General features: G+C 38.3%; 1 long non-coding RNA gene across 1 annotated transcript; it reads left to right on the forward strand.

Annotated features, from left to right (window-relative positions):
• The first annotated feature begins 45779 nt into the window (after window positions 1-45779).
• Window positions 45780-60237, forward strand: LOC132621823 (uncharacterized). The gene is made up of 2 exons (XR_009575696.1): window positions 45780-46385; window positions 54284-60237. It is a non-coding gene; the product is annotated as an uncharacterized LOC132621823 (long non-coding RNA).
• The last annotated feature ends 2635 nt before the right edge of the window (window positions 60238-62872 follow it).

The raw sequence follows: 62872 nt of genomic DNA on the forward strand, positions 1-62872 counted from the left end.
ATCTCCCTTCATCCGACGCCACCAATAATGCTGCCTCAAATCACGATGTATCTTAGTCGCCCCCGGATGAATGGAATATCGAGAGATATGAGCCTCAGACAATTTCAACATAATCAAATCACTAATACGAGGAATGCACAAGTGTCCCTTAATCCTCAAAATGCCCTCATAATCAATCACGGCCTCCTTGGCCTCACCCATCAGAACTCTATCTCGAATCTTTCTCAACTGAGCATCCTCAAACTGATGAGTCCTGATCCGATCCAATAAATATGACCTCGCCTCTACACAAGAAAAAATCCTGCATGGGGCTAAAATATCAAGGCAAACGAAACTATTGGCTAGAGTTTGAACCTCATGGCCAACAGACGCTCGAAAATAATTAAACGAGCTAAACTCCCCATACTCACTGCCTTGCGACTCAAGGCATCAACCACAACATTGTCTTTCCCGGGGTGGTAAAGAATAGAGATGTCATAGAACTTCAGGAGCTCCATCTTTCGATGCTGCGTGGAATTAAGATCCCTCTGGGTGAATACATGCTGAAGGCTACGGTGATTGGTGAAAACCTCACAATGAACACCGTACAAATAATGCCTCCAAATCTTCAAGGCGAAGAGCACGGCCAACAACTCCAAATCATGGGTAGGGTAATTCTTCTCATGAATCATTAACTGACGGGAAGAATAAGCTATCGCTTTACCTTCCTGCAACAACACAGCACCCATACCCATACCCATACGGGAGGCATCACAATAGATCGCGAAATCCTTACCCTCCAGGGATAATGCTAAGATCGGGGCTGAAGTCAAAAGAAGCTTAAGCTTTTGAAAGCTCTCCTCACAATCATCTGACCACTGGAAAGGAAAATCCTTCTGAGTCAATCTAGTAAAAGATGAAGCAATAGCAGCAAAACCCTTCACAAAGCGACGGTAATAGTTGGCCAAACCCACAAAACTACAAACCTCAGTAACAGTAGTGGGCCTCGCCCAACCCCTCACAGCCTCAATCTTCGGTGGGTCAACCATAATCCTATCCTTGGACACAACGTGACCTAAGAAGGCCACTGACTCCAATCAAAACTCACACTTAGAAAACTTAACAAACAAACTATGCTTCTTCAGCAACCCAAGAACAGTACAAAGATGGCTCTCATGCTCCTGTCTACGCTTGGAATACACCAAGATATCATCAATAAACACAATCACAAAGGAATCAAGGAATGGCCGAAAGATGCCATTCATCAAAGTTATAAATGCAGTTGGGGAATTGCTAAGCCCAAAAGACATCACTAGAAACTCATAGTGGCCATATCTGGTCCGAAAGGATGTCTTCGGAATATCCTCAGCCCTGATCCTCAACTGGTAGTAGCCAACACGCAAGTCAATCTTCGAAAATACTGAAGCACCCTAAAGCTAGAAAAATGGATCATCAATACGAGGCATAGGGCACTTGTTTCGAATAGTAACCTTGTTCAGCTGGCGATAATCAATGCAGATCCTCATGGTCCTATCTTTCGTCTTCACAAATAACACAGGAGCACCCCAAGGGGAGACACTCAGTCTAATGAACCCTGTGCTTAATAAATTCTGTAACTGCTCCTTAAGCTCTCTCAACTCGGCAGGTGTTATCCGATATGGCGGAACGGAAATAGGGCGATTGCCCAGATCTAAGTCAAAACAAAAATCAATGTCAAGATCGGGTAGTGTCACGACCCAACCAGAGGGCCATGACGAGCACCCAGAACTAACCTACTGAGCACCTCTGAACATGCTGTCATGACCCGGCTAGGGCCATGAAGGGTACCCGGGGATAACCACCGAGCACCGCTCATTCTGCTACTCATCATACTCATTTAACGCCCTTTTATCAAATTTATACTCAAATCATGAGAAAGTCATGTTTCATCTGAAAACATAAATACTTTTATATACATAAGCCTTTCAGCCATCAAAATAATATATATACATAGTAGCAATCTCGTGAGACCATATAACCCACACTGCGTATCTACGAGCCTCTACTGGAGTGCTAGACATAAGGAAGGGACAAGACCCCATCATGCCCAAAATACATATACATGAATATACACAAAAGAATAATTATAAGCACCTCCGGAACAAAGGAGTGCTCTCTAATCAGCTACTGGCTCCTACGAGTCCGGATCAAGCTCACCTCCCTGTCTACCTATGGGCATGAACACAGCGTCCATAGAAAACGGACGTCAGTACGAACATTGCACTGAGTATGAGAGGCATAAACAATAATGAAACATCAATGAAATGAGGAGGCATCAAATGAAAGGCAATCTGTAACTAACTGTGACTCATAAGAGAAATAACATATGCTGCCTTACTCATACTCATCATCATATCATATATGCATAAATGTATAAGCTGCCTGTCCATATTGGATCGCTGTGATAATCAATAACATTAGCCCGCGTCCAGGGTATAAGTTGCCCACTATAGTGGTGTGTATATCTGCCCGACCATATAGGTACAGTGTAATATCATCATCATATGCTCATCATAATATGCTCATCATAGTATGCTCATCATAATACATTCATGAAGACTCAAGGACAACTATACTTTATCGGGGTGACGTAAGGTCGTGATCTCCCAATTTCATTATGGAACATTCGCAAGCATTCTGCCTCACCTTGAAGGAAGTAGTATATGAGGTGAGTGTGTACAATGCATAACATCATCGCCTTTATGGTACTCTGCCTCACCTTGAAGGGACAATACATAAGGTGAGTGTATACAATACATGGAATATTTAACTTAACGGTATTCTGCCTCACCTCGAAGGGAATAATGTATGAGGTGAGTGTATACAACATACGACATCGTTAGAGTTATAGGGACATCATATCATGAACTCTAGAATCTTTAGACTCAAGCTTATCATCAACATCATTGGACTCATAACATACCTCTTATCTCATATAGCTATTCATGATCATAGACTCTTGACTTTCCGGGATATACATATATATAGAATTCATGGAGAGAAAGGAGAATCATACCATTGGATTCATGCCATAGAAAGAAAGGAATATCCTCACATATCTTTGTCGATTAACTATTTTATTGCTTGCTCGTTCTCCTTTAATGCACTCGTTCTACCTTCAAGAGAATTCGTATCGACATTAGCTAAACGGTTACAAGAACGTGCTTGCTAAAGCTAGAGAAAATTGGACGGCATTTCCTTCATTTATACAACTTTTCCCATATTCTATATCAACTCCCAAACATTCATAACAACGTTCACAATATCATAAACGACAAGCATCATTCATTTATATTATCCACATTTCACAATTTCACTTTAATTCATCCATAATCATGACCATAGTTCACTATCGTGTTCTTTCACACATAATACTAATTCCATGTTCTACATGTCATTCATAACCTATTTACAATCTCAACATATCCATTTTCATGATTCATTCCAACTACTACTCAATAATGTCACTATTCACACTTTCATGACCCATTTCTTATATCTTTTTACAATCCAAATGTTTCCACTTCTCCATACTCTAAATAACATACAAATACAATAAAACTTACCTTAGATAGTGTAGGAACAAGTCTTGAGTGATACTACTCTTCTTGCACCAAAACCCTAGTTCACTTCTCCTGAAATTTCTTGACTTGGATGAACTTTGATGCGTTTCTCACACTTAGTTTTATTGATTTGATGAAGTTGATCATCAATTTTTTATGAGTTCTTGTATATGAAATGTGTGGAAGCTTCTAGAGAAGTCTTGAGGTGTGGAGAATGGAAAATGGAAATGAAATAAATGAACTTGCGTCTTTTATTTAAAACTTGAAATCTGTCCCGACGCCATTATACGGTCCATTATATGGTCTGTATAAATTTATACGGTCCGTATAATCTACCGTAAAACTGCTCCAGTGGCCACGACCAAAAGCATGAAAAGAAAGCATACGCAACTTATAATGTTTGTATTTCATGTTGAATCTCTCCTGGGGGCTGGAATAAGTGCGGATATGTGGACTTCATTTTCTCTTCCGCCTCCCAAGTTATCTCTTCTCGGTTGTGGTTGCGCCACAGAACTTTGACTGAAGCTACTTCCTTATTTCGTAGTCTTCGTACTTTCCTATCTAAGATGGCAATGAGCACTTCTTCATATGCTAGCTTTTCTGTCACTTGGACATCATCAATCGGAACAATCCTTGCAGGATCTCCAATACACTTACGGAGAATTGAGACATGAAAAACTGGGTGAACTGACTCAAGCTCTGTAGGCAAGTCCAACTCGTAGGCTACATGACCCACCTTAGGGATAATTTTATAGGGTCCAATGTATCGAGGACTTAACTTCCCTTTCTTGCCAAATCTCATCACCCCTTTCATTGGCGACACTTTAAAAAATACCCAATCATCAAGCTGAAATTCCAAGTTTCGTCGGCGGTTGTCCGCATAAGACTTTTGGCGACTTTAGGCTGTCAACAGTCAATCTCGGATCACTTTAACTTTTTTTACCGCTTGTTGAATCAATTCAGGGCCTATTAACTGTACTTCTCCTGTTTCAAACCATCCAATTGGGGATCTACATTTCCTTCCATATAAGGCTTCATACGGAGCCATTTGAATACTAGAATGATAACTATTGTTGTATGCAAATTCAATAAGGGGTAAGTGGTCATCCCAACTACCACCGAAATCTAGAACACATGCTCTCAACATATCCTCCAAGGTCTGAATAGTACGTTCGGCTTGTCCATCAGTCTGCGGATGAAATGTTGTGCTAAGTTTCACTTGGGTACCTAGACCTTCTTGAAAAGACTTCCAGAACTTGGTTGTAAACTGTGCTCCTCTATCTGTGATAATGGATAGTGGAATACCGTGAAGTCGCACAATTTCTTTGAGATACAATCTCGCATAATCTTCTGCTGAGTAGGTAGTTCTAACCGGTAGAAAATGAGCTGCTTTCGTGAGTCTGTCCACGATCACCCATATGGAATCATACTTGCCTCAAGAACGAGGTAACCCCACAATAAAATCCATGTTGATTACTTCCCATTTCCAAGTAGGGATTTCCATTGCTTGCAATAAGCCTCCCGGCTTTTGATATTCGATCTTTACTTGTTGGCAATTTGGACATTGGGCTACAAATTCCACTATGTCTCTCTTCATGTCATCCCACCAATATATCATCTTGAGATCATGATAAATTTTGGTTGCACCTGGGTGAATAGAATACCGAGAATAATGGGCTTCTTCTAGAATTCGTCGGTGCAATTCTGCGACATTCGACACACATAGCCTGCCTCGGTATCTAAGAATTCCATCCGTGGAAACATCAAATGGAGACTTCTCTTTTTCATAAGATATGTCTCTGTAATGGCTCAACTGAGGATCTTCATATTGTCGCTCTTTCACTTCCGTATCCAAGGACGAAACTGTGGGATCATTAATACTAATCCCTGCATTACCCGAATCAATTACACGTACTCCAAGATTAGCTAGCTGGTGAAGCTCATGAGTCATCTCTTTCTTTTCCAGAGGGACTTCGCATAAGTTGCCCATTGATAGGCGGCTAAGCGCATCGACTACTACATTTGTCTTTCCGGTATGGTACAAAATGTTCACATCGTAATCTTTTAACAATTCTAACCACCGCCTCTGCCGCAGATTTAACTCCTTCTACTTGAAAATGTACTAAAGACTCTTGTGATCTGTATAAATATCGACATGCACTCCATACAGGTAATGTCTCCACATTTTCAGTGCATAAATAACCGCAGCCAATTCGAGATCATGAGTTGGATAGTTCTTCTCATGTTTCCGCAGCTGTCTCGAAGCATATGCAATAACTCTACCGTGCTACATTAACACACATCCTAACCCAACACCGGAAGCATCACAGTACACCACATAACCATCTGACCCTTCTGGAAGTGTTAATACTGGAGCTGAGGTTAATCTGTCTTTCAACTCTTGGAAACTGCACTCACAAGCATCATTCCATTAAAATTTAACTGACTTCTGAGTTAGTTTCGTCAATGGGGCTGAAATAGAGGAAAATCCCTCTACGAATCTTCTGTAGTAACCTGCCAATCCCATAAAACTATGAACTTCTGTAGGCGTCGTAGGCCTTGGCCAAGTCTTAACAACTTCAATTTTCTGAGTGTCGATTCGAATGCCATCATCTAAAATAACATGGCCCAGAAATGTCACAGAATTCAACCAAAACTCACACTTTGAAAATTTTGCATACAACTACCGAGTCCGAAGAATTCCAAGAACAATACGTAAATGATCTGCATGTTCTGATTCTGTGCGAGAGTACACCAGAATATCATCGATGAATACTATTATGAATAGATCCAAGAGAGGCCTAAATACATTATTCATTAAATTCATGAACACTGCCGGAGCATTAGTCAACCCAAACGACATTACTCGGAACTCATAGTGGCCATATCTCGTTCTGAAAGCTGTTTTGGGAATATCTTCTTCTCTAACCCTTACTTGATGATAACCCGACCTCAAGTCTATTTTAGAAAATCAATTGGCACCCTGTAGTTGATCGAATAAGTCATCAATCCTTGAAAGAGGATATTTGTTCTTTATCGTCACTTTGTTCAACTGCCTGTAATCGATGCACATTCGTAGAGATCCGTCTTTCTTTCTCACGAACAAGACTGGTGCTCCCCACGGTGATGAACTGGGTCTAATAAACCTCTTTTCAAGCAAATCTTTCAACTGCGCCTTTAGCTCTTTCAATTCTGTCGGAGCCATTCGATAAGGAGGAATAGAAATAGACTTGGTGTCCGGCAACACATCAATAGTGAAGTCAATTTCTCTTTCTGGAGGAAAACTTGGAAGCTCATCAGGAAATACATCCGGAAATTCATTCACTATCGAAACGGATTGGAAAGTTGGAGACTTTGCCTCGGTGTCATAAACTCGGACTAACTGATAAATATAGCCCTTGGCTATCATCCTTCTTGCCTTAAGGTAGGAAATAAACCTACCTTTCGGAGATGCTGCATTACCCTTCCATTCAAGCACGGGCTCTCCCGAAAATTGAAATCACACTACTTTCAATCAACAATCAACATTAGCATAGCACGAGGCCAACCAATCCATACTGATAATTACATCGAAATCTAACATTTCCAGCTCAACTAAATCAGCTTTAGTTTGGCAGTCACATATCACAATTACACAATCTTTGTACACTTGTCTTGCTATCACGGGATCACCAACCGGAGTAGATATCTCAAAAGGTTTAATTGGCTTGGGTTTCACCCAATACGACCAGTAACATATGGAGTAATATAAGAAAGTAGAGCCCGGATCTATCAATGCATATACATCATGGGAGAATATGGACAATATACCTGTAACCACATCCGGGGAGGACTCGAGATCCTGTCGTTCGGCTAAAGCATACACACGGGGTTGAGTGGCACCTGAAGTAGATGCTCCCCCTCGGCCTTTACCTCGGCCTGCTGGGATCTGAGAGGTCTGCCCTACCGGGCGCATTAAAGAAGAACCGGTCGCTGATCATGTGGGTTGAATCCCAACTCTACCACTCATCGACGGGAAATCTCTCATCATGTGCCCAACCTGGCCACAAGCATAGCAAGCATCCGAACCCTGGCGACACCGTCCGAAATGTAATCTACCGCACTGACTGCACTGTGGTACTGGGGGTCTCCTCTGGCTATAATCCCCCCTAAACTGAGAATCTGGGGCCCTCGAACTCTGACCCTATCCTGAATGAAAGGAGCGATCAAATCTCCTACCCGTAAATTGAGGAGGTGCACTGGTCACTGACTGGCCTGAATGTTGGGAATAAGTTTGCCTCGATCCCCCTTTATACTCACTATCTGCCCCCATAGATCTGGCTCTCTTGCTTTGCCTTCTATCAATGTCGCGATCACCCCTTTGCGGATGTCGTTGTCCTTCTAAATTCTGGGCATGGGCTTGTATTCGGGAAATATCCATCCCTTCGTGTAACGAAGCCGTCAAACAATCCTTGAACAAATGTGGCCCCAAGCCACTCACAAATCTATGTACCCGATCTCCCATGTCGGCTACCATAGTCGGAGCATATCTAGCCAATGAATTAAATTGAAGGCTATATTCCCGAGCGCTCATATTCCCTTGCTTCAAATTTAGAAACCTATCCGCTCTAGCTCGGCGGACCTCGGGTGGCAACTAGTGACGAATGAAAGCATCTACGAATACTTGCTACACGAGAGGAGGCGCATTCTCTTCTCTCGATGCTATCCAATTATTATACCACAATACCGCCATATCTCGGAGTCTATAAGATGCCAACTCCACGGATTCAGTCTCGGAGGCATGAATAATCTTCAACGTCCTCAAGATCTCGTCAATGAAATCTTGCGGGTCTTCATCCAGCTTTGACCCGAAAAACTCCGGAGGATTTAGACTCATAAAATCACGGGCTCTGGTACTAGCTTCCCGATCACTTGAACCCACATTTTGCCATTGTGCCTGTGCGGCAACCAATTGTGTCAATAAATAAATGGTCTCGGTCACTTGTTGACCCGAAGCACCCGGTGGAGTAATTGGAGCTGAAGCTCCCCCTTGTTCTTCCACATTGGGCGGGGTAGAGGAAGTATTAGATAGAGCCTCATTATGTGACTCGCCCTCTGCTACATTCATGGGAAACTCTCTTTCTACCCGCCTTTTTGTCGTAGTCTTGCCCTTCTGGGCGGCTGTAGTTTTTCCCTTTGGCGGCATTTTAAAATCACAGCACACTATTAGGGAGGATAAAATCTTATACACGGCTCTATCGCACGATCTCATAAGAAGAAAGATGGCCATTTTTCCTAAATGCCCTGTAGCCTCTTGTTTATTAGTGTGGCACGCAACACACCATAAACAAGACTCTACTAGACACGGCTCGTAGACACTTTCTAGGACTGAACCGCTCTGATACCACTTTTGTCACGACCCGGCTAGGGCCGCGATGGGTACCCGGGGCTAACCACCGAGCACCGCTCGTTCTGCTACTCATCATACTCATTTAACGCCCTTTTATCAAATTTATACTCAAATCATGAGAAAGTCATGTTTCATCTGAAAACATAAATACTTTTATATACATAAGCCTTTCGGCCATCAAAATAATATATATACATAGTAGCAATCTCGGGAGAGCATATAACCCACACTCCGTATCTACGAGCCTCTACTGGAGTGCTAGACATAAGGACGAGACAAGACCCCGTCATTCCCAAAATACATATATATGAATATACAGAAAAGAATAATCATAAGAACCTCCGGAACAAAGGAGTGCTCTCCAATCAGCTACTAGCTCCTACGAGTCCGGATCAAGCTCACCTCCCTGTCTACCTGTGGGCATGAACACAGCGTCCAAAGAAAACAGACGTGAGTACGAACATTGTACTGAGTATGAGAGGCATAAACAATAATGAAACATCAATGAAATGAGGAGGCATCAAATAAAGAGCAATTTGTAACTGACTGTGACTCATAAGAGAAATAACATATGCTGACTTACTCATACTCATCATCATATCATATATGCATAAATGTATAAGCTGCCCGTCCATATCGGATCGGTGTGATAATCAATAACATTAGCCTACGTCCAGGCCTCTCGCATCCGGGGTATAAGCTGCCCACTATAGTGGTATGTATATCTGCCCGACCATATAGGTACGGTGTAATATGATCATCATATGCTCATCATAATATGCTCATCACAGTATGATCATCATAATACATGCATGAAGACTCAAGGACAACTATACTTTATCAGGGTGGCGTAAGGTCGTGATCCCCCGATTTCATTATGGAACATTTGCAAGCATTCTGCCTCACCTTGAAGGAAGTAGTATATGAGGTGAGTGTGTACAATGCATAACATCATCGCCTTTTATGGTACTCTGCCTCACCTTGAAGGGACAATACATAAGGTGAGTGTATACAATACATGGCATATTTAACTTAACGGTATTCTGCCTCACCTCGAAGGGAATAATGTATGAGGTGAGTGTATACAACATATGACATCATTAGCGTTATACGGACGTCATATCATGAACTCTAGAATCTTTAGACTCAAGCTTATCATCAACATCATTGGACTCATAACATACCTTTTATCTCATATAGCTATTCATGATCATAGACTCTTGACTTTCCAGGATATATATATATATATATACATAGAATTCATTGAGAGAAAGGAGAATCATACCATTGGATTCATGCCATAGAAAGAAAGGAATAGCCTCACATACCTTTGTCGCTTAACTATTTTATTGCTTGCTCGTTCTCCTTTAATGCACTCATTCTACCTTTAAGAGAATTCGTATCGACATTAGCTAAACGGTTACAAGAACGTGCTTGCTAAAGCTAGAGAAAATTGGATGGCATTTCCTTCGTTTATACAACTTTTCCCATATTCTATATCAACTCCCAAACATTCATAACAACGTTCATAATATCATAAACGACAAGCATCATTCATTTATATTATCCACATTTCACAATTTCACTTTAATTCATCCATAATCATGACCATAGTTCACTATCGTGTTCTTTAACATATAATACTCATTCCATGTTCTACATGTCATTCATAACCTATTTACAATCTCAACATATCCATTTTCATGATTCATTCCAACTACTACTCAACAATGTCACTATTCACACTTTCATGACCCATTTCCTATATCTTTTTACAATCCAAGTGTTTCCACTTCTCCATACTCTAAATAACATACAAATACCATAAAACTTACCTTAGATAGTGTAGGAACAAGTCTTGAGTGATATTACTCTTCTTGCACCAAAACCCTAGTTCACCTCTCCTGAAATTTCTTGACTTGGATGAACTTTGATGTGTTTCTCACACTTAGTTTTGTTGATTTGATGAAGTTGATCATCAATTTTTCATGAGTTCTTGTATATGAAATGTGTGGAAGCTTCTAGAGAAGTCTTGAGTTGTGGAGAATGGAAAATGGAAATGAAATAAATGAACTTGGGTCTCTTATTTAAAACTTGAAATCTGTCGACGCCATTATACGGTCCATTCTACGGTCCGTATAAATTTATACGGTCCGTATAATCTACCGTAAAACTGCTCCAGTGGCCACCCTTTTCTGTGTCAATTTGACGGCACATTATACGGGCCGTATAATTTTATACAGTCCGTATAAGTGACCGTGAAATCAACCTCTCAACAACTTCCTTCTGTGACACTTCTACGGTCCATTATACGGGCCGTATAACATTATACGGTTCGTATAATCGACCGTATAACCCATCTTTTCACTGATCTTTTTCTTGTCACTTCATTTGATCTCCAATCCATAGGGAACCTTCTTAACACTTGTATAACACTTCATTAACAATCTAAAGGTCGTTATAACTCTTCTCCAAAACGTCTTTAAACTCTCATTAATTCGATACTCGACATTCTTGCCCAACACACATCCTGCTTTCCTCAACAGCTTTCTTCCCTTAACTTAAATGTCCTTTAAATCTTAATTAGGGTCGTCATACGTCATTCCTTTCTTATTAAAATATTGTACACTCGTGTTCTTCGTTAGTCTATTCATTGTACGTTAACGGGAAATTTTTCCAAGGTGTAACACATGCATCTCATAATCATCTCTAGGTGGGCCACAAAGATAGCTTATGGGTATCATAATCTGTAAGGACATACATCACAACATAATGGTACATCTCCATATACTCCTCAACAACTATGCCCATCATCACCAGCCGACAAGGCTACTAATATATTATACAACAATATGAACCGGTAGGTTATGAAACGTCTAACTGTACACACATGTCTACGAGTCTCTACATAGAAGACAAGTGACCATAAGGACCAATACCAATAGACTGCAGCTCCAAAGTAAGTGGGGTGCTCCTGAGAATCCGCTGATAAAGCACCTACGGATCTGATCCGTCTCCCTACCTACCTGCGGGTATGAGCGCAGCGTCCACAAACAAAAGGACGTCAGTACGAATAATATACTGAGTATGTAAGACATGAATAACAACATAACAAGAGATACATAACGTAATATGAGATAAGGATAACCTGTACATCTGATTGCCTCGTAAGGCGAATATTATGCATGCTTAGCTTTTGAAAGAAAACACTTTTCATGCATATCAAACATAATATCATCATTAGCCCGCTTCCGGGGTAACCATCGCACGCCACCCACTAGTGGTGCTGCCCGGCCATATAGGCACGGTGTTATCATCGTTATCCATAGCCGCCCACCGTAGTGGTGCTGTCCGGCCATATAGGCACGGTGTTATTATTATTATCCATAGCGGCCCACCGTAGTGGTGCTGCCCGGCCATATAGGCACGGTGTTATTATCATTATCCATAGCTGCCCACTGTAGTGGTGCTGCCTGGCCATATCGACACGGTGTTATTATCATTATCCATAGCCGCCCACCGTAGTGGTGCTGCCCCGCCATATAGGCACGGTGTGAGAAAATACTTACATATATATAAAGCATGCATGGGAGCCCAATTAAAAGCTACAACTCTATCGGAGTGACGTAAGGTCGGTAACCTCCGATTTATATTATGGAGCAATCATCATCGCTATATCTTACCTTAAAGGAACAATTATCATAAGGTGAGATCAACAACAATGAATAAAATTAAGAAAATCATGAAATAAACTCAATAATCTCATAATAGCATCAAGACTGTAAACTTTGGAATCTCTAGAAATGGGATCATCATCATCATCATTATCATCATAGGAAATATCTATCTTTAGTGATATAAGAACTTTAAGAATCATGAACTTCTAGCTTTTTGGGAATAAGGATATTATGGAAAACATGTATGGGTTCATAAGAAAAGAATCATGCCTTTAGAAAGAAAGGGACTATCCTTAACATACCTTTTGGGTCGCCTTAACTACTCAATGCTTATCCGTCTGAGCTTGTAAATCTACGTTCAAGAGAATTCATACTATTGTTAGGCTTATCGTCACATCCTTATCTTAAGCCTTCAAAATAAACCCCTTTAGAATCTGTCAAAATTCGGGCAGCATCTCCTCTATATCTTCTACACCCTCCAATCTTCAAAATAACTCCCACAGCACAATAAAACATCAACAATTCCATAATCAAAAGATTACATTCAAACTATACTCAATTCAATCCCAAAACTTCTTTTGATAATCAATCCATAACAACAACTTCATACAACCCCTTATACACTCGTATACGACAATTCCTTAACATCATTATTATCCCTCATAACAAGATTATGCTCAAAACATACTAATAATTATAACTCAAGTTAATTCACAACTCAAAATATCATCAAATGCATATTTGAACTTTTCCTCCAATTTTCTTCTCCTCAAATCTTAACATAATTACCAAAAAAACTCATAAACATGAAACTAAGATGGAATCTTACCTCAAAATTCAAGAACACTTCAGTTCCATGGTTACTCCACCTTAATAATACTCACCCAAACATCTTCAAGAAGAGGAGACAAGTGTAGACCTCACTTGGAACCCTTAACCACTTTAATCTTCACTTTGATCCTTGGTTTGGGCTTGGAAATATGTTGGAATATGTTTGGAGAGGTTTCTAGGACTTCCTAGGACTTGGGATATGTTAAAAATGAAATAAAAATGATCAAAATTGTCATATAGACTTGTAGGAATATATATGTGCATGTTGTGGAAGTTGGAGGAAGGTTCTAAAGGATTTGGGATATGTTTAGGGGTGTTTGGATGAAAAAATAAGGGGTAAAACCCCTTTTATAGAGTTCTAGAGTCGGTTGGCACCGACCTAGAATTTTCGGGTACTATAGCGCGCGAGTCGCGCACTGCGAGCTTGACTTGTAACGTCCATAATGCTCTACTCCGACGTCGTATCGACGAGCAGTTTGTTGCGTTGGAAACTAGACTTCATGAAATTCAATTTAGGCTTTTGCTTTACTTAAAAACTCCTCATATACTAGAGATATTCTTTCCCCAAGTTGGCTCATACTTTGTTGTTCAAAGTAACGCTCATCTTTTTCCAAAGTCATACTAACTCAACTCCTTCCACTCAATTCCTTATAGGACCTTCCAGAATTCCTCATATGCATCCTTTACTCATAAAATATACTTATTAACGCTTCATTCCTTATACTCCAAAGTTGTTTTACTTAGCCATAGTTCAACATACTTACGCTCAAATTTGATAAGTGCTTCTCCGCAAGTATGGGGTGTAACAGGTGGCATACCCGTCAGATCAGACGGGAATACCTCCGCGAACTCGTTCACAATAGGAATCGACTCAAGGGGTGGAGATACAACAGTTGTGTCTCGCACATGAGTCAAATAAGCTAAACACCCCTTATTGATTAACTTCTTCGCCTGAAGGAAGGAAATGATCTTTTTCGGAGCGGGACTAGGAGTACCCCTCCACTCAAGCCTAGGAATGTCCAGCATGGCTAAGGTGACTATCTTGGCATGACAGTCCCATATCACGTGATAAGGAGAAAGCCAGGATATCTCCAATATAATATCAAATTCCACCATATCGAAAATCATCAAATCTACCCAAGTGTCATAGCCTATAAAAGTAACCAAACAAGACCGGTAAACTCGATCAACAATCATAGAATCTCCAAGCGGAGTAGACACACGAACAGGTACATCTATGCTATCACAAGGCATATCCCAACCAACGACATGATATGCAGAAACATATAATTAGGTGGATCCAGGATCAAATAACACAGATGTTGCTCTATGACGGACAAAAATGGTACTTGCAATAACAGCATTTGAGGCCTCTGCCTCGGGACTACTCAAAAACGAGTAACAATAGGCCCCACCACGTCTAGTCTGAGACCCACCTCTAGCTGCCTGGGATCCACCTCTGAACCCTGAGAACCACCTCGGCCTGACTGAGCGCCGCCCCTCTGAGAAGCACCAGCTCGACCACCAGACGATGTTAGAGTCTTTGTTGCTGATAGTCCCGTCTGGGTCGGGAACACCTCCTAGCAATATGTCCAACCTCTCCACTTGAAAAGCAGATCAGAGGGGACAAAGGCTGATAAACTGAAGCTGAGGACTCGGATAAAACAACCCTGTCTACTGGTCTAGAAAACGAACTCTCAGGAGCTCTCTGTTTGGGTAGCTCACTAGGGGTAGCCTGCAAAGCTGAGTGCACAAGGCGGCCAGAATATGGCTGATACAACCTAGAATACTGACCGGCCCCCCTTGAACTAGAACCACCATAACTCCCAGTCTGACGCGATCTCTTGTCACCACCACCTCCAAATGCATGGACTTTAGCAGCCTCAACCAAAGAAGCATTCTCGATGATGGACTGGAAGGAAGCCCCCTGTCACGACCCAACTAGGGTCGTGACAGGTGCCCGATACTTGTACCGAGCACCTCTTATCTCGTATCGTATTCGTATTACTAAGTGGGCCGTATGAACATCACCATACTTTGTTTTTCTGCTTAACATTAACATTAGTAGCATAATTATAAACATAGGCTAGCAAACTTTACTAGCACATTACACAGCGACGAGGACCATCAAAAGTACAAAACGTCTAACTGTATATATCTGTCTACGAGCCTCTAAACATAGTACACATAGACATAGGAAGGGCCGAGTACTGCCGTGCCCGAACATATATACACAAAATAGTACCAAGAAACTGAGGCTCCGGAACAACTGGAGCGCTGTTACAATACTACTGATGAAGCTCCTAGGAGTCAAGTCTGCCTACCTGCTGACCTGCGCGGCATGGAACGCAGCGTCCACAAGAAGGGATGTCAGTACGAATAGTGTACCGAGTATGTAAAGCATGGAAGATAATACAAACAGAAACATAAGGTATGATTAACAATATCATGGGATCATAGGACATATAGTGATACAAGAAAGTAACCTGTACATAGGAATACCCTTTTCAGGCCGGATACCATGCATGCTTGTCCTTCCCTTTAAAAAGAACATTTCTTTTTCATAGACATAGAAAATAGAACTTCTATCATGTCATGCCTTATCATATCATGTCATATCGTATCATATCATATGAGATCATGTCATATCATATCGTGTCATATCATATCATGTCATATCATATCGTGTCATATCATATCATGTCATAGCATAGCATGTCATATCATATAAGGTCATAGCATAGCACCGAACGATGTCGGCTCGCCCACATAGCACCGAAATACATCGGCTCGCCCATATATCCCGCGTCCGGGATGATAAGCCAGCTGACCAGGTGGCAGTGAAACATGTTTCCCTTCCCATACCCATGTATCCCTTTCCCCCACCCCATGTACATATTCATATCTCATATACATATGTCATATAAGCATGCAGGAGAGCCCAAAGAAAATCATGTATCCATCGGAGTGACGTAAGGTCGGTGACCTCCGATTACATTACGGAATAACCGGGATCGCTTTGTCTCACCTTGAAGGAATGAGTATTTTAAGGCGAGACTATCAACGGAGAATAGCACTAGAAAATAACATAGTATGAAACCAGGGGCATCATAGACATCAATTCATGTTTTGAAATCTTTAGAAAATAGTGCCATGACCAAGGAATAGAATTAAAGATCAAGAACTAGTTGGACACTTTCATACTCATATTGAATCCTTAGCTTAAGACTCTTAGTCATGGAATCATTCTTGTCATACTTATCATAGACGTATTCTCTTCCTTAGCATCATCGTTATCATGGTCATCATAGACATATTTCCATTAGAATGGTAGAGTACTTATCGTTTGATAATCGGGATAAGGATCAGAAGTTTCCTTTGGATTCTGCTTCAAAATAAGTCAAGCGGAACAATAAGGAAAATCCGGGAACAATGGGCCCACCTCAGGCCGAATGTGGTAGCGTACACAATTTGCATATGTTACATGTCATGGCGTTACTTGTGAGGGTTTTAAGGTAGTCGGGTCCTATTTATGCAAGTTCTAGAGGTTTAGGAAGTTTTTTTTCCAACATTTTACACAACTTTTAATTCAATTCTTCTGAATGAAAAAAAAAAAGAATGATATGTTTTGATGACATGACAAACCCTAAGGAACCAGATACAATTAGGTTCACCTGTCTGAACTTGGTTAACCTTATGATATCTCATATGCTGCTATTTTAACATGCTCCTTGAAGGATTAGATGCCTACAGGATTTGCTCATATATGAGAGACCAGCTATGTTGATTCAGAAGGACCAGATGGGATCAGATATCTAGCCTGCTCAGCCAACGGCGCAGCTGTAAAGCTACTAACAATGTAGTCAGTACTTACAACTTGTTCGAAGAACAGATGATGGACCAGGTTCCTCCAGATAAAGGTCCTGGTCACTGAAGCGTTGAAAGTCCAAATCCAGAGTTGTTAAATGTGCTGCTGAAAAGTACAATGTAGTTGTACAACAGCACCTCAGCAAAGCCGATTGATTAATGGTCAAGATTTTATGAGTGGTCACCTCTACTCTCTCTCTCTCTCTCTCTCTCTCACACACACACACACACACACACACACACACATACACACATTGCATATAAAGACATCATCTTCCAAGAGAAGACTCATTCTTGCACAATCTAAAAATTGCTTGATCCTAAGTGCAAGTCTCCACCTTTCAAGGTGCTCCTCAAGAACAGAGCCTCAGCAACCAGAAGGACCAGATCCGAACTGAAGATGATTTAGGTCCTTAGGTTGGTGAGTCGTTGTTCTTTTGTACTTAAACTGTAAACCTACTCTTCCATAAAAAAGAAGTTGATTGTAAGTGTTTTGAAGTCTCAAAGGTTGCTTGTTAGAAGTGTGTTTCCTCAAGCCTTTGAGTGGTACACTAGGATAGAGTTAGCTTAGTTGTATTAGTGTATGGGTGGCTAGTGTTAGTCACTGTGGTGAATTCTCAAAGGGTGACTTTGAGTGGTACGCTAGGCTAGAGTTAGTCTAGGAGTATTAGTTGAATTCTCAAAGGTTTCTTGTTGGAAGAGTGTCTTCAAAATAACTTTGAGTGGTACACTAGGCTAGAGTTAGTCTATGTGTATTAGGGTACTTGGCTAGGGGTAGTCAAGTGTGAGGGTTGCATAAGTATTATTGTAAGGGTGAGGGGTTATGGGAGTTAACTTCTAGCTTGCAATAGAGTTATAACCTGAGTTTGCTCGGTTAGTGGAGTTGAAATCCTACTGGGGTAGGTTGTGGTTTTTAATCACTTGTGCAAGGAGTTTTCCACGTAAAAATCATGTCTTGATTCTCATACTACACAGTATAAGGGAACTGATACACAACCAGGTCCCTCCACATACTGTATTGGTAGACGCATAGCCTATAACACTAACCTATTTAAGATGGGCTAATATCACCTCACCAACAACCCAATAACACATAACAACTAGACGAACAGTCATGTGACATGCAACAGTTATACCAACAATATTGTCAAGCAATCAAAGAGCAACAAGCTCCCGAGGCTATAATTTGATGGTGTACTCCACATCCGACCTGCTTTTAACAACACACAAGCTCATCACGAGCTACCAGATCATCCCAATCTCCATACCATCAAACCAACCCAAAAAAACTAAAAACAACAAATAAAACTTGAACTTACGATTTCCGATCACTGTCCCGTGAGTTTCAACTAAACACCTCTAGAATGCTCAAACAAGCTCATAAAGAGAAATAGGGGCAGCATCTTACCTTGCTGTCCAAACCTTACAACCCCTTTTATTGATATCTTTTAAAGTTCCTTCCAACTAACTAAAATCAAGGAACATTAATATAACATCATATGACAATGGAGAAGGGGAATTCAAGTTCAATATACATGGGTTCTTTGTAGAGAGAAAACCCCCTGGAAACTCTAAGCAGAAGAGTTCGCTTCAAATATTTGAGCTATGGAGAGGAGGAGAGGGATTCTCATTTGCTGCCTTAGTTAGTGAATAAAATACTTAGAACCCAGAATAAAGGGACGACTGCCTTGTTTAAGTGTGAGAGAGATAGTTACCTTGAGCTATGAAGGAAGAAGGAAAATCATCCATGACTACCATGAGAGCATAGAGCTCAACATGAAAAAAGGAACAGAGGAGAACATTGGGGTTGCTGAGTGGGATATGTTCAACCTAAGAGAGAGAGGAGAGATGTCATGACCCAATTCGTGAATCGTAATGCAACCTACACTGTCCCTCCAGGTAGGCGAACCATTCCCAAATCATTTTAGTCATTTATAAGAATTATGTGGAAATAAACAATGATTTAGCTAACAGATTCAAATTATATAAATGATAAGTGCGGAAGTAATAATAACCCCAAAATTTGGTTAGTACAAGAGCCACGATTACATAGATACAAGTCTGATAAAAAGTACAAATCCCAAATATCAATACCGTCTCAGGAATACAAAGTAAATAGTTAAATACAAAAAAGAGTCTTCGGGTTGCGAATCTAGCCCAAAAGCTCACCCTAGAATCTCTGTCCAGTAGACTCCGATCACTCTCATGGACGGAAACTGGAACTAGTAACAAACTCTGCACTCAAAGGAAGAGTACACCAAGAGTAGCATCAGTACAAACAACAAGTACTGGTAGGCATCATAGGCCAACAACAATTAGTTCACATATATGAAGAAAGAAATCAACAAGTAGGCAGTTAGGCAATCAAGCATACTCGCAAATCACATTATCATAATAATCAAGTACTTCTACCCACACATACGTCATACAGAAACTCACTTTCCAAGTCATAAGCCTAGGTGAAGATTCTAAACCACAAGTCTGTCGAGTCTCAATAATCTCAAATTGATAATCATGAAGTCAAGTTCTGAACCTAGGCAGAGTCAATAATCTGCAATCTGGTCCAGTCCATAGTCAGATCTATGCCGCAACAATGGTACAAACAACCCATACCAAATCAGAAATAAAGAGTCATATGATGATGCAAGATGAAATGTAATGATGTGCAATGCGATACAATGCTATGCATGGACAAATATATCAAACCTGCACACACATGCTAATGGCCTTAGCATGTCACATGACTGTTCGTCTAGTTGTTATGTGTTATTGGGTTGTTGGGGAGGTGATATTAGCCCATCTTAAATAGGTTAGTGTTATAGGCTATGCGTCCACAAACACAATATGTGGAGGGACCTGGTTGTGTAGCAATTCCCTTATACAGTGCAGTACGAGAATCAAGACAAGATTTTTACGTGAAAAACTCCTTGCACAAGTGATTAAAAACCACAACCTACCCCAGTAGGATTTCAACTCCACTAACCGAGCAAACTCAGGTTATAACTCTATTGCAAGCTAGAAGTTAACTCCCATAACCCCTCGCCCCTACAATAACACTTATGCTACCCTCACACTTGACTACCCCTAGACAAGGACACTAATACACATGGACTAACTCTAGCCTAGGGTACCACTCAAAGTTCTTGTGAAGACACTCTTCCAACAAGCAACCTTTGAGAATTCAACTAATAAGCCTAGATCAACTCTAGCCTAGCGTACCACTAAAAGTCACCCTTTGAGAATTCATCACAGTGACTAACACTAGCCACCCATACGCTAATAAAACTAAGCTAACTCTAGCCAAGTGTACCACTCAAAGGCTTGAGGAAACACATTTCTAACAAGCAACCTTTGAGACTTAAAAACACTTACAATCAACTTTTTTTTTTATGGAAGAGTAGGTTTACAGTTTAAGCACAAAATAACAAAGACTCAACAACCTAAGGACCTAAAGTATCTTCAATTCGGTATACAAGTTGAGTACTCAAAATATGGTTCAAGTATACAAACCCCAATTTGGAACATCAACACAGATAGAAGCATGAGGAATGAGAATGAATGCATAATACTCAACCATGGAATAAATCAACGACCTAGTTCAATCAGCATAGAGAGTCTATGACACCCTTTACTTACAAATATAGCAAGTACACCTCACAACTAAGTCTTGTGTAACAAGGTGCTCCATTTTCTCATCTATCATCATCAGTACTAAGTCATAATTCGATATCAACATACATGTGAAATGAGAATGTATGCCATGCATGATATAATCATCAACAGTAAATCATAATCAGGATTTCAACCGTGTATTATCATAATTATACAATACGATTCAGGACTAAAATCATTATCCTTCCTTTCTCTGGTGATAAATGACAGAACAAGAGAGAAATGAGTGCAACACATATCACAACACAACAATTAAGGCAACAAGCCTAATCACAATAATAGGGCAACAAGACACAATCAGCAACAACCAACCTAATCGAATTCCATCCCAACTCCATACCCGAAGGCCTAGCATGCTTTCCCCGTCAATATCTAACTCCCATATATGTTTCACTAATTGGAGTCTAATCGAAAGGTAAGTCGTAACATACCTCACTGCCAAGCTGGAGCCACGGACAAATCCAGTTGAGCCTTGCCTTTCCTCTTCAGAGTGTCTCGGAACGATTAACGTCTATCAAATATGAATTCTATGTTAGAATACGAATCTAAGAATACTCATATTGCCATAGTTTTACCCAAAACCCAAAAAGGTAACCCCAAGCCCACAAGGGCAAAATAAGAAATTTATTTCAAACTTAGTTTACCCATATATTAATTAGTCTAGATCCAGAAAACTCATTCAAAAAGCCATCATCTTGATCTTCAAAATCATAATTTTTCACTTTTCAACTTTTGGGTGCAAAAACCCAGTTTTCCCCAATCAAACTCGAATTAAATCGATAACCAACGAAAATAATCATAGGGAAGCACCAAAATAAAGGTTAGATACTTACCCCCCTCGTTGAGACGAGAAAAACACCTCCCAAACTTGTAAGAAAAGTAACTAAATCCCGAACAAGTGGAGAAAACAAAACGCAACAGCTGTTATGGTCCAAATCAAGTGCTAATTGATCATGAAACTCACTTTCGACTAGTCCATTAAAATTCTTGCCAAATTTCACCCAAGATAACCTTTTGAATCAGCGAAGTTTGCCTTAAAATAAGAGAGATATGATGTTTTCAAGTTTTGTAAAGAATGCAGAATTTTTAAGCGCGAACTTAGGGGCAAAATCGTAATTTTCAGTAAAATTACACCAGAAAACCAGTAGTGAATTTCTTTAGTAAAATGGTCATATCTCCCTCATAAGATGGCGAAATGTGACGAGTCTTGTTGTTATAGCTCCGGAATTATGATACCGATCTACCGATTCAGTCAACACACAAAACAAAGGTCATTTGCTCTTTATGGTACCCTTTTTGCTCAAAACAAAGTCGAAACAAAAAACAAACACCATCCAACCCAAACACATCTGAAACTCATTAGAATCTAACCAAAATTTGTGGACAAGTCCAAAATCATCATACAAACATGCTCGAACTCTCAAAACATCCAAACATGACCGTCTTGACCTGATTTTGACCGTGGTCAACTCCAAATCATCTTAAACGCTAGTTTCTTAACCAACCGCCTAAATCACACTCGAACCTCTCAGGAACCGAACCAACGACTTGACTAAGTCATAAATTAAATTCCGGACCTAAAGGAACTATCAAAATTCGATTACATGCACGTTTACCCAAAAGTCAACTTTTGGTCAAATTTCTCAAACTTAAGCCTTCAAAATTTCAAAACTTAGATTTTCTTCTCCGATCACCTAGTGAATGGCATCACCCATCCCTACAAGCCATAAACATCAAACGAAGCTAAAAGAAACAACAAATCTCGGATCCAGGTCTTATTTCTTCCCGTGACCACCTTTTCACCATAAATAGGCAAATTAAATATTAAAACCGACTTAATTGTCAAAAACCAACCAAATAAACTCTAAAATTAGCTCCGTCAATTTTTAAAGGTCATAAATAATATTCCAGATCTAACGGAATCTTCAAATCTCCAATTAAAGTATGTTTTCCCACAATAAATAATTTATCCAAATAATTGAATGCTAGAATTTACAAAGTGAAACCTTCTCCCAAAGGGAACCAAATGATATCTGTTTGACTTCAAATTTGGCTGGCAAGTTAATATAATTATAAGGAAAGTTTTGGAATAGATGACATGCAAACTAGAGCACCAGTTCTCAAAAGGACCGACCGAGTCGTTACAAGAGATGACGAGAAATGAGAAAATGGATTAGATCTTGGCCTTTAAGGCCCCTAAGACACCCCTCTCTCTTCCTTTACTTTGGTCCACAACTTTTAAGTAGGTGCATCACCTACTTGTCACTTATTCATACAAGTGTGTTACTAATTTCCTCTAAACACGTGTGTCATCTTAGCTTAACAAGTACGATGTGAAACAAGTAGGAGGAGAAGTAAGTAGAACGTGTAAGCAAGTAGGTTATGTAAGTAAGTAAGTGAGGCATGTAGGTGAAACACATAGGTGAAGCTAGTAGATTTTCTACCTTTGTCCGACGTCTCATTTGTTTATGAATCTCATTTACCTTAACTAGAATTAACATTTACTTACACTTGCACCCTTTGGCAGCAACTATAACCTTATTCCTCCATATTCAATTAAGTTTGTTGACTTCAACTTAGTCGTACACATGTTGAGAAGTACGGGGTAAAATTTATAGGAAAGAAAGAAATAGAGTTACAACTTGATGATATAGAGTAGAAGATCTTTATCTCATTGATGACTTTAAGCTTTCTCTGTTATATGCTTGGTCAATGAGCGTAATTGCTAATATCTACGGTTCCATGAGGGTTTCACTTAAACTTCAAATATTTCTGTTATATAAAGATTGTTGATGAGAGAAAATCTAGCAAGATCAATGAAACAGGACAACATATAACCACATAGTTGAATGATAAGAAGTTCAAAGAGAGCTCATGACAAGTCTTGATAATATAGAGAAAGGAAAAGTAACGAACTACTTCTAACTGACATTTAAATTGAACTCAATAGTTGTGCATTAAATTTCCAGATGATTCCATGTTTACAGTTTGTAAACTTCCATGATCAGTAAATATGAATTACCAAGATGCTCTGCTAAAGGAAACTACTGCAAAGATGTAACACCTCGTACCTCCTAAATAGGTTAAGTTCATAATTCGAGACTTAGAACCCAAGACAGGAAGTGCTGGAATTAGGAATTTACCTTGGAACGACAAAATTACGTGTTACATCAAAATGTACGGGCCGTACTTATAGGACGTACTTCACAAAGGAGAAACCAGAACCACTAGAATTAGGCATTCTAGGTACGACCAGAATGTACGGGCCGTACTTCTTAGTCGTACAATTTATACAGGACGTACTTTAAAGTACGGGCCGTACTTATCATCATATACCTCACCAGTGAAAAATCATCGTTTCTGAAATTTGGCACATGAGGTATGCCTAGATTGTACGGGACGTACAATATTGTACGGGCGTACTTGTTTCCCGTACAATATTGTACGGGCGTAGCAAGTGTAGCGTGACTACAGGAAAATAACATGTACTCAGCAGCATCGCCGCCCGACCCTAATGAAAATGGAGACAAGGTTTGTCCTAGGATTACTACTTCTACACTTAACCGCTTTTAGTCCACAATAATAATAATCACAATAATCTTAATCTAGGATTATAAGCCTAAGTGAAGCTTCTCAATCCTCAAGTCTGTCAAATATCAAACGGCACTTAAAGCAATCCAACCCACAAATCAAATAAGGCATACACACAAAGAAACTAATAATATGTAATGATATGCCAATGTTGTGCAATGCAATTCAAGGCCTTTTCCATATCCTAGTACACACACGTTCGAACATGTCACGACCCGACCGGAGGGCCGCGACGGGCACCCGGTACTAACCCACCCGGGCACCTCTTATCATACTTTCACATTTACATCTAGGTGAGCCACATAGCTAAATCATACGTTTATTCCTCATTCATACTATTTCCATTAGTCAACAATACATTTATATCATCATCACAACTATGCCCACAACAATGTACATAAGCTGACGAGGCTAACAAAATGATATCCAAAATATAGGCCGACAAGGCCAAATACATCTACCCATATACACATGTCTACGAGCCTCTAAGGAGAGTATGTCATATCATATAGGCGGGACAGGACCCCGCTATGACCATAAATATGCACACAAAAGAATAAATACCAAAAGTTGTAGCTCTGAATGAAATGGAGCTCCGCTATGTAGTCCCTGAGTAAAAAAGCCATGGATCAAGCCTGTCTCCCTGGCCACCTGCGGGCATGACGCAGCGTCCACAACAAAAGGACGTCAGTACGAAGAATGTACTGAGTATGTAAAGCATGATCAACATCATTATGAAAGCATAATAGACAACATAAGAAATAGCATAGGATGGGAGATAATAGTATCATCGTCATAAACACTTACTTGCTTTTCATAGGGACTTTCCATTTCTAATGCGTGATTGTGTACATACATCCATATCCGTATCCGTATTCATATCCATACTCATTTACATTCGTATCCATTTTCGTATTCATAGCATATTCGTATTTATACTCATATTTATATCGTATACATATCCATATCATGTACATAGCATACCCGACCATGAAAGTTCAGAGTTTCGCATACCCGGCCATGGCAAGGCTCGGTGAGTATGCATACCTGGCCCTACCAAGGCTCAGGGTTATCCGTACCCAACTGCAGTAGTGTGTGCGCCATATATATCTATTCTACCAGGCCATATAAGCTTGGGGTTTCATAATAGTCATACATAGACACATATACATAAAAGCTCATAACCATCTTTAGCATCATTATTATCGTCGTTCATTACATCTATCCTTAGAGGATTACTCATCATATGAGGAATTTAGTACAATCGTAACATATCGAGAATCATGAGCTTAGTAGCTTTTGAAGATAGCATCATTTGGAGGACATCATAGGCTCATAGAAGATTAGATATTTGGCCAAAGAACCATGCCTTATGAAAGAAGGATTATTCTTACATACCTTTCCGTTCAACTATTCTATCACTTGCACGTTCTCCTTCAATGCTCACGTTTCTACCTTCATTAGTGTTATACTATCATTAGAAAATCGATAGCTTAGCATACATGACTAAAGCTAGAGAAAATTGGACAGCATCTTCTTTATTTATACGACTTCCTCTATATCATATATCAACTCCCAAACATCAATAATAACATTCACAATATCATAACAATACTCTTTATTCACATACATTATCCTTACTTCTCAATTCACTTCCAATCATCCATATCCATGGTCATAGCACACGATTACATTCATTCATATACAATGTCTATCCCATGTTCTTAACATCATTTATAACATAACCATAATCACAATGCATCAAGAATCATGACTCAATCCAAGCTATTACTCAAAAATGACACTATTCCCACATTCATGACCCATTTTCTATATCCTTCTACAATCCAAGTGTTTTAACTTCTCAATACCTTAAACAACATGGAAATACCATAAAACTTACCTTATATGGTGTAGGAATAAACCTTGGGGGGAAACACTTCACTTGAGCAAAACTCTAGTTTCACCTTCACTTGGATTCCTTGTCTTGGATGAACTTTAATAGGTTTCTCACACTTGATTCTCTTGGTTTAATGAAGTTGTTCACTAATATCCCTTGAATTCCTGTGGGAGAAGTGTAGAGAAATGTTCTAGAGAGAAGGGAAGTTAAGGGGAAATGAAATGAAATAAACTTGGACCCCTTATTAATAATACAAAATCTGTCCCGCTTGGATTTCACGGACCAACATACAGTCCGTATAAATTATACTGACCGTATGTTTGGTCATACTTTTGGTCCGGTGAGGGGTGCTAATCTGGGCTGATTATACGGCCAAACATACGGCCAGTATAATTTATACGGCCAGTATGTTGGGCCGTATAATGCCCAGTCCTTCCAAACTCATTCTCGTCGACTCGTTTGATCTCCAACCCTTATGGAACCTTCTTGACACTTATTTATCACCTCATTAACGATCTAAGGGACGTTATAACTCTTCTCCAAAGCATCACTAAATCATCATTAACTTGTTACTCGTAAATCCTTTCCGATACATATCGTATGCCTTGCCTTCTCTTGGAAAACTTTCTCCCCCTACCTCGAATGTCTTTGAAATCTTAATTAGGGTCTTCAAATGTCATTCCTTACTTATTGAAATACCATATACTTCGTGCTCTTCGTTAGTCTATTCACTGTGCATCAACGGAAAAAATTTCGAGGTGTAACAGAACATTAACGAGTCGTGACCAATGGGGGACCCGCGAGGTCCATATACCAACCCAGAATTCTTAGATCTCGCTGATCACATCAAGTCTCAGCCAGTTTAGGCTTCCAATAACAATACTTAGCCCCATAGGCTCCAAATGATAATACTCGACCCTTAGCCCAGATTACCTATCATCTAGCCAATCTGGCTCAAAATGTACCAGCACCACCCCGTCCAGAATCATTTCCCCTCGAAAATCAAAAATATATCCTCAAAAGCACATAAGATACTATATAAAGCATGAATATGACATGCACAACCATAAGAAATCACATCAAGCAATAAAGCCAATATCTTTAGCCCTTTTCCACTTTTAAACAAGTATTTAGGAGTAACGAGAACATACAATCACATATCAGACAGGTAATAAGCATAGAAGAAATAAATAATGGACCGCATTTCTAATCACAAACACATATCAATCTTGTCACACCCCGAACCTGGGCCTGGACGTAACACGGCACCCAGTGCCTGACTGCATGTGACCGAGCGAACCAACTGGCTGGCTGAATCAACATGTGATACCAAAACATAACTAATTTATAAAATAAAACTAACACATGCTGATTAACTAAAAGTCTGACTGAAATATCATAATGCGGAAATACTTAGACAATCTGAACATATTTGAAAGAAGCCAACATGGCTACACCAAAACAACTGGACGACTGAGTATAACTGTCTACAAGGATAACATAACAAATATCTAACTGTCTGAACTGTGTCTATGAAGCCTCTAAGAGTACTGAATAATAAAGTTGTCTATAAACTGAATTAACTAGATAGCTGACAACGCCCCGAAAGAAATTTGGGGCTCACCAGTAGCTGATACATGCACTCCTAAATAGCTGAGTCGTCAACCTGTATATCGCGATGCAAGCCCCCAAGCAATAAAAAGGACATAAGCACATTTGAATTGAACTGGTATGTAAAGCAACTAAAGCAATAAAATACTGGAACTGAAACTGAAACTGAACTAAACAGGACAGCAAGAAGTTGAAGTATCCCTGTTCTGGATGAAGAATCACCTGTAAAACTGTTAATATAACTGTGGCCTACGGCCCAAATAATGTGCACAAAAACGGTGGCCTCTGGCCCAAGCAATACGTATGCATAAACTGTGGCCTGGGCCCAAAAATACAGATACAGGTGTTCAACATTAATAATTTACAAGACTGAGACTGGTTATAGCTGATAGCATGATAACTGTTTCTGATTATGGGACTCACGCAAATAACTGGTTATACACTGACTGAGACTCATGTGATAACAATGCACAAGTCTATAAGGATTACGTGCTGAGTTCATGATGTTCAAAGTGACAACCATGAACGAATTCTGTAACTGCAACCCTAGAAGATAACAGTTCTATATCATATCATGAAACTGGGGCTAAATTATGTTTTGAGTCAAATTGCTGACAAGCATGAAGAATGAGGCGTAGGGAGAATCATGAATATTCCCTAACGTAGATAGTTAGCATCACATACCTTAATTCCAGCCTTTAAGCGTAATACAATGTTCATCAAGCCTTTCAACTTTGATCTATATCAATACAAGTCAAAGGGATTCTATATTAGCAATAATATTCATGCTTTGGTCACCTAAGCATTTCATCAAACACTTAGTAGGCATAAAGCTCCACAATCTCCATTAATGGTGTTTCTTCACCTAATCCCCATTCTATTACTTCTAGGTGATTCTAGAATCTCAATTAGGTGTAATTAACATCATTCTCCATCACCCATATCATTATAACAATCTCAAGTCAACAATCCAAAATCCTACTATAGTTCGTGTAATTCTCTTTACTAAACCCATTTACTATTCTCCCAAGAACTCATCAATTCACAATTATGAATGATTAGAGTGTAGAAGCATTACCTTTTTGACGTTCAATCCTCTTGAATACGACTTCTAGGGTTTCCACGCCCAACAATAATGTTCCACTCACAACTCTATTGATTAGAAGGGTTTACTCAAGTTAGAAAGAGATTAGAGACTTGAATTCAATCTAGAATCATGATAAAACTTACCTTGGAGGGTTCTTGAGGCTTGGAACTTGTTCCCTCTGACTTTAGGGTGATTTTTCGTGACTAGGGGTGTTAGGGAAATAAACCCCAAGCTTAAATATAACTTAAAACGCGAAATCCCGAATTTTTTACCCGAACCGGACCTGTTACGCGATGGGTCCGTGATTCGGGGCCATCGCATGATATTCTGCAGCTCAATACTCAGACTTGCGTGATCGGCCCGCGATGCGGGGCCATCGTACGCGCCCTCACGCGCTTCGAGAAGCGACGGGTGTCGGTTCCGCACAGTGTTCGGTAAAATGGACATAACTTCTTGTACACAGCTCTTTTTGGGCTCCACAATATACCGTTGGAAAGATATTTCAAAGGGCTACAACTTGCATGTTTTAAGTTTCCTCAACTTCCCAACGGATTTTCACGATATTTGACTGGAAGGCAGACGTATCGAAAACTTAGCCGATTCTATAGAATTTTAAGTGCCTTAAATTAGCCATATTTAGATGATCATATCTCCTTGCTCCAACCTCTAATTGGCCTGGTCCTTATATTGTTAGAAAGGTATTTCTACGTACTACAACTTTCATTAGGGGTACTTTCCCAATTTCCCCACCAATCAAAGAGTTACGGCTGCCCGAAGTAGGCCTATCAACCATTTTCGCAAAACGTTCAAACATTCAGTTTTTCCACTAAAACTCTAATGATATGAGTCTAACCTTAGTTCTAAGATACGGGGTGTAACAAATCTATGTAATCAGCTAATGCCCAAAGCATGGCATTCAGACCGGACTATACAATTGAAAATTCGCAAATACCCATATCATAGTACCGGTACCTGATACAAGTGCTCGTCACCTCACAAGTACCGAGACCCCCTTAGTTATCCAAATAACCCCTCTTTATTATTCCAATTAAACCAACCATGACGCTTAAGTTAAGGTTCATAGCCTCAATATGCCTGATTTGAAGTCTGAAGCTCAAGCGATCACCACATGGCCTTGTCCTTCTTTAAAGCTTTCGAACGATCCCAACTGTTTCAAATACGTATTCTACATTAGAACATGAGTCCGTAGACATCCATATTGCTAGAATAATAATTCGGGTCCAAAAAGTCATCAAAAAAGCTAACTCCGAGCCCCAAAGGGTAAAATAGTAACTTCGTTGCAAAATCGGGTCCAATATAGTCAAAATAGTACTCTACAAGTTTAAACGAGTCCAATGATACTTATATTGCTATAATTTAGTTCGGAATCTAAAAACGAACCCAAAAAGGTAACCCGAGCCAAAAACAAATTAACAAAATACACCTAACAACCAGGACCAGCAAAATTTAGAAAAATGGTCATATCTCCCTCATACGATGTTGAAACACGACGATTCTTGTTGCTATAGTTCCGAAGTTACACCAGGATCTACCAGTGCAATCGAAACACAAAACAAAGATCATTTGCTCATTATGGTACCCTTTTTTATCAAAAGGACGTCGAAACCGAAAACAAAAACCATACAACCCAAACCCATCCAAAACTCATCGGAATCTAACCAAAATTTGGGGGCGAGTCCATAATCATCATACGAACCTGCTGTAACTCTCAAAACATCCAACGGGACCGTCTTGACCCAATCTTGATCGCGGTCAACTCCAATCATCTCAAAAGCTTATTTCTTAATCATCCACCTTATCACACTCGAACCTCTAGTGAACCGAACCAACAACTCGAGACTTATTCCCCCCCCCCCCCCTCTGGTCAAAGTTCTTCATTTTCTAACTTAAGGATTTTCAAAATGTCCTTTTCCTTACCCAAAACTCGCCCGAAAGCTTCGGGAATCAAGTCATCCATTTGCCGCAAGTCATAAACATCAATACGAAGCTAATGGAACCAACAAATTTTGAATTCGGGTCTTATTTCTTCCCGCGACCATCTTTTCACCATAAATAGGCATATTTAATGCTAAAACCGATTTAAGTGTCAAAAACCAACCAAATGAAATCTAAAATTAGCTCCGTCAATTTCTAAAGGTCATAAATAATATTTCAAATCTAACAGAATCTTCAGATCATCAACCAGAGTAGGTTTTCCCAATGCAAACAATTTATCCAAATAACTGAATGCCAAAATTTTCAAAGTGAAACCTTCTCCCAAAGTAAATCAAATGATATCTGTTTGACTTCAAATTAGGCAAGCAAGTCAAAATAATTATTACAGAGCTTCTAGAATAGACGACACACAAAACAGAGCATCGGTTCACAAAACAACCGACTGGGTCGTTACATCATCCACCATTTAAACACACGCTCGTCCTCGAACATAAAGAGAAAGACGGTACCTGAACTATCAAAAAGTTGGGGATATCCACACCGCATTTCCAACTCGGTCACCCAAGTAGCTTTCTCGACCGGTCGATGCCTCTATTGATCCTTCACTTAAATACAATATCTTTGGATCTCAATTTCTGAATCTGCCTATCCAAAATGGCTACCAGATTTTCCTTAAAAGTCAAATCAGATCAAGCAACATCAAAACCCATTGAATCACATAAGCATCATCCGAATGGTACTTCTTGTGCCTTAACATATGAAATACGAGTCGAACACCCGAAAAACCAGGTGGCAAAGCTAACGTATAGGCCACCTCGCCAATATGCTGAACTATCTCAAAGGAACAAATATACCTCAGGCTCAATTTTCCCTTCTTTCTGAACCTCATCACACCCTTTGTGGTGAAGCCTTCATCAAAAACCCGTTCGCCAATCATAAACTCCAAATTAAGGAACTTCCGATCTACATAACTTTTTTACCTACTCTGAGCTGTGACAAGCCTTTCCTGAATCAATTTGTCCTTATCCAAAGAATCCCTCAATAAATCTATACTCTAAGACCTAACTTCAAACTCATCGAACCAACAATCGGAGAACGACATCTCCTACCATATAATATCTCAAATGGTTCCATCTCAAAGCTCGAATGGTAACTATCATTGTGAGGAAACTTTGGCAAATGCAAGAACTGATCCCATGACCAATATGGTCAATCACACAAGCCCACAACATATCCCCGAGAACCTGAATAGTCCACTCGGGCTAGCCATATGTCTAAGGGTGAAATGACGTGTAAAGTCCGGCCGAGTTTGGAACTAGTCTGATTTGGTCTGAAAAAGCCGACTTAGTCAAACAGTCCACAATGACCCAGATAATCACCAAACTCAAAGCCCATGGTAATCCTACCACAAAGTCCATAGAAATCCTCTTGTTCACTTAATATGTCAAATTTTCCTTTAACTTAGCTCATTAGTCTGATTCTCACACATTTGATCCGACTCTATTTGAAATACCTGATTTTAATTATAATCATAAGTCTGAACCCAATTGGTTGATTCCACAATCGCAATTGGTTGATTCCACAATTATCATCATAGTGGCCACAATCTTTTAGCTGAAGCCGCAGCCCACTATCAAACATGCATTGGTAAGATACCATGATTTTACACATCCACACCTTCCAAGGTTATCTTTAGTACCAAGAATCTATAGAAACATGTTGTTACACACTGCGAGTCTAAATCATTACTCCCTCTAACCAGAAAGAATTTGTGCTTGTACTTAGTCAATTCCAAGCATTTCCATCAAAAACTGACCTTATCCAAGGCCGTTTGCCCAAATTTCAAATCCCTTAATTTCATTTTGACGAGCTGAAACTATTGAGTCAACACTCATCATTTAAGTCCTCCTAATCCTTCATAAAATGGACAATGGGCACCATCCTAGTGATTATTTTGTCGTTCCAAATATGTAACAATCAACTTATCACCCCAAAGGCTTCCCATATATCCATTTGTAAGTCCTCAAAACATCACTAAATATCCGTATAGACCATTAGAATTGCCCGTATAGCCGCCATCAATAATTTTTTGTCAATCACCTTGTTAACTCCAATAACGCTTGGTACACCTACCATACCTTTATTCCGAACTGAAATTCATCAAGTCTTCAGTAATGGGTTACTAGAATATCCACAATTCTTCTGGTAGTATAACTGTAAGCCACTCGACTTTAAATAAACAAACCTGACCCTGTTAAAATCTACCATTCCCTGAATGTCAGCAATAATCACCCGGACTATTTCCAAATCTTTATAGAATGAACAATAAGCCTTCTAATCCGTTGTTTCTGAATCCTTAACCTTGTACTATCGTTCCCAACCTTAAAAGCTGAAATTTCCACGAGTCGTCAACCGAGCACTGATGAACTATACCTTATGACTTTAAATCATCATGTTCCTCAACTCGACTAGTCACCCAGATATGATAAACTTTATGAAATTTAATATCATCGAACTGTCCTCCTTGTACTTCTACTCAACTCGTTCATCACCTCAAACACTCCAACGTAAGGCCTATGGCCTCGTACTTCACCCTTCACAACCATAAAGCCTCTGAGTGCAATACCTTATTACATCTTTAGCAAATCCAAGAGTATTGAATCTTACAATCAATTTTCCTTACCATGCACAAATATTCTCAAGTCATTTGTATTTGAAGTACTCAACCATACTATTTAGCCATCAACACTTCAACATAGTCTACTACCACGGACATAGTCTTACCTCGGAATTGTGACTTCAATTTTCAATTGTAGAAGTTTCTTCTTATCAATCAAATCTAGCTCATCCATTAAAGGATGTCATAAAATTACCCATCTTACTACACAACTTACCTCCTCATAAAAGTTCAATCACAAAGTCTCGTTGGCACTTGCCATACACTAAGTCGAATTGTCCATAGACTCCCTTCCTCATCCATACTTATCACTTTTACACCCTACTTGAATGATATAATATAATGTCACCATAACTCGTACATGATTCAAGTAGTCACGCTGCTTCAAATTCAAGTCTTATGAACCTTAATCCTCCAAACCCAAGAGTAAGATGCCTTTATTTAGCTCTTCAGTTTCCATATTCCATTCAGAATCACTTTTATCATCATCAACCGAAAATCACTCGATCCCACATGTGGGGTGAATCGAAATATCATTCATCTTTTAAAATAGCTAAGCCAATCATGGAGGTAGTAGTAAACCACAATCTTGAGCGTCTAAAATTTTCCCTTGCCTCACTCAAACCTTAAAACTAAACATTCCTCTAAGCCAAACGCATCACATATACAGTATCCACATTCCTTCTCCAAATTAGGCGCAACAACTGATAACTCTTCAAATAATTAAATCTTCACACTCATACATCACTAGAGTCATTTCTATTAGTCGGTCACTATTCCTCCAGAAGCCTTCAATGTACTCAAACTTATCGATCAATTCATGTTTCCTTAGCATTCTCTTCATAAACAGAGTAGTCTCACAAAATCAACAAGCTTATAGATCAAAATGACTCCTTCTTATCACCATACACCGAGATATCAAGTGAACCTGCAAACACAGTCTTTACTAAAAGACTACTCCCGAATATTCCCATCCGCTTCAACAATCCATAATAACATTTTGCTAGATGAGAAAATCCACCACTTGTGCTCGTCCTATAACTGAGAATGATCCATTCGAATTCCTTTCATTACATCCCTGTTCCATTGAGTAACTGGAGATTCTTCACACGCACCCGATACGAAGTCCTATTTCCTTATACCTTATCACAAAAGGTCATATTTCAAGTGTATATGCTTTCCAAACTTCTCTTCTCGGCCTCATCAACTATTCTTCTTGCCCGATCAACTGATTCATCCAAGTTTTCCTTTGTCTTTAGAATATTAGTACATGTCCCATCTCATTGCATCTCAAGAACTCTTTATGTTATGCCCAACCCTCTTAAGTGTAGTCTTCAGAGCCACAACACTCATCACTTGGTTAATCCACTAACCTGTCATTAAATAGAATCGTCAAATCCTTTTTCATAAACTTGTTAGACCATAAATGCACTTCCTCGACTTTCGAGCCACTAACTACTGAAACTTGGCTATCATGTAGTTGTTTGCACCATCACTCCCACTTTCTAGGGGTATCACCGAACTAGAGAATTTGAATCATAACTCCACCCAACTGAGTTGCGAATCATAACTGTAATCTTAATTCATTCATGCATCCTTATCACGGTGACACATCTCTTACCATACCATGCGACATCACATCCAGCTGCTCATGCGCGAACTCAAGAACGTGTGCTCACAATAAATGAGAGATTAGAACAATAAAGTTAGACCTTAAACCGAATCACATACGCATGATCCGGAATGAAAGAAAGGAATTTTCCCAAGTGTCTCATAGCCTCTCAAAGATAAGTACATACGTCTCTGTAACGATTCGCAAGACTCTACTAGACATTGTTCTTGTACTCGTGAGACCGGTGAACCTAAATCTCTGATACCAATTTTTGTCACGACCCAAATTCTAAAGCCATTGTCACGACCCAACCCCGTGGGCCGCGACTGGTATCCTAACTGGATACCCATACGTACCTACCTGACAGAATTGGCGTACCAGACAGAATATTTAAAATAGGTGTTTACAGATTCAAGCCAATATAGATACGGCGCGCGCGAAAATATATATATATATATATATATATATGCATACTGAAACTTTTGCATAAGCCGATGAGGCTAACATAACAGACAGAGTCGCAAAATCGTACGCACCTACCTGAACAGATGTAACTCGTAACCCACATACATATCTACAGGCCTCTAACAGACATACAGAATCATATGATGGGACAGGGCCCCGCCGTACCCAGAGTTGCCATACGTACAGAATATACAAATGTCAAAAGATATATACCAAGAGTACACGCTCCGGATCAAAGGAGCTCTCCAAACACAGCAGAATCAGAACCCTAGACTGGCGGCGTGTCACCGGGTGCGTCTGTACCTGCGGGCATGTAACGCAGCCCCCGAAGAACCGGGGGTCAGTACGAAAAATGTACCGAGTATGTAAAGCAGAAACCTAACAAACATAATCATAGCATGAACCAGAAGCACAGAAATATAACGGACAGAACCATAAATCAAACGGATGGACAGAATTATGGTCCAGACGGACGGGCAGAATCACAATCCATACGGACAAACGAAATCGTAATCTATACGGACAGACAGAATAATAATCCATACGGACAGACAGAATTAGAATCCATACGGACAGATAGAATCAGAATCCAATCAGACAGACAGAATCAGAATCCATACGGACAGACAGAATCAGAATCCAATCAAACAGACAGAATCAGAATCCATACGGACAGACATAATCAGAATTCATAGCCGACACATTCATACCAAGTAAGGTTCAAATATGGTCGTATTCATTACAAGTCAAGTTATCTCGAATTTTTTTTTGAATATGCAAAAATGCCAGATGTAACATCCTCCCCCCCTTTAAAACATTCGTCCTCGAATGTTAAATTGACCTCATGGGGCGTCATACTACTTCGGGAGGGTTCTTTTTAAAATTATCCTTCATTGACTTCCCGATATGGATTCTTTACCAATATGATGGAATAATTCTTCACATTACCGACTCATATGCTTTCATAACGTATTTTCTCATATCCCACAGGGTCACTGGGCCATGAACTATATTCTAGTAACCGACGAATGTTTTTCGCTCTTTCACGGACGTTATGTCTCTTCTTCCCTTCCTTCAAATCTTTTCAAACATTATAATTAATATCACTTCTTGTCACACCCCTCGGTTCCTTACCACATTATCATAATCCCACGTCATACCAAACAGATTCATAACTGGGATCGGACGCATAGAAGCATATCGGACAGATTCGTAATCGGAGGCAAACGTACTAAACTATGGCGGACAGATTCGTGATCAAGGTCAGATGTATGGGAGTATGTCAGACAGTTCCGCGATCAGAATTAGACGTACAGAGATATATCGGACATATTCGTATCCAGAGTCAATCGTACAGAGGCATATCAGACAGAAATGTAATCGGACTCAGAAGTACAGGGGCGTATTAGGCAGAACCTTATCAAAGTCAGAGGTGCAGAAGTATAACAGGTAGAGTTTTGATTAGAATCAGACCACTCCTATTAAGGCTCCAGTGATTTACGAAAATTTCCCTTTGTCGACATTTCATTATTTCCCCGACAATTATACCACGGATTATCTCTTCGAAACCTGTTCACTCATTCATAAACTTGTTCGTCAAATTGGAACAAATCGTCTTACGTGTCGCTTATCGACTCTTTCAAAGATTCTGCTTATTCACATTTCTTATCCTTCATCTTTCCTACTATCCATACTCATTTTCTTTTCCAAATATCGTCGCACTAGACTAAGTGGTAACGTAACCGGAGTTTATCTATTATATATATTTTTGACGACATTCGTATCCTCGTCTCCGCTTCGTTTCATGTATTCGGTTTAGTAAAACCTTTCGTCTATCACAACATTAGTCGTCGGGGCTCGGCTCTTGATCCATATGGGCACCAGACGAAAATCATACACATACAGATACACACATACATATACATTTACTAATATCTTACTTGCGAACGTCTCCGACCGTTATTCAAATTCGCTCAATTCCTCGAGCGGTATTGCGCTTCTTCTTTTCGCCCGTTTAGTCCGCACCGGTCTGCGCGACTCCTGTAAGGGCACTAGTTACTCCACACATTCTCTTTTCCTTTAGGTTACCCCAAATTTCCATTTATATATATCATACTTACACTTGTGAAAAATTTGGTATTACTTCGCAGGGGGTCACCCATCCCAGAATTGCCCTGGCCTTAGCACGCTTAACCTCGAAACTTTCATGCATTTTGACGCGTTAGGGCTGGTATAATTTCGTCGACAGCCCCGCACGACCTTTGTTACATAATTTAGGGCAGATCGGGGTCTTAATAAATTTTCGAAAAGCTCTCTTAGCGGGTTCCGCCCCGGGCTAAACCATACAATTATCATATCTCCCTTCGGAATCCTCAGTATCTATTAGGTCGAAAATTACCTTACTCCGCTAATACCCAGGAGAAGAAAATCACACAATATGATAAAGTATAGACCCATTCATACACATATTCCTCAAGAAAAGATCACTAACATACCTGGGTGTGCGCTTGAAGACGCTCATGGGTCCTGCCGGCCGGTCAAAGCAAATACGCGGTTCGAAGGACCGCTGTAACCAGAAGCTGCACCTCGACCTCGGCCACGACTTGCTGGTGCTGGTGCTCCTCGCCCTGTGGGGCGTATGGCTGCCGAAGGAGAAGACGAGCCAGCAACTGACCCGGTAAGCTAGGCTGAACCACCTGGACCACCCCTATACGGACACTCTCTCATCGTATGGCCTTGTTGGCCACAAGAAAAGCAGGCACCAGTGGCACGATAACACTCACCAGGGTGACGCCTCCTGCAATAAGGACACCGAGGTATGGATGGCCCCATCTGACTGAAACTCCTATTTACTTGCGAACTCGAAGCCATGGAGTTCTGTCCCGAGAACTGTGGGGGCGTACTGTGTGCTGGCTGGGACGAATACCTGTTACCCTGCCGCTGAGAAAACTCACTCTGAAATCCCCCTGAATACCCGGCCGATCTGGCTCTCTTAGGCCGGCCCCTGTCGTGACCCCTATCAGGCCGACGTTCCCTACGTCGGTCCTCCATGCCCTGGGCGTGCGCCTGCACCCGGGCAATATGCATCCCTGGCTGAGAAGCCACCACCAGGCAGCTATCAATCAAATAGTCATCCAGCCCCATCACATATCGGTGCACCCTATCGGCCATATCCGCTACTATAGCGGGTGCATACCTAGCCAGTGAGTCGAACTCTAGGCTATACTCTCGAACACTTCTACCGTTTTGTTTCAGATGCAAGAATCGATCAACCCTGGCTCTCCGTAGCTCTGGAGGTAGAAAATGATCTAGAAAGGCCTGAGTGAACTCGGCCCATACCGCTGGGGCAGCACCGTCACCCCTGGATAGCTACCAGGACTCGTACCAGTTCGCCGCTACCTCATATAACCGATACGAAGCCAACTCGACGGACTCAGTCGGCGAGGCCTTAATCAACCGTATCGTGCTCTCCATCTTTCTGATAAACTCCTGGGGGTCCTCCTTGGGTTTTGTCCCGAAGAATTCTGGAGGATTACATGTCAAGAACTCACGAGCCCTGGGGCTTTCATACCTGTCCGAACGACCACCCCCAAATCCATGCCTACGAACCTGCTCCGTCATCAGAGCGGTTAGTCCTCGGAATGTCTACAGGCCGTGTCTAGTAGAGTCTTGTTTATCGATGTGTTGTGCACCACATCTATAAACAGGAGGCTACGGGGCATTTAGGATGTTACCCTTCTTTGGATCTTAGATCGTGCGATAGGACTGTATTAGTAGGATGATCTTCTCCTAACGATCTGTTATGTTTTCAGCGATGCCTCCGAGGAAAGCAACAGCTGCCCAGAAGGGCAAAGCGGGGGTTGAGATAGGAGAAACCAGCCGGGCCCAGAGAGTTACCAGGGCCAGTGCGCGGCTAGCGCTTGAGGATGAACCCCCGTCAGCCGAATCTGTTACACCCCCCTTACCGGAGGAGATCGGAGCGGCAGAAGCTGCTGATCAGGGGACGGCTCCACCGCGAGCTCCCAGGGTTCCAGTGCCCGAGCCTCCAGCTCCACAGCCAAGGGCAGAGGACAGGGCTATGCGAGATGCGGTTCAGTTATAACCCCGTGGGCCGCGACTGGTATCCTAACTGGATACCCATACGTACCTACCTGACAGAATCGGCGTACCAGACAGAATATTTCAAATAGGTGTTTACAGATTCAAGCCAATATAGATACGGCGCGCGCGAAAATATATATATATATATATATGCATACTGAAACTTTTGCATAAGCCGATGAGGCTAACATAACAGACAGAGTCGCAAAATCGTACGCACCTACCTGAACAGATGTAACCCGTAACCCACATACATATCTACAGGCCTCTAACAGACATACAGAATCATATGACGGGACAGGGCCCCGCCGTACCCAGAGTTTCCATACGTACAGAATATACAAATGTCAAAAGATATACACCAAGAGTACACGCTCCGGATCAAAGGAGCTCTCCAAACACAGCAGAATCAGAACCCTAGACTGGCGGCGTGTCACCGGGTGCGTCTGTACCTGCGGGCATGTAACGCAGCCCCCGAAGAACCGGGGGTCAGTACGAAAAATGTACCGAGTATGTAAAGCAGAAACCTAACAAACATAATCATAGCATGAACCGGAAGCACAGAAATATAACGGACAGAACCATAAATCAAACGGACGGACAGAATTATGGTCCAGACGGACGGGCAGAATCACAATCCATACGGACAAACGGAATCGTAATCTATACGGACAGACAGAATAATAATCCATACGGACAGACAGAATCAGAATCCATACGGACAAACAGAATCAGAATCCAATCAGACAGACAGAATCAGAATCCATACGGATAGACAGAATCAGAATCCAATCAGACAGACAGAATCAGAATCCATACGGACAGACAGAATCAGAATTCATAGCCGACACATTCATACCAAGTAAGGTTCAAATATGGCCGTATTCATTACAAGTCAAGTTATCTCGAATTTTTTTTTGAATATGCAAAAATGCCGGATGTAACAGTCATGAAAGCACCTACCCCCACCCGGTAGGCAAACCATTTACAACCGATTAAGTCAATTTTAATAAGTATATTATGCGGAAAGAAATAAATAAAGCCATCTAAGAGTCATAAACAAAGTCTCATATTCATAAATCTGCGGAATAAGTACATCCACCAAAAAACTGGTGTCACAAGTACAAGAACCACTAGAATAGCAAATATGAGTCTAGAATATCAGTCGAGTACACTGTCTGAATAGAAGAAAAGATAGAATCATGTAAAAGAGAGGGAATTCGGTGCTATGGATCAGCATATAGCTCACCCCGAATCCTCCAAATGGCCTCCTCAACGACCGACGCTGTCTCGAGATCCACTAATACTAGGAATAGAATTTGCAGACAAAAAGGTGCAGCAAGTGTAGCGCGACTACGGGAAAATAATGTGTAGTCAGCAGCATTATCGATCGACCCTAACGAAAACGAAGACAAGGGTTGTCCTACAATTACTACTTCCATACTTAACCGCTATTAGTCCATAATAATAATAATCTCAATAATCTCGGATTATAAGCCTAAGTGAAGCTTCCAAATCTTCAAGTCCGTCAAATATCAAAGGGCCCTTAAAGCAATGCAACCCACAAATCAAATATGGCATACACACAAAGAAACCAATAATATGCAATGAAATGCAAATACTATGCAATGTAATGCAAGAACTTTTCCATCTCCTTGTACACACAGGTTTGAACATTAACGAATCGTGACCCATGGGGGACTCGTGAGGTCCATATACCAGCCCGAAATTCTTAGATCTCCCAGATCACATAGGGTCTCAGCCATTTTAGGCTTCCAATAACAATACTTAGCCCCGTAGGCTCCAAATCAAAATACTCGGCCCTTAGGCCTACATTACCTGTCATCTAGCCAATCTAGCTTAAAATATACCATCATCACTCCGTCCGAAATCATTTCCCCTCGGACATCACAAACGTATCCTGAAAAGCACATGAGATACTATATAAAGCATGAATATCACATGCACAACCATAAGAAATCACATCAAGCAATAAAGACTCAATCTTTAGTCCTTTTCCATTTTTAAACGAGTATTTAGGAGTGATGAGAACATACAATCACAGATAAGACAAGTAATAAGCATAGAAGCAATAAATAAGGGAACTCATATCCCAATCAGCTAGTGCCCAAAGCATGGCATTCAGACCGGTCTATACAATTGAAATTAGGCAAATACCAATATCATGGCGCTGGTACCGGATACAAGTGCTCGTCACCTCACAAGTATCGATACCCCCTTAGTTACCTCATTAACCCCTCTTTATTAGTCCAATTAAACCAACCATGACGCTTAAGTTAAGGTTCATAGTCTCGACATGCTTGATTTGAAGTCTAAAGCTCAACAATCACCACACGGCCTTGTCCTTCTTCAAACCCTCTAAATGATCCTAACTATTTAAAATACGTATTCTATATTAGAACACGAATCCATAGACACCCATAATGCTAGGATAATAATTTGGGTCCAAAAAGCCACCCCAAAAGCCAATTCCGAGCCCCAAAGGGTAAAATTGCAATTTTGTTGCAAAATTGGATCCAATATAGTCAAAACCGTACTCTACGAGTTTAAACGAGTCCAATGATACCATATTGCTATACTTTTGTTTGGAATCCAAAAACGAACCCAAAAAGGTAACCTCGAGCCCGCAAGGGCAAAATTGAAATTTTATTTCAAAATTGGTTTACCCATAGTTTAATTAGTCTAAATCCAGAAAACCCATTAAAAAATAATTCATCTTGATCCTCAGATCCATGGTTTACCACTTCTCAACTTTTAGATTTAAAACCCCAATTTTCCTCAACCAAACATGGATAAAAAAATAACCAACAGAAACAATCATGGGAAACCCCTCATTGAGACGAGAACAACGTCGCAAAAATCACCTCAAACAGAGCTGTAGAACTCAAAATATGCTCAAAATACTAAATATTTCGGACTACTCGATTATACACTGACCATGCATTTTCCTTCTTCGCGATCTCAAAGCCACATGTCGCGATCGCAAAGGCCAATTTTTTTCTCCCACAAAATATACTTGAAAGCCAGCACCAGCAAAATTTAGAAAAACGGTCATATCTCCCTCATACGATGTCGAAACGTGACATTCTTGTTGTTATAGTTCCGAAATTACGATATGAATCTAACGCTGCAATCGAAACATAAAACAAAGATCATTTGCTCAATATCGTACCCTTTTTGCTCAAAAGGACGTTGAAACCGAGAACAAACACCATACAACTCAAACTCATCCAAAACTCATCGGAATCTAACCAAAATTTGTGAACAAGTCCACAATCATCATACGAACCTGCTCGAACTCTCAAAATATCCAAACGGGACCATCTTGACCCGATCTTGACCGTGGTCAACTCCAAATCATCTCAAAAGCTAATTTCTCAACCGACCTAAATCACACCTGAACCACTTGAGAACCAAACCAACAACTAGACTAAGTGATAAATCACATTCTGGACCTAATGCAATGACGAAACTTTGAAAAAGACTCATTTACCCCCGTGTTGACTTTAGCCAAACTTCTTCATTTCCTAACTTAAGGATTTCCAAAATGTTCTTTTCCTTACCCAAAACTCACCTGAAAGCTTCGGGAATCGAGTCATCCATTCCCGCAATTCATAAATATCAATACGATGTTAACGGAACCAACAAATTCCGAATCTGGGTCTTATTTCTTTCTATGACCATCTTTTCACCATAAATAAGCATATTTAATGCTAAAACCGATTTAATTGTCAAAAACTAACCAAATGAACTCTAAAATTAGCTCCTTCAATTTCTATAGGGCATAAATAATATTTCAAATCTAACAGAATCTTCAGATAGCCAATCAGAGTACGTTTTCCCAAAACAAACAATTTTTCAAATAATTGAATGTTGGAATTTCCAAAGTGAAACCTTCTCCCAAAGTGAATCAAATGTTATTCGTTTGACTTCAAATTCAGCAAGCAAGTCAAAATAATTATTATGGAACTTCTGGAATAGACGACACACAAAACAGAGCATCGGTTCTCAAAATGACCGGCCGGATCGCTACATGTAAAGAGCAGCTTCTGAGACAAATATTAAATACAATTTCTTCTCAGAATGGTAGCATGCATTATATATATATATATATATATATATATATATATATATATATATATATATATATATATATATATATATATATATATATATATATATAGATATAGATATATAGATATCAAGAACAACAAAATTACTGATGATGTTCAAATTTAATGGATTTCATTTTGGGAAATACAGATCCTGGAAAAGTTGGAGATATTTGAAGTTAACTAGTAAACAGCCTGCAACACTGATGGAATCACCATTTATTTGACAGATGCTAGAAAGTTTCTCTAGAGAAAATAAAACACGGAGTTAAAAAACATGTAGGCAAACCTACCACCATTGCATTATATCCCATCCTAGCAACCATAGGCAGATCATTTTCTACACCGAGCACAGGCATATATATATATATATACACACATGTGAAAATTTACTAAAAAGTTAACAAAGATAAAATTCTGAACCCATAATTTCAAACATGCACGGAGTTCAATCATAAGAACCTAAATGGTTGAAGCAATCAAGCTTAAATCCTGGATGCGGTTTGCTATCAACTATTAAGTACCAATGGTAGCAGCAAGCGCAAATGGCTCCGTTCATGCTTATCAAATTGGATTCTTAATTTATTTTATGAGGAAAGAATGTGAGTCCTACTTCTCGTATTGCAGATGCACCTACAATCAGAAGATCGATAAAATTAGAGGAATTCAAACCTTGCAAATACGTATAACAGAAGATACATATATAATTTCTTAAAATCAAGATGATAACTCTAAATCATATAATGCAAAACAATGGAGGATCGATCATGACTTTACATTTTAGTAAATTGCCTAGATGTTACATTAATAAAATAATAAAAATTAGCAGCATTTCAGATACCTATTATTAAAAGGATTCACACAACCATATAGGTCGAGTTCACCTAGAACTTACAAGTAACATTAAACAGATTAAACTACATTAGGGAACACTCAAATGGAACCATTGGTGAAAGGATGTAACTTACATTCACGAACAATGTAATATGACAAATCTCTAGAAAAGAATGATATATTTTTGTACTTAAAAATAATTTTACTTTAAACTTATCAGTTTACTTTAATGAAATGATTTGTTTGTTGTTTGTTTTAGACTACAATTTGTAGACACGTAATTTTAATCCTCCCCGAATGTTTCACCTTATAGTGTTTAAAAAATTCTTTTAATTTTTATTTTTTGATGTGTCGACTTTGTTCTATTTTTATTTTAGTAGGATTATTTGTGAGAATCAAAAAGCAAAAAAAAATATTTACTATTTTTAGAGTATAAGTTTTGGGTTCAAAAGAATGAAAAGCTACAAAAATATGCTTTTTTAGGATTTAGTTTTGGTTAGCTAGTTATTTTCTTTTAAATAGTATATTTTTTTCTATCTAGAAATAGTTATTAAGTATTTCTCATTTTTGCGTTTAAATAAAAGATAAATAAAAAAATATAGGCCAAAAGGAAGAAAGGAGCGAATGTAGTTATACCACCTCACTACAAACAAAATTTCGTAACAAATCTTATAACAAAGGGTGAAGGGGTCACGTTTTTTTCCTAATTTTGCGAGAGGATATTTTGTGTGGGACCCCCGCCCATTTCCATCATCATCAGTATATAACGGCACACAATAGGGGTGGAATGATTTTTTATATAGAAAAACGGATAGAGAGATAGACCGAAAAAAATAAATCATCATCATCTTCATCTCAAACACACACAGAGACACGAGAAAAGAGAGGCACAGATAGAGGGAGACGGACAGAACAAATAACAAAATATCCTCATCATCATCTTCTTCAAATTTTTTATTCACCTTAAGCACACACTCCATTATTGGGGGGCTCTGTTTTTCGTTTCCACCAAGCTAGACACATACTCATCTCCATCATTTTCCATTTTTACTTTTTAACACCCAAATCACAAAACCACCGTGAACCACCCAGAAACCGAGCAACCCAGTTCCACCGTCCAAATACCACCACTGTGTTTCCATCGCTAAACCAACCAACACCCACCGTTAAATCAACCACCATCCCCTTCATGCCCTGCTACTAATAGCTTTAGCCGATTTTCTGTTTGGAGCTCTAGGATTTTTAGCCGTTCACATTGTGTTAAAGTTTGGGGTTTCGTTTGAGTTCCCGTAGTTAAGGTCGTTAGTTGAGGTTCTTCTGTCGAGATTTCCGGTCGGCTCCGTTGCTCAGTTCAATCATCTGAGTTGCAGCAATTTCAGAGTTAAATTGATATACACAGAGGTCCAATTCTAACTCTACTCAATGGTTCATTTCTTTGTTATTCTAAATGCTTGAATAGAAGTGTCCCATGTTTGATTAGCCTACTATTTTTTAGCTTTATCATTTGCTGTTTTATTTTTTTTTAAGAAAAGTGGGGTCTTAAAGGTTATCATTTGATTTGGATTAATTGGGTCATGGAATTGATTATTTGAGTAATTAAATGAGTTAATCGTGTGGGCTTGAGATTTTAATTAATCAAATGGGCCGCATGCTGTTTGGCTAAAATTGAAAGAAGAATTTTGGGCTTAACATTAATTTCATCCATGTCTTTGATTGTTGGGTTGATAGGCAAATTTAGGACCGTTTAATTTCTTGTGCGCTTTTACTCGCTTTCGAATGTTATGTATTTATCCGGGGAATGCCCCGAAGTACTTTGTAAAATTGGAGGTCGTAAGCGGAGAAGACCTCGGGATGTCAGGGATAGCTTAGTATAAGGTTAGCATAGAGTAGTATAGGTTTATTTTCTCGCATTTTTTTTTATTTCGGATTGTAATAATTTAGATTTTATTTTTTGAGCTTTTCTCGTGTGTGTATGTTTTATGTGAGTTTACGTGATTGAGTTTCTATTTAAGCCAATACGAGTTAATTAAAGCGACCGTGCTAAAACCACAGGACTCGAGGGATGCCTCACACCTTCCCCTCGGTCAACAGAATTCCTTAATCGGAATCTCTGTCGCTGATCATTTTTTAGAGTCAAACTTGTTTTGAAAGGGATATTAATTTTACGGTGACTTGGCACACCAAAACTCGATGTCAGGTGACGACTCTTTTTCTTTAAATAAAATCCCTTTTCGAAACACAATTTTCGTCACTTTCGATTTGAAAACCCTTTTGCACTTAACATTAATAAATCATTTATGTGGGGGAAAAGGGGTGTGACAGCTCTAGCGACTCTGCTGGGGACTTTTAGAATTCGAGCTTTTCAAACAATGACTCGTATTGGCTTAGTTAGAAACTCTTGGGTGAACGTTTTGTTTAGTTAATCGTTTTTCGTTATTTGCTATTTTCCTGAGTTTATTTGTTTATCGTGTTTCATTACTTGTTATCGCTTTTATATCTGGCATCATTTGCATAACCCCACCCTACCCCCACCCTAATTCTTTCTACAACAAGTTTCGGAGTACGTTGTAAGCGTACACGACCTTTTCGAGAGTCATCTAAATTTTTAGGGAGGGGGCATTTCAAGCGTGGAGTAGGCGGAAATTAAAGCAGCCGCTATTGACCACGTGCCTCCTCGAACAGCCTTGTTAGTAAGCCCCAACCTAGGTCAACCTTTAGGACACTCTTATTTGCATCATATCATTTGGACCTAGCAGGACTCGATCCTTGGTATCGTGTTCCTTTGTAGGAGACTTGTCCCAAAATGATGTCAAACTGGGCTCGTGGCCCAAAAAGGCATTAATCATCCCTATGTGTTACTTGTTGCATCTTGAGAGTAAAAAGGTCATTTGGTGGACTGATTTTGGGGAGGAGTGTTTGAAAAGAAAAATGAGAAAATGAGAAGGCTTGAAAGTAGTAGTGGGTGTTGAAAAGAATTTCGTAGCTTTAGGAGTTTTAGCGTCTTTTGTGAAGAAAAAAAAAAACAACAGATTTTTCCCCTTTCTTTCATTTAGTAAAAAAAAAAAATTCTTATTTCTATGCATTTTGTTCAAAAAATAAAATTCCAAAAAGATTTTACTTTCGTTATTTCTTAAACAAAAAAGTGTTGTTTTGTTTTAGTCTCTTTAGTACATGTCTTAGTTAAAAACCCAAAAAGATTTTTATTTTTGTTTTATTCCATGTTTGAAAAAAAGAAAAAAAAAAAAAGAGAGAAATAGTTGTTCTTTTCGAGTCAGGGTCAGTTTTTCAAAATGTCCTTAACAATCTAATCGGCACGAACTACGCACACCTGATTCCTATCCCTCGGGGCGACGATACGTGGGTAACCCTCCTTGGGTTCAGTGATTTTTATTCAAAAATTCAAAAAAAAAAAAAAGTTTTTATTTTGATTAGAAAAATCCTAAAAAAAAAAGAGTTTTCGTGATCCTTATTATAAAAATTGAAAAAAAAAAAAAGAGAAGAAGAAGAATCTTTTAGATTAGTTGGTTCACATTCTTTTTTTTAAATGAAATTACAAAAAGATTTTTCTCCCTTCTATTATTTTAGGCTTCTTATTGTAGGAAAATCAAAAATCTGGAAACCCCAAAAAATATTTTCTTTTACTTAGCTTAAGATTCAATCCTTTGGAATTTTAAAATTCAAGAAAAAAAATAAGAAAGATTGCCGAGTTTTCTTCCCTTGGCAACATCCTTAGTTTGGATTAGAGATTAATTAAGAAAAAATGTCAAAAAGATTTTTCATATAGTTCTTTTGATTGTTTATAAATCCAAAAGATTTTTGAGTCTTTATGGTCTTCTTTCCTTCAAAATTTCCAAAAAAAAAAAAACAGGTCTGTCGTATCTTCCTGAACTACGCAAAGATCTAATTCATGTTTAACATGATACGTAGGCAACCCAACTCAGGTTCGATCGAATTATTTTCAAAAAAATGCAAAAAAGAGTAGTGAAAGAGCGGAGGAAAAAAAAAAGGAAAAAGAACGAGTGAACCGAGAGGTGTGGAAATGAAAAATGAAAGAGATGAAGGCCAAATTCAGCGGAAATTGGGATGATGCCAAAATGACATTGTTACCCTTAGAATCATTCTGGAATTGATAATTATGAATATGTACATAAAATATCCTAACCCGCTCGTCTTTCATTCATGATGTTTTAGAAGGTGGTTGGTTTGTGGTTTTAAAGCTGGCAACTCATCCATACAACACAAGGTTGAAAACCAAAAAGGGAATGGCAACCAACAAGGACACTGGTTTGGTTGATGCAAGTGCTCAACCACAGTTGTTTGACCAAAACTCGGGGTTAGCTGAAGAAGTCAGAATGCTAAGACAACACATGGAAAATATGTATCGGGCTTGGACAACTGGTCAGGCACTACCTCCACCACCTCCTGGCTTCCCAAACATTTCCCCTACTATGCCAACCTCAATCCAAGTTCCGCATACTGTGTCAGGTGATCCATCTAACAGTGAGCCCATGTTCAAATCCCCGGATACTCAACCCTATACTTCAAAACCTACTTTCAAAGTCTATGATCCGTACCCTCAGTTTGAGCCTCCTGCTAACATTGAAAATTGCAAGATGGTCATAACAGTGTTTCATACAAAGACTTGTGCATGTTTCCTAATGTTCATTTGCCCCCCGGTTTTAAGACTCCATAATTTGACAAGTTTGATGGGCATGGTGATCCTCTAGCCCACTTGAAGAGGTATTTCAATCAATTAAGAGGAGCTGGAGGTAAGGACGAAATGCTTATAGCCTACTTTAGCGAGAGTTTAACAGGAATAGCTTCGGATTTGCTCACCGATCAGGATATCATTAAATGGCATACTTAGGATGACATGGCTCAAGAGTTTGTGCGACAATTTCAGTATGATATAGACATTACTCCAGATAAAATGTCCATGACCAAGGTGCAGAAGAAATCTACAGAAAGTTTCAGGGAATTCGCCATTAGGTGGAGAGAGGAGGCTGCTAGAGTAAAGCCTCCAATGGCAGAAGGTGAGGTGGTGGATACTTTTCTTCAAGCTCAAACCAAAGAATATTATCAACACATGCTCTCAGCACTGGGCAAACCGTGCATTGAGGTTATTAAAGAGGGAGGGGGGGGGGGGGATGATAGAAGATGGAATCAAAACAGGGCGTATCATTAATTTTGCTGACATGAAAGTAAATGCTGAAGTAACTCAAAATGGTTCAGGAAGACTAAAGGATATGATGGAAAATGACGATGTAGCCATGGTTGTACCATAGCAGCGACTGGGCGTGAGGGCTCCACCTCGCTTATATACTCAACCACAATCTCAAATCTATCCCCAAGCTCCATATAATCAACCTTAACATTACTTCCCTCCACAGGACCCTTAATATCCCATGCCACCTCTCCCATACTTTTCCTGTGGTGTGCAGCCATACAAAAAAAAAAAAAGACAACAAAGAAGGGAGGCATCTGGAAAACTCCCCAGGCTATCAGTCTCAGTTCCAAAAGTTGATAATGATGAATTGGTTAAAGGGACCCAGAACTTGTTTGCTGAGAATAATTTGATTGAAGCTGATAATGGTTCAAGCAACGCTTATGTGCAACTTAGTGGCTAAGGTGTCAAGCTCAGCAGTTGGGGAAGTCATTCTTTTTCCCACTGAGAAGGAGTATTGGTAGTTTGTTTTGACGTTCTTTCTGTTATCCGGATTATTCAGGGTTGTAATCTGGATTTTACTTCGCTTGTTTTAATGTTCAAACCCTTCTATCCTTTTTGTTTAATGAAAAAATAAAGAAAAAAAAGTTTTTATTTTTGTCAAATTTTTAATTCATTTGGTTTAGTTTTCTTTTGTACAGTTTATTTCAGGCTGGTTCTAATGACATAGCATGCATGCGAAATTTTTGGTCTGATCTGAAAACCTGGTCTAGCCAGGGAAAAATGCACCAAAACTTGAAAATTGTAAAGAAGAACATTTGAGGAAACAAGTGGAGACAAGTATAAAGGAAAAGTGTGAGACAATATCCAACAATGCATTTGTTATGAAGAGATACTATATGATCTTCATTTCTCATTCTCAAATTGCGTGTTTTGTGCTTGACATTTTTAAGGATTGGTATGACGAAGGCATTTCATTCTGCTATCTTAATGTTGTGTCACCATTTACTACCCCTGTTGAGCCTTAGTTTTATTTTCTTTCATATCCCTCTTTTGGAATCAAAATAGAGTTGGAAAAGAGCCAAAAAAAAAAAAAACAGAGAGAAGGATAACGAAAAGAAAAAGAAAGAAGGAAACAAAATCACATAAAAAAAACAGAAGAAGAGAAAACACAAGAAATGAGCTGCCGAAACTACGTCTGACCTGATTCTTGTCTCGACAGGATATATAGGCAACCCGATTCTGAGGTTCGGTCCAACCAAAGAAAATGCAAAATTTCTCATTTCAAAGAAACTGGGACAGAAGCTATTTTTCCTTTTTAGTCGATTCCAAAGTTGTAAATCTCACCCCCATTATTGTTTGTTGTTGTCTTCGAGCCTCCATGCCACCTTTTTTGTTCAACCCTATTCAAAAGCTGCGTTACAACCAAAGAAAAGACAAACTCTCATGGGCACCGTAAGGCGATGGTGAGTTCAGAGAATTGAAAATGAGAGAGGTTTAGTGGTGAAAACTCTTCGAAGCACCACTAGCCGAATGAGAGTCATGAACCTGATGAAGAACTCGGGATACGAAAGCCTGATTTCAAAACAAGTTATGAGAGTACAACAGGAGTTAAAGAATAGATTGGTTGAACAGATCAGGCCGCTCAATCCAAAATGCATGTCATGACCATTGGAGCCAGCGACCACATTCAGTTAAGTGTCTTCTTTCCTTTTCTCCCAATAAGGGATATTTCTTGTTGAATTTCGCTTCTTTCCATTTCTACATCTTTTACTTGTTTTGTTTTGTTTCGTTGAGTCAATCCATGTAGAACGACTGGAGAAAGGATTTCAAGACTTGCTACCAGCTTTTCCAATTGCGAAGCAAAACATCTGGCTAGCACATAGAGGTAACATGATTCAAAGTGGGGTAGAGTACCTAATGAGTTATCGTTCGTTGACAGGTTCTGGATTCATGAAAATATAAGGGATCAGTAGAGTTTGAATTAATAGGAACCATGAAACAGAGGTGTTGGTATTGGTTTAAAGTCATTAAAAGTCACTCTGGTAGCCAGAGTTTGGGTCAGTGGTCCAACGAGCCGACAACGAGCACTGACTATTTGAAATCAAAGTTAAATAGGACAAGTGCATGAGTAATCACCTTCAGAACCAAGGCCACAAACCAACCACCACATTTTAAAACTCACAATTTTTCTTTGTTTGAAACAAGAATGGATGTTATCCTCAGATCAAAGGTTCAAAGCTTCAAAAGGTACAATGTCTCATTTTTGCCGATGTAAAAGGTAATGTCCCAACATAGGTTTGCAAGCAAAAAAAATTGATCAACTTTTCAATTATGAATATTGTCACCCCTAGGAGACGCACTTCCTAGTCCGGGTTGTAGGAGACGCACTTCCTAGTCGAGTCTTTCAGTTTAACCCCTAAGAGATGCACTTCTTAGTCTGGGTCTTTCAGTTTTTACCTTTAGGAGACGCACTTCCTAATTTGAACCATAACTCATAGGAGACGCACTTCCTAGTTTTGGATATTTTTGGTTTTTGACTTTAGGAGACGCACTTCCTAATGTGAACCTTTACTCCTAGGAGACGCACTTCCTAGTCGAGTCTTTCAGTTTAACCCCTGAGAGACGCACTTCTTAGTCTGGGTCTTTCAATTTTTACGTTTAGGAGACGCACTTCCTAATTTGAACCATAACTCATAGGAGACGCACTTCCTAGTTTTGGATATTTCTGGTTTTTGACTTTAAGAGACGCACTTCCTAATGCGAACCTTTACTCCCAGGAGACGCACTTCCTAGTCGAGTCTTTCAGTTTAACCCCTAAGAGATGCACTTCTTAGTCTGGGTCTTTCAGTTTTTACGTTTAGGAGACGCACTTCCTAATTTGAACCATAACTCATAGGAGACGCACTTCCTAGTTTTGGATATTTCTAGTTTTTGACTTTAGGAGAGCACTTCTTAATGCGAACCTTTACTCCTAGGAGACGCACTTCCTAGTCGAGTCTTTTAGTTTAACCCCTGAGAGATGCACTTCTTAGTCTGGGTCTTTCTGGTTTTTGACTTTAGGAGACGCACTTCCTAATGCAAACCTCTACTCCTAGGAGACGCATTTCCTAGTCGAGTCTTTCAATTTAACCTCTAAGAGACGCACTTTTTAGTCTAGGTCTTTCAGGTTTTTCTTTTAGGACACGCACTTCCTAATTAAGACCATAACTCCTAGGAGAAGCACTTCCTAGTCGAGTCTTTCAGTTTAACTCCTAGGAGACGCACTTCCTAGTCGAGTCTTTCAGTTTAACCCTTAACAGATGGCACTTCTTAGTCTGGGTCATTCAGTTTTAACGTTTAGGAGACGCACTTCCTAATTTGAACCATAACTCATAAGAGACGCACTTCCTAGTTTTGGATATTTCTAGTTTTTGACTTTAGGAGATGCACTTCCTAATGCGACCCTCTACTCTTAGGAGAAGCACTTCCTAGTCGAGTCTTTCAGTTTAACCCCTAAGAGACGCACTTCTTAGTCTGGATTTTTCTAGTTTTTGATTTTAGGAGATGCACTTCCTAATGCAAACCTCTACTATTAGGAGACGCACTTTCTAGTCAAGTCTTTCAGTTTAACCCCTAAGAGATGCACTTCTTAGTCTGGGTCTTTCAGTTTGCTTTTAGGAGACGCACTTCCTCATTTGAACCATTACACCTAGGAGACACACTTCCTAGTAAAAGTATTTCGGTTTAACCCCTAAGAGACGCACTTCTTAGTCTGGGTCTTTCAGATTTTGCTTTTAGGAGACGCACTTCCTAATTTAAACCATAACACCTAGGAGATGCACTTCCTAGTCAGAATATTTCGATTTAACCCTTAAGAGACGCACTTCTTAGTCTGGGTTTTTCACATTTAGCTTTTAGGAGAAGCACTTCCTAATTGGATTCATTATTCCTAAGAGACGCACTTCTTAGTTTGAGTTTTCAGATTCACCCCTGGGAGACGCACTTCCTACTTAGTACATTTGATTTTACTTTCATTGTTGAATTACATTACATATAGTTTATGATTTTGCTAACACTCACAAAAATTTCCTGGTGCAAACTAGGATAGAATTTTTTATTTATTTTTGTGTTGTTTGTCTTTGATGATTTACAGGACCCACCTGAAGAATGGAAGCAAGTCAGGACCCACCTAAAGAATAGAAGCAAGTCAGGAGCCCGCCTGGAGAATAGAGACATCTTTAAACTTCAAGTTCAGGAGCCCGCCTGAAAAACAGGGTGTATTTTCAAGTTCAGTCAGAAGTAGCAGGTGCCCCGTCTGAAGAATAGGGTTTACTTTCGAGATCAGAACGCTTATCTCACCACTTGGGAAAGCATGAAGATTCAAGTCAATATTCAAGAGAAGCGGCATAGATAGGATCTTGTACTTGTATTTTCTTTTTAACTTTTGTTTTCATTTTGATGTAATAACAGGAGCCGCGGACCGGAACCTCAACAGGACCTCACTTGACTTCCCAACTCAGTATGTCTTGTCACCCTTCTTACCTCTTGAACTACACGAGATCTGATTCCCTTATAACCCGGGATATGTAGGATGCCCAAGACCAAGGCTCGGTCACATTTTTGTTCTGTTCCTTTCTCGTCCTCCAAATGATAGTCGGGTCAAAATTTGTCTCATTGTCTACGTCTTTGTCTGAGAACTCTTCGCGTCCCCAATCGAAGAGGGACAGGCTGTAGACACCTAATTTTGACCCTCCCCGAATGTTTCACCTTATAGTGTCTAAATATTTCTTTTAATTTTTATTTTTTGATGTGTTGATTTTGTTCTATTTTTATTTTAGTAGGCTTATTTGCAAGAATCAAAAAGCAAAAAATATATTTACTATTTTTAGAGTATAAGTTTTGGGTTCAAAAGAATGAAAAATTACAAAAATATGCTTTTTTAGGATTTAATTTTGTTTAGCTAGTTATTTTCTTTTAAATAGTATATTTTTCTCTATCTAGGAATAGTTATTAAATATTTCTCATTTTTACATTTAAATAAAAGGTAAATAAAAAAATGACAAAAAGCGAGAAAGGAGCAAATGTGAATATCACCTCACCACGAAATAACAAAGGGTCATACCAAATCTTATAACAAAAAGAGGGAAGGGGTCACGTTTTTTTCCTAATCTTGGGAGAGGATATTTTGTGTGGGACCCCGCCCATTTCCATCATCATCAGTATATCACACAATACGGGGTGGAATGATTTTTTATATAGAAGGATAGAGAGATAGACCGAAAAAAAAATCATCATCATCTTCATCTCAAACACACACAGAGACACGAGAAAAGAGAGGCACGGATAGAGGGAGAAGGACAGAACAGATAACAAAATATCCTCATCATCATCTTCTTCAAATTTTTTTATTCACCTTAAGCACACACTCCATTTTTGGGGGGCTCTGTTTTTCGTTTCCTCCAAGCTAGACACATACTCATCTCCATCATTTTCCATTTTTACTTTTTAACATCCAAATCACAAAACCACCGTGAACCACCCAGAAACCGAGCAACCCAGTTCCACCGTCCAAATAGCACCACTGTGTTTCCATCGCTAAACTAACCAACACCCACCGTTAAATCAACCACCATCCCCTTCATGCCCTGCTACTAATAGCTTTAGCCGATTTTCTGTTTGGAGCTCTAGGATTTTTATCCGTTCACATTGTGTTAAAGTTTGGGGTTTCGTTTGAGTTCCCGTAGTTAAGGTCATTGGTTGAGGTTCTTCTGTTGAGATTTCCGGTCGGCTCCGTTGCTCAGTTCAATCATCTGAGTTGCAGCAATTTCAAAGTTAAATTGATATACACAGAGGTCCAATTCTAACTATACTCAATGGTTCATTTCTTTGTTATTCTAAATGCTTGAATAGAAGTGTCCCATGTTTGATTAGCCTACTTTTTTTAGCTTTATCATTTGCTCTTTTTCTAACTATTTAGAAGCACGAGTTTGGGCCATTTTGGTCGTCTGCTTCGTCGTCGAGTCGTAAAAAAAAAAAAAAAGGTGTGGACCCCACCTAAACATTAACCAATATTAAAAAAAAGTGTGGGCTCCAGTTAAATCAAGCAATATTTAAAAAATGAATCTCATATTAAAAAAACAAACAATGTCAAAAAAAAATGCATCTCATATTAAAAAATCAAACAATATTTATGTAATTTCCAAAGTATCTCGTTAAATCAATAATGATGGATTCATTGCCACATGCGTATCAATCCATTAGTGAGAGCAAATGAAATTATTGTACAGCAACATACTTAAAATATTTATATATTAAAATAAGATAGAATTTAATTACTTTTTCATTTTTATCCTTACTCTAATAAATGTGAAAAGAGATTAATATCAAATGGAGATCAAATAATGAATAAGGTGAATTAGTCAAATTATAATTCTAATTCACGTTTCCTTAAAAAATCATGCAAAACACAACATGACAAGTAAAATGAACTAAATCGAGAATATTTACCAAAAATTAAAAAATAGCATTTCTTCGTTTAAATAGAAAATCAATTTCTACTTTGTTTCGTTTCAAACATGTAAAATTAATTTAATAATTTGAATTAGAATTATTCAAATCAAAATTTGACAAAAAATAATAAGTATTTTACACCTTTAAATTAATCGAATTAAAATTGAAAATATCAATTGATGCTTAAATATTGCTATTGTTTTATCTCAAAGAGAGGAAAATAGTTTTCTTTTAAACAAGTCTTCTCTTTTAAAAAGTATTAATAATTTTTCGTAACAAACACGAATGTAATATAGTTTTAGATACGGAGCACAAAACCCATGCTTCGTGTGTGTATATATATATATATATATATATATATATATTATCACTATCCAAATACAACTATATATACATAGATACACTATAATCTAAAGTGTTGGGCCCGTGCGCAACACGGGCATAGATTACCCATGCTTCGTTGTCCGTTTCCACTGGAAAAAAAAAAGGTATGGGCTCCACCTAAACATCAACCAATATTAAAAAAAAGCGTGGGCCCCAAATAAATACCAACCAATATTAAAAAAAAAAAAATGGAACCGCCATCTCCAAACTCAAGGAAAAAAAAGTGGACCCCATATTAACAAAATCAAGCAATTTTAAAAAAAAAAATGAATCCCATATGAAAAAGAAAACAATGTAAAAAAAAAATGCATCCCATATTAAAAAATTAAACAATATTTATGTAATTTCTAAAATATCTCATTAAATCAATAATGATTGATTAAAAAAGTGGACCCCATATTAACAAAATCAAGCAATATTAAAAAAATGAATCCCATATTAAAAAAACAAACAATTAATTTCTAAAGTATCTCATTAAATCAATAATGATGGATTAAAAAAGTGGACCCATATTAACAAAATCAAGCAATATTAAAAAATTGAATCTCATATTAAAAAAACAAACAATGTCAAAAAAAAAAATGCATCTCATATTAAAAAATCAAACAATATTTATATAATTACCAAAGTATCTCATTAAATCAATAATGATGGATTCATTGCCACATGCGTATCAATCCATTAGTGAGAGCAAATGAAATTATTGTACAACAACATACTTAAAATACTTATATATTAAAATAAGATAGAATTAATTACTTTCATAAATGTGAAAAGAGATTAATGTCATAAAATAAAAAATAATATTAAACAGAGATCAAATAATTAATAAGGTAAATTAGTGAAATTATAATTCTAATTGACGTTTCCTTAAAAACCGTGCAAAAGAAAACATGACAAGTAAAATGAGTTAAACCAAAAATATTTACCAAAAATTAAAAAATAGTAGTTCTTCATTTAAATAGAAAATCAAATTTCTACTTTGTTTCATTTTAAACATGTAAAATTAATATAATAATTTGAATTAGAATTATCCAAATCAAAATTTGATAAAAAATAATAGGTATTGTTTAGGCCCAATCTACATACATTAACAATAGAATATTTTACACTTTTAAATTAATCGAATTAAAATTCAAAGTATCAACGGTTTCCTTTTGAATAAGTCTATTAGTAAATTTTTGCCAACTTTGTATTCGTAGCAAACACTAATATAATAAAGTTTTGGATACGAAGAACAAACTACAATGTTATATTAATCGTGTTTTGAACAATATATATATTACTTTACTACTATATAGAAGAGCCAGTTTATAAGCAAGATCGTCGTCCGTCCTTTGGTCCCACTTTTTTATTTAAGGGCGAAAAAATCCTTTGTGGTCCCACCCACTTTTTTATTTAAGGCCAAAAAAATGACATTTTATACTTTATATTACCAACTCTTTTAAAAAGTAGATAGAAATACTTTATTATATTTCTATTTTTCTACTATATATAAGCATCGGTTTACCCATGTTTTGTCGTCAGTCACTCTTAAAAAAAATGCTTCTATAAAAAAAGTGCTTCTATATAGTAAAAAAAAAAAAAAATGGACCCCACCCTCTCCAAATTCATTAAAAAAAAGATTGATGCCGCCCTCTCCAAACTCATAAAAAAAGTGAATCCCATATTAAAAAAAAAAAACAATGTCAAAAAAAATACGTGCACCCCATATATTAAAAAATCAAACAATATTCATGTAATTCCCAGAGCATCCCCATCAAGTCAATAATAGTGGATTCATTGCTACATGTGTATTAACTCATTAGTGAGAGCAAATAAAATTATTGCACAACAAAAAATATGGACCGCATATTATTGTTTTTCTTCAAAAGGTTTAGTAGGCAAATACATACAATTTTCTTTTTTTTCTTATATTAGCCTGAGATCTAATCTAGATATATAATTGTTGTATTTGCTATTCCGCCATGTCATTTATTTGTTATGATTACTAAAATAAATATACTTAAAATATTTATATTTTAAAATAAGATAGAATTTAATTACTTTTTCATTTTTATTCTTACTCTAATAGATGTGAAAAGAGATTAATATCAAATGGAGATCAAATAATGAATAAGGTAAATTAGTCAAACTATAATTCTAATTCACGTTTTCTTAAAAAATCATGCAAAAGACAACATGACAAGTAAAATAAACTAAACCGAGAACATTTACCAAAAATTAAAAAATAGCATTTTTTTCGTTTAAATAGAAAATCAATTTCTACTTTGTTTCGTTTCAAACATGTAAAATTAATTTAATAATTTGAATTAGAATTATCCAAATCAAAATTTGATAAAAAAATAATAAGTATTTTACACTTTTAAATTAATCGAATTAAAATTGAAAGTATTAATTGATGCTTAAATATTGCTATTGTTTTATCTCAAAGAGAGGAAAATAGTTTTCTTTTAAACAAGTCTTCTCTTTTAAAAAGTATTAATAAATTTTTGTAGCAACCACGAATATAATAAAGTTTTAGATACGGAGCACAAACTCATGCTTCGTGTGTGTGTGTGTGTGTGTGTATATATATATATATATATATATATATATATATATATATATATTATCACTATCCAAATACAACTACATATACATAAATATACTATAATGTAAAGTGTTGGGCCCGTGCGCAGCACGGGCATAAGCCATCTAGTTTTTTTAAGAAAAGTGGGGTCTTAAAGGTTATCATTTGATTTGGATTAATTGGGTCATGGAATTGATTATTGGAGTAATTAAATGAGTTAATCGCGTGGGGTTGAGATTTTAATTAATCAAATGGGCCGCATGCTGTTCGGCTAAAATTGAAAGAAGAATTTTGGGCTTAACATTAATTTCATCCATGTCTTTGATTGTTGGGTTGATAGGCAAATTTAGGACCATTTAATTTCTTGTGCGCTTTTACTCACTTTCGAATATTATGTATTTATCCGGGGAATGCCCTGAAATACTTTGTAAAATTGGAGGCCGTAAGCGGAGAAGACCCCGGGATGTCGGGAATAGCTTAGTATAAGTTTAGCATAGGGTAGTATAGGTTTATTTTCTCGCATTTTTATTTTTTTTTAATTTTTATTTCAGGTTGTAATAATTTAGACTTTATTTTTTGAGCTTTTCTCGTGTGTGTTTGTTTTATGTGAGTTTACGTGATTGAGTTTCTATTTAAGCTAATACGAGTTAATTAAAACGACCGTGCTAAAACCACAGGACTCGAGGGATGCCTCACACCTTCCCCCGGTCAACAGAATTCCTTAACCGGAATCTCTGTCGCTGATCAGTTTTTAGAGTAAAACTTTTTTTGAAAGGGATATTGATTTTACGGTGACTTGGCACACCAAAACTCGATGCTAGGTGGCGACTCTTTTTCTTTAAATAAAATCTCTTTTCAAAACGCAATTTTCGTCACTTTCGATTAATTGAAAATCCTTTTGCACTTAACATTAATAAATCATTTTTGTGGAGAAAAAGGGGTGTAACACAATTCATAAGTCCTTTTTCTTTCTTAAATTCCATGCTCAGTCAACTACCATTACATACAATGAGGAAATAATATTATGCACAGTCGATACAATATTTATGTAATATAGAAGGTAACTTGCATTATTTTCTGGATTACTAATTTCACTTATTATAAATAGTTACTTATAATGATTTTTAAATGAGATGTGTAAAAGATAGCTTCTTTCGTTCTATCAGAAAACAATTGATCTCAGAAAATATTTTCGGATAGCATACTGTATGAATGCATAAAGACAAAAGGGATATTTGGAGACAGTGAAAAGGATCAATTAAAGACTTCCACAACTGGAAACAGTGAACGTATTTATTAAGGGGATTTCTACGTGGTGTAGATAACATTAGGCCTACTTTAAATTAATTACATTCCATAACTAAAAGGTGTATATTAATTACTGTACATAACTAAAACATTTAAACATGATTAAAATTCAAAATCAACCGTTCTCCACCTCCTCTCTCTCTCTCTCATGTCGTCTTCTCTCTCTCTCTAACATTTTGAGCCGCCGCCGGTCATCTTTTCCGGCGGAGCTCCACCGGAGCCTAATCAAACGACTTGAGACATTATAACCAAATTGATAAAAAGCAAAAAGCAAAGGTACTGCTCCAGGAATCAGTAGCGTAAAACCCACATGAAGTCACTGATGATGCCAACAGTTATTGTCCAATCGAATATCACTATTTTCTTTCTTTATTTTATTTTTATCAGGAATGTATGCCAACAGTTACCGCCTCTCTCTCTATCTCTCTCTCATTCTCGGATTTGTATGGATCTGTGTTGATTTTTGTTGCTGTTGGCTGTGGTTGTTGATGTTGTTCGTCGTCTCTCTCTCTTCTGACGACAACGACTTACAACTCCGCAGCGGTCATATCTGGTCAGATCTGGCCAGAATTTGGCCGGAATTTTATTTCTTGTATTCAGTTTTGAGTGTATTCGTTAATTTTATTTCTTGTATACAAATGAATACAGTGAATTTTGAAGTGTATACAAATGAATATAGTGAAATTTATTTCTTTGTATTCAGTTTTTTAGTGTATTCATTAATTTTTTTAGTGCAAAATTCTGTGTTTTGGGGTGTATTTTGAAGGATTTTTTTTTTTTGTATACAATCGGTTTTAGATATAATGTAAAAGTAGCTATAGATGAATACATTTGACATGAATACAATTGAGTTGAATACATATGACTTGAATACAGTGAAAAGAATTTTTGAATTTTTTTTATTCATTGTATTCATGAATACAGCTAGGTCGTTTTATGAATACAGCAAGCCATTTTTCGAATACAGCGGGGTAACTGTAGCTACGAAATGTAAATATTGAAACTGTAGCTATGGTAAATTTTAAACCCCAAAGTGTAGTCATTTATGTAAAATTCCCAATAAGTTGGTTTTCTGCTACTAAAGTCCACATGCAAAGCTCTAAAATTCCTTTAAAATCCATACAGACAAATTTGTCCAGAAACATTGAAATAAAGAAACTTTTATTAGTAAATCATAAGGGTAAAGAAAAACATACATATATATATGTGCAAAATGTAACTTTTTTGCATAATTATTTGGTATTTGGTATTCATAAAAAAATATTTATTACCAAAATAACTTCATCTCAAAGCTATAAACTGAGTATATTTAAGACGAACTTTTAAAATTTATAAAATAGGCGATGATCTTTAAATAGCGGTCCTAAAAACGGTTATTTGTGCACTTCCCTTGAGTAATCCAAATCCACACCTACTAAACGGATAATTTTTACCTTGTGTTTCACATGCTCTCTTTGTCTCAAATTATCTATCATAATTAGTAAACATGGTTATCTCAAATTATTTGTCGTTTTGGAAGTTCAAGGTATAATTAATTGTTTTATCCCCATTTTACTCTTAGTAGAATTTTGTCGTTAATGGAGAAGACACATAAATCGAGTAAGTATTTAATAGTGAGAGATTATAACTTAGACATAAATAAAGGTAAAGTAATCAAATACCCTTACTAATTAATATTTCTTAAAAGGCGTGTAAAACAAAAAAAATGACACATTGTTTTAATAAATATTTCACTAGACCAAGGTCTAATGACCTTTTTAAAAAAAAATTATTAATAGCAGAGTCGGTGAACTATTTTCTTTTTAAATGACATAATTTGACACAGAGGTAGTAACTGATTTTCTTTTTGCTTCACAAATTGATGGACCCAAAGTTAGAACCTGAAATATATATATATATATATATATATATATATATATAGTATTTACAAAATGTAACGATATTTTTCAATTTACAAAACATAGCAAT

Source organism: Lycium barbarum, chromosome 12 (assembly GCF_019175385.1).
Source record: "Lycium barbarum isolate Lr01 chromosome 12, ASM1917538v2, whole genome shotgun sequence".
NCBI classification, from domain to species: Eukaryota; Viridiplantae; Streptophyta; class Magnoliopsida; order Solanales; family Solanaceae; genus Lycium; species Lycium barbarum.